This window comes from Dipodomys merriami, unplaced genomic scaffold, assembly GCF_024711535.1.
Source record: "Dipodomys merriami isolate MVZ:Mamm:240054 unplaced genomic scaffold, mDipMer1.0.p SCAF_7, whole genome shotgun sequence".
NCBI lineage: Eukaryota > Metazoa > Chordata > Mammalia > Rodentia > Heteromyidae > Dipodomys > Dipodomys merriami.
Genome location: NW_027206290.1, coordinates 70,845,142 through 70,896,075, shown reverse-complemented (window position 1 = coordinate 70,896,075; position 50,934 = coordinate 70,845,142). Strand labels below are relative to the sequence as shown.

General features: G+C 46.5%; 1 protein-coding gene across 1 annotated transcript; it reads left to right on the top strand.

Moving 5' to 3' along the window:
• The first annotated feature begins 14,598 nt into the window (after window positions 1-14,598).
• Window positions 14,599-44,074, top strand: Pxmp4 (peroxisomal membrane protein 4). The gene is made up of 5 exons (XM_070007076.1): window positions 14,599-14,756; window positions 25,722-25,784; window positions 32,163-32,361; window positions 40,237-41,881; window positions 42,110-44,074. Exons 1-4 carry the CDS (start codon window positions 14,644-14,646, stop codon window positions 40,498-40,500), a joined length of 639 nt encoding a protein of 212 aa, XP_069863177.1. The 5' UTR covers window positions 14,599-14,643; the 3' UTR covers window positions 40,501-41,881; window positions 42,110-44,074.
• The last annotated feature ends 6,860 nt before the right edge of the window (window positions 44,075-50,934 follow it).

Below are 50,934 nucleotides of genomic sequence, written 5' to 3'. Positions count from 1 at the left end.
TTCAAAGCTCTTTCTCCTTAGGAAACAACTGCAAACCACTGTTCTCAGTGCTACTGCTTGAGCCATGCCCACTTTAGCCATGCCTTCAATGCCTCCACTTCCCAACCACTGTTCTGACAGTTAGTTACCTCACAAACCCTCTATGGATCCTCACCCTCAAGGCCCATCCTGCCTTGAGCACCACCACGTTGTCTCCCACTGCTACTCAGGCTCTTTCCCATCTCACCTTGCACATGAGCCTTGAGCAAATATCCCCTCAGAACATCCACTCTTCACTCAGATCCACACACCTCTCACCCTCATGGGAATCTTGGAGATCCAGGGCCCACCACAAGCTCTACATCCTCTTTCCCATTGCCTCTTGGGAAGAAGGAAGGACAGGGTTCCCTCTTTCCTGTCTTTAGCATTCCCACTGATCCATGGGTCCCAGATTCTTTTTTTTTTTCTTTCTTTCTTTCTTTTATGTTGGTCTTGGGGCTTGAACTCTGGGCCTGAGCTCTTCAGCTCAAGGCTAGTGCTCTACCACTTGAGCCACAGCTCTATCTCCAGTGGTTTTCTGGTGGTTAATTGGAGATAAGAGTCTTAAGGAGGGCTGGGAAGGTGGCTCAGTGGTAGAGTGCTTGCCTTGCATGCATGAGGCCCTGGGTTCGATTCCTCAGCACCACATAAGCAAAAAGAAAAAAGCCAGAAGTGGTGCTGTGGCTCCAGTGGTAGAGCGCTAGCCTTGAGCTGAAGAGCTGAGGGACAGCGCCCAGGCCCAGAGTTCAGGCCCCACAACCGGAAACAAAAAAAAAAGAGTCTTAAGGACTTTCCTACCCAAGCTGGCTTTGAACTGCGATCCCCAGATCTGAGCTTCTTGAATAGTTAGGATTATAGGCATGAGCCATCAGCGTGTGGCTGGTCCCAGATTCTTAACCTCTCTCCTCTTTTTTTTTTAGGTCCGGTCGTGGGGCCTGAACTCGGCCTGGGTGCTGTCCCTCAGCTCTTCAGCTCAAGGCTAGCACTACCACTTGAGCCACAGTGCCACTTCCGGCTTTTTTCTTTTTGCTTATTTGGTGCTGAGGAATCGAACCCAGGGCTCAGGCATGCAAGGCAAGTGCTCTACCACTGAGCCAATTTCCCAGCCCCTTTAACCTCTCTCCTCTACAAGAGTTTCATAGTATAACTTTATTACCATTCAAGTAACATGAATACATTGCAATCACTTCATTAAGGACAGTTGTTCAGTACCAGCTGTGTGCCAGGCACTGTTCTAGATGCTTTGGACACAGCCATGAACAAAAAGACAAGAATCCTTGTTTTTTTCTGGAGTCATAGTCCAGCAGTGAGATGGGCTATAAATGACAGAAAGAGACAAGAGAAAAGAAGAGCATCTCTGAGAAGACAGACCTAAGGAATGAGATAGAGCCAGCTATGTGAAAAGGGACTAGGCAAATGTAAAGTGCAAAGGCCCTGAGGCCCAAACAGAAGGACACCGAGGGCTGGGGGTGTAGCTCAGAGATAGAATGCCTGCTTGGCATTCACAATTCAAACCCAAACACACACACACACACACACACACACACACACACACACACACACACACACACACACACACACTCACACACACACACAGGACCAGGCACTGGAGGTTCATGCTTGTAATCCTAGCTCCTCAGAAGGCTGAGATCTGAGGATTGCAGTTCAAAGCTATCCCGGGCAGGCAATTCCCCATGAGACTTTTTTTCTCCCCAGTTGTGGGGTCTGAATTCTGGGTCTGGGTACTGTCCCTTAACTCTTCAGCTCAAAGCTAGTGCTCTACCACTTGAGCCACTGTACCACTTCCAGCTTTTTCTGCTTATTTGGTGCTGAAGAATCATGCATGCAAAATAAACACTCTACCACTGAACCACCTTCCAAGCCCCTCCCCCCCCCCCCCCCCCCCCCCCCCCCCCCGTGAGGCTCTTATCTCCAACTAATCACCAGAAAACTGGAAGTGGCACTGTGGCTCAAGTGGTAGAGTGCTTAACTTGAACTGAAGAGCTCAGGGACAGAGCCGAGGCCAAGTTCACAACTGACCCCCCCCCCAAAAAAAAGGAACTATAAAAGGGCAGCTGAGGATAGTAAGGGAAGGTTTGAGTTTTAGTCTGAGGAGGGTGAATCACTAGACAGTAAAAGACTAATGCAAAGCAGCCACAGCCAACAGCCTTGGCAGGTTGCTGCATACATCCTTACTTTCAGGTGAACAGGTGCATTATGTATGTTTACTTGCTCTGCAGGCCTTCTGTATATGCTGTTTAGTCTTGTCCAAATACTTCATCAGCACAAATAGGACCCTGACTTCTTGCCCTCTCTACCAGGATGGAGTTGAACTCTTTCTTGCCAATTCAGATTCTCAAAGTTCCTAGCATTGTCATCAGAACCAGTGAACCCAGGTTTTTAGACCCCAGGCCCCAAATTCAGGAGTCCTAAGTTAGGTCATCTGGCCATTCATCCTTGTATGTCAAATAAGGAGACATGGTAAACTGGGCTGTTAGCTCATGTCTGTAATCCTAGTGTTAGAGGCTGAGATCTGAGGATCAAAATTAAAAAACAGCCCAGGCAGGAACAACTGTGAGACTCTAATCCCCAATTAACCACCAAAAAAAAAAAAAACCCAAAACAAAACAACAACAAAAACTCAGAAGTGAAGGTATGGCTCAAGTGGTAGAGCACCAGCCTTAAGAGAAAGCTAAGGGACAGTGTCCAGGCCCTGAGTTCAAGCCTCAATACTAACACAAAAGACAGACAGACAGACAGACAGAGACAGAGACAGAGACAGATATACAGACAGACAGAGACAGAGAGAAATAGAGGTTTATTACATGGCAGCCAGCAATGGGAAGGAAGAACCATTACATATATCTTCAGCCATCTTCAGAGGTACATTGGCTTTAGGTTAAATAGGTAGAATTGGGGTCAGTAGGTGAGAAAGATTTGCTTTAAAAGAATCCCAAGTCACAAGTATGGCCTGGTTGTGCATTATCTCAGTCTTTGTTCTTGGAAGAGTTCCAAGAGAATTGTTATCTATTACTGAAACAGAAAAGGAACAATGTAGTCTCCTAAGTTTGGCGGGGTTTTTTGTTTTGTTTTATTTTGTTTTTTATCAGTTGTACCAGCAGTGACCAGCATTGGGTCATTTTCTTTAAGATAGTAAGAGGAGTATCTGGGCACTGCTGTTTCATACCTGTAATCTTTTTTTTTTTTGGTCAGTCGTAGGGCTTGAACTCTGGGCCTGGGTGCTGTCCCTCAGCTCTTTAGCTCAAGGCAAGCACTCTACCACTTGAGCCCCCGTGCCATTTCTGGTTTTCTGAGTGGCTTATTGGAGATAAGAGTCTCACGGACTTTCCTGCCTGGGCTGGCTTTGGACTGAGATCCTCATATCTCAACCTCCTGAGTAGCTAGGATTACAGGCATGAGCCACCAGTGCCAGGCTTACCTGTAATCTTAACTACTCAAAAAGCTGAGATCTGAGAATTGAGTATCAAAGCCAGCCTGTGCAGGAAAGTCCTTGAGACTCTTATCTCCAATTAATCACCAAAAAGCTTGAAGTGAAACTGTGGCTCAAATGGCAGAGCACAAGCCTTAAGTAAAAAGGCCAAGAGAGAGCATGAGAAGATCTTAATTCAGGGTAGAAAAACCCATTATCAGGAGATAGTTGTTTTCCTGACAACAACATCCTTTCCACTCTTTACCAATGTATCTTCCTCCACTTAAATCTGATCAGTCCCGTGTCCTATTTCCTGAGGGTCACCTGGCTGAACCTGGACAGAATCCAACCACAACTTAGAGAATTCTGGGTTAATGAAGCAATCCTAGGAGTGGAGCCAAGTAGGGAAGAGGTAAAGTCTGAGAAAGCTTGAGAACCTTCGGGTATTATACTCCATGATAAGTGTTCCAGCTATCCCAGAAATCAGAAATGTTGATTTCTCTATGTAAAGGAGAGGATTTTTTTTTTTGTCAGTTGTGGGGCTTGAACTCATGGCCTGGGTGTTATCCCTGAGTCTCTTTGTGCCCAAGGCTCTACCACTTGAGCCACAGTGCCACTTCTGATTTTTGAGTGGCTAATTGGAGATAAGAGTCTCACCGTAACTTTTCTGCCTGGGCTGGCTTTGAACCGCAATCCTCAGATCTCAGCCTCCTGAGTAGCTAGGATTACAGGCGTGAGCCACCAGCGCCCTGCGTCCGTGAGACTCATCTCCAATAAACCACTAGAAAACCATGGAAGTGGCACTGTGGCTCAAGCGGTAGAGCGCTCCCCTTGAGCTGAAGAGTGCACGGACAGCACTCAAGCCCAGAGTTCAAACCCTACCACTGACAAAAAAAAAAAAAATTATAAAAAAGAAGTAATTTAAGTGAGATCACAGAGTTGGGCCCTAATCTAAAATGGCAGTCATCTTAATAAAACAAAGGAGATTAAGCTGGGCCTAAAGGACTGTGTCAGTAATCTCAGCTCTGGGGAGGCTCAGATCTAAGAATCTCCAATTCAGGACATCCTGGTTAGAGAAACTCTACTTCAAAGAAACAGAGACAGCAAAAGAGGAGAGAAATGAGATTAAGATAACATATAGGCATCAGGGCCAAGCTAAAGAGGTAAGAGCATTTGCCACCCAAGGCTCTGAGCTTAATCCCCAGTACACACACACACACACACACTTACACACAAATATACACATAGGCACTTGGGAAACTGATCCACAATAAATACTCTATAGTTGCTCACTATTTTTTTTTTTTTTTGTCAGTCGTGGGGTTTGAACTCTGGGCCTGGGCGCTGTCCCTCAGCTCTTCAGCTCAAGGCGAGTGCTCTACCACTTGAGCCACAGTGGCACTTCTGGTTTTCTAGTGATTTATTGGAGATAAGAGTCTCACAGACTTTTCTGCCCAGGCTGGCTTTGAACTGTGATCCTCAGATCTCAGTCTCTTGAGTAGCTAGGATTATAGGCGTGAGACATCGGTGCCTGGCTCACCAAATAATTTTTATTACTCTGAAAAGAAGTGAATAAATCAGCCCATGGCATGGATCCGGTGGCAGAGCACATACTGAGCAAGTTCTAAGCCCTGAGTTTAAACCCCAGTACCACCAACACCACCACCAAGAATAACAAGACCTCTGAGTATCAATTTCTTTGGCCTAAGGTTAAGCTCAGTTGGTAGAGGGTTTGCTTACCAAGTATAAGGCCGTGAGTTCAAACTCGAGTATGCTAAAAAAAAAAAAAAAAAAATGGAGCCAGAGGGATGATGAACAGGCTATGCTCCAAGGAACCTAAGACTTACATAAAATTTTAAAGGGTCACCAGGTGATTAGGGTACCTATTGTGGCAATGCTTTACCCTTAGCTCCATGAGAGATTGGGAGTTTTGGGAAGGTAGAAACTTATTTTTTTCTGTAAGCAAGGGCTTTAAAAAAAGATAGCTCCCAGGAAGCACTGGCAAAACAAGTTCCCAAACACCCTCTCCTAATGCTAGACTATATATATGGCAAAAGCAGGTGATATTTCTTTTTTCTTTTTTGTCCACTGTAGGGCTTATACTCAGGGCCTGGGCACTGTACCTGACCTCTTTTGCTCAAGGCTGGTGCTCTACCACTTTGAGCCACAACTCCACTTCTGGGTTTTGAGTGGTTAATTGGAGACTAACCTCATGGACCTTCATGCCTGGGCTGACTTTGAACAGTGATCCAGGATGATAGGTAAGCCACCAGTGCCTGGCTAGCAGATACATTTCTATAACATTTCTTTCTTTCTTTTTTTTTGGTCCGGTTGTAGGGCCTGAACTCTGGGCCTGGGCGCTGTCCCTCAGCTCTTCAGCTCAAGGCTAGCGTTCTACCACTTGAGCCACAGCCCCACTTCCAGCTTTTTTCTTTTTGCTTATGTGGTGCTGAGGAATCGAACCCAGGGCCTCAGGCATGAAGGCAAGCACTCTACCACTGAGCATCTTCCCAGCCCACATTTCTTTCTTTCTTTTGCTGGTCATGGGGCTTGCCCTCTGGGCACTGTCCCTCAGCAATTCAGCTCAAGGTGAGCGCTCTACCACTTGAACCACAGCACCACTTTAGACTTTTTTTGATTATGTGGTACTGAAGAATTGAACCCAGGGCCTCATGTATGCAAGGAAAGCACTCTACCACTGATCCACCTTCTCAGTCTTTCTATTACATTTCTACAACATTCTATAACATTTCTATTTTTTGTTGTTTCTTTTCAAATTAGCTATATTTTAATGATTGTTTCTTTTTTTTTTTTTTTTTTTTTGGGTCCAGTCGTGGGGCCTGAAATCTGGGCCTGGGCGCTGTTCCTCAGCTCTTCAGCTCAAGGCTAGCGCTCTACCACTTGAGCCACAGCACCACTTCTGGCTTTTTTCTTTTTGCTTATGTGGTGCTGAGGAATTGAACCCAGGGCCTCAGGCATGCAAGGCAAGCGCTCTACCACTGAGCCACCTTCCCAGCCCCTAATGATTGTTTCTTATTCCTTATGGGTATCATCTTCCCTCCCTTCCTTTTCTTGTTTCTATTTATTTGTTTATTTATTTATTTATTTATTTTTTTTTTTTTTTTTTTTTTTTTTTTGTCGGTCGTGGGGCTTGAACTCTGGGCCTGGGAGCTGTCCCTCAGCTCTTCAGCTCAAGGCGAGCGCTCTACCACTTGAGCTACAGCACCACTTCCGGTTTTCTGGTGGTTTATTGGAGATAGGAGTCTCACAGTCTCTCCTGCCCGGGCTGGCTTTGAACCGCGATCCTCAGATCTCAGCCTCCTGAGTAGCTAGGATTACAGGCGTGAGTATTTGTTTATTTATTTATTTATTTATTTTTGTTGGTTGAACTTAGGGCCTGGGTGCTGACCCTGAGCTCTTTTCCTCAAGGCTAGCACTCTACCACTTTGAGCCACTCTACCACACCACTTCCAACATAACCTCATTTTAATACATAAAAACTGTCACCATGAGCCAGGCACTGGTGGCTCATGCCACCTAATCCTGGCTATTCAGGAGGCTGAGATCTGAGGATGGCAGTTCAAAGACAGCCTGGGCAGGAAGGTCCATTACACTCCTATCTCCAATTAATCAATTAATCATGAAAAAACTGGAAGTGGTGCTGTGGCTCAAAGTGGTAGAGCACTACTAGCCTTGAGCAAAAGAGCTCAGAGATGGTGCCTAGAGCACAAGTTCAAGCCCCATGACTGAAAGAAAACCAAAATAAAAGAAAAAAAAATAACATGTCATCATGGCATGAAAAAAAGTAGCCTTTTCTATCAAACTAAATTGCTTTTGTCTTGTATACTGATATTTCCTGAAAATTATTTTTTTTTTGACTTTAATTGTATTATTTGTGCAGCTTCTAACCAGCAGCCATGTTAGGGGGATAAATCTTTAATGGCCTCCTTTCTAATCTTTAGTAGCCCCTTTCTTTCTTTCTTTCTTTTTTTTTTTTTTTGGGTCCAGTCGTGGGGCCTGAACTCTGGGCCTGGGCGCTGTCCCTCAGCTCTTCAGCTCAAGGCTAGTGCTCTACCACTTGAGCCACAGTGCCACTTCTGGCTTTTTTCTTTTTGCTTATGTGGTGCTGAGGAATCGAACCCAGGGCCTCGGGCATGCAAGGCAAGCACTCTACCACTGAGCCACCTTCCCAGCCCTGTCTTAAATTCTTATAAGATAGAGTTTATCAGTAAAGTTAGTGACATTAATATGTAATATTTGGCTATTATTTAAAAATTGAACTAAAATTTTTCCAAAGGTTAAGATTAATGCACTGACATAAAACTAGTATCCCCCACCCTTTTTTTTTTTTTTTTTTTTGCCAGTCCTGGGGCTCTAACTCAGGGCTTGGGCACTGCTCCTGAGCTTCTTTTGCTCAAGGCAAACGCTCTACTACTTGAGCCACAGCACCACTTCTGGCTTTTTCTGTTTATATGGTACTGAGGAATGGAACCCAGGGCTTCATGCATACTAGGCAAGCACTCTACCACTAAGCCATCTTCCCAGCCCCAATATCCCATTCTTCATGTCTATCCATCGAAGTAACTGCTTATATACTATTAAGCTTGTCAAGTTTTTAACAAAATTCATTTAATTGTTTGTTCATGTGAAGACCATTTAAATGATCACATTTTAAGTAAGTGTGCAAAACTAAAAAGCTGTCTTTTGCTATCTAATATGTCTGTTTTCCAAGCATATAAGCCAACTTTGGTACAGAGCTAAAAGGACACCAAGCAGGCCTATGTTCCTGCATTTTTTTTTTTTTAATTTTTTGGGTCCGGTTGTGGGGCCTGAACTCTGGGCCTGGGCACTGTCCCTCAGCTCTTCAGCTCAAGACTAGCACTCTACCACTTGAGCCACAGTGCCACTTCTGGCTTTTTTCTTTTTGCTTACGTGGTGTGAGGAATCGAACCCAGGGCCTCAGGCATGCAAGGCAAGCGCTCTACCACTGAGCCACCTTCCTAGCCCGTTCCTGCATTCTTATAATTTAAAAAAAAGACTTAGTGACATCTATAATGGTTCAATTTTAATTAGTGTCCCAAAGTACTATATACAATTAAAAATAAATTGCTTAATCGGTTACTGTTTTAAAACTTTAATAATGACTACTGTTAAGCCTTGTTATTACAGATTTGATCCTCTGCAGCATTTATAGTCAGACCCATAGAAGGATAAGTAACTCTTACAAGTATTTATTGGTCAAACTTTTTAATTTTAATAAGTTTCAGGTAAGCACTGCTTAACTACTTTTTTTGGGGGGGGGTTGGTCATGAGGCTTAGAACTCTAGGCCTGGACCCTGTCCCTCAACTCTTCAGCTTAAGGCGAGTGCTCTACCACTTGAGCCACAGTACCACTTCTGGCTTTCTGGTGGTTAATTGGAGATAAAAGTCTCACAGACTTTCCTGCCCAGGCTGGCTTTGAACTGTAATTCTCAGATTTCAGCCTCCTGAATAGCTAGGATTACAGGCATGAGCCACTTGCACCCGGCTTAAAAACTATTTCTATTGATCTGATTGCTTAAACAAAAAATAAGAGGATCTATTGGTACCGACTCTCACTCAATCTGTCAGTCATCTCTTTCCAACACAGGATTAGCCAACTGGGACACATCATCCCAGCAACAAGCAAACACATCAATGGGACATTATGCCAGCAAGGTAAAGAGACTTATCAGACCCACCTGGACAAAGCTTGTCCTGGTGATAAGGGATCACCCAGAGGCAATGGGAAGAACTGTTCAAGGGGATGGTGTCAGATCCTAAGTAGTATTACTCATGCTTGTTCCTTCAAAAGTAATTAAAGCTGGGAGGTCAAAGGAAAATAGTTTAGCGGAGCATGGTGGCTCATGCCTGTAATCCTAGCTACTCGGGAGGCTGAGATCTGAGGATCACAGTTCAAAGCCAGCCCAGGCAGGAAAGTCTGTGAGACTCTTATCTCCAATAAACCACTCAGAAAACCGGAAGTGGCACTGTAGTTCAAGTGGTAGATCATTAGCCTTGAGCTGAATAGCTGAGGGACAGTGCCTAGGCCCAGAGTTCAAGCCCCACGACCAACCAGAAAGAAAGAAAGAAAGAAAGAAAGAAAGAAAGAAAGAAAGAAAGAAAGAAAGAAAGAAAGAAAGAAAGAAAGAAAGAAAGAAAGAAGGAAGGAAGGAAGGAAGGAAGGAAGGAAGGAAGGAAGGAAGGAAGGAAGGGAATAGTTCATAAGCATGCTTATCTAATGACCATACCTGTCTACCTCTTGGAGTCAGGATAGTTTGCCTTGGCATTTTCCTGGGTCTCATCCATACTTGGCTGACATCTGTAGCCCAGTTGGAGTAAATGATTAAGGCCTCTCACCAGGCCCTTATCCATTCTAATCCACCCCTAGTTTCTAACTGCTGGATTTGTTTGAAGCCACGCTCCATACAATATCTGGGTGTTATTCTTAACCAGTCCACCACACTTTCCCTTTCATAGTCACCAGAAACCTTAGACACTCCCTTTCTGTCTGCAGTCCAGTTACATGGAAATTCCTCCTTCCTTGTTTTTTTTTTTTTTTTTTTTTTTTTTTTTGGGTCTGGTCGTGGGGCCTGAACTCTGGGCCTGGGTGCTGTCCCTCAGCTCTTCAGCTCAAGGCTAGCACTCTACCACTTGAGCCACAGCGCCACTTCCAGCTTTTTTCGTTTTGCTTATGTGGTGCTGAGGAATCGAACCCAGGGCCTCAGGCATGCAAGGCAAGTGCTCTACCACTGAGCCACCTTCCCAGCCCTCCTTCTTTGTAATGGGCTACAACCAGGTTTGTGCCATACATTGAGAAAAGGTCCTTTACTGAAGCCTGTGGTTGAGAGTGGCTATTGCCCAACAAAGATCTCTCATCCCAGAGGGGAAGTTAAGTGGGGCTTTTAAAGGCAGAAACTGCAAATTTTACATATTTTAAGGGAGATTAAGTACTGACCAGATGAGTCTCAGGCTACTAGGAGGTGGTAACAAATATCTCTTAATTAAACAAAAGTGACAACCAGAGGTTTCACAACCTAGGTAGGCTGTAAAAGAGGAGTTATAGCTCAACCATTTGCTCCAGGTATGTATTTTTTCTTTAGCTCCAGACTTCTCCTTTATTTTGAAACTCTTCATGGCCCTTCACTGTATAACTGGGTCAGGGGGAAGTTGGGTATTTCACTCTAGTGACAGAGCCAACAGAGTGCGAATACACAGTTTATTTTATTTTATTTTGCCAGTCCTGGTTCTTGAACTCAGGGCCTAGGAACTGTCGCTGAGATTCTTTTGCTCAAGGCTAGCACTCCACCTCTTGAGTCACAGTGCACTTCTGGCTGTTTCCATTTATGTAGTACTGAGAAATCAAACATGGGGCTTCAGGCATGCTGGGCAAGCATTCTAACACTAAGGCACATTCCCAGCCCTGTATACGTAGTTTATAAGAAACAGGTTCTTAGCCGGGCGCTGGTGGCTCACGCCTGTAATCCTAGCTACTCAGGAGGCTGAGATCTGAGGATCGCGGTTCAAAGCCAGCCCGGGCAGGAAAGACTGTGAGACTCCTATCTCCAATAAACCACCAGAAAACCGGAAGTGGCGCTGTAGCTCAAGTGGTAGAGCGCTCGCCTTGAGCTGAAGAGCTGAGGGACAGCGCCCAGGCCCAGAGTTCAAGCCCCATGACCGACAAAAAAAAAAAAAAAAAAAAAAAAAAAAAAGAAACAGGTTCTTGTATGTATAGGTACTGACAAGTTCCAAGATTGGCTGAGTGAACCAGTGAGGTTAGATACTATACTCCAAATGGAACTTTTCTGGCTTATGACCAAGGTGTGTTCTCTTGTGTCATTCCTACCAACCGGTCCTTCCACCTGTCAGCCTTTCGCCTGACCTCACAATCCTCCCTAGAGAAGAAGCTTCACTCATCTGGAGTCCTCCTCATGTTCTTAGAAATCCCCTGCTATTGCCATCCCTCTCATTGTGATCAACTAGCCACATCAGGCAGAGTTCTTAGTGTCACTGGTATTGGAACGTCACAATATCACAGGTCCAGTACCAGAGGCTGACCCAGCAGGTCATGGGATGTTATAGCCCTTACCCAACCAGCCCTAAACTTACAACACCTCCACCCGCTGGCAGGGTCACAGCTGTCTTCCAAAATAGATGTGGGCTTGACTTACTCCTTGCTGCACAAGGGGGACTTTGTGCCTTTTTACAGGACTAATCAGGTGTAGTCCAAGTGAACTTTGGATACTGAGCCTAAGCAATGCCATCTTGTCCCCTCTGCCATTTTAATGCCTTAATAGGTATCAAGGACATTTCACTCAATTCTGAGAACTATCTATGGGTCATAGGTCTTTCTGAGAACTGCAAATATGTCATGGATTGTTAGACTCCAAGAAATCCCTATCCTTTATCCCTGATTGTTAAGAATGTTGGATTCTGGTAAATCTCTACTCCTGATTGTCCCCATTAGTTAACTTCTAATGAACCAACCCTAACTGCCCCCCCTTTAGTTAATTCATAACTGGATTGTTTTGAAATAAGGATATTGGGCCTAATTGGTGCCATCTTGGCTTCTTGGTAGACAAAGGTAAAAGTATGCCTGAATTCCAAGAGTCAGGGGACAGGGTACTTGGACAATAGGTTCCTGAACATGCCAGTCTGGTGCCTTGACCTTGGGAGACTTTCTTTCTTTCTTTTCTTTCTTTTTTTTGTCGGTCATGGGGCCTGAACTCTGGACCTTGGCACTGTCCCTCAGCTCTTCAGCTCAAGGCTAGAGCTCTACCATTGAGCACAGTGCCACTTCTGTCCTTTTCTGCTTATGTGGTGCTGAGGAATCGAACCCAGGGCCTCATACATGCAAGGCAAGCACTCTACCACTGAGCCACCTTCCCAGCCCACTCTCTGAACTTTCGAGCTCCCTGTGACCCTGTCCCTGACCATGGCCCAAGTTAAGAACCAGCCAGCTTGGGTACCATTTTGCACCATGTCTTTTTTTTTTTTTTTTTTGGGTCCGGTCGTGGGGCCTGAACTCTGGGCCTGGGCGCTGTCCCTCAGCTCTTCAGCTCAAGGCTAGCGTTCTACCACTTGAGCCACAGCGCCACTTCTGGCTTTTTTCTTATGTGGTGCTGAGGAATCGAACCCAGGGCCTCGAGCATGCAAGGCAAGTGCTCTACCACTGAGCCACCTTCCCAGCCTTTGCACCATGTCTTGTATCTCCCAACTCTCCCCAGGGCACCATCCTGTCCCTCTTCAGCTCTCCATTAGATTTGATCAGGTTTGTTGAGATTGTTTTTCTGCTCTTTCTTTGTTATCCACATCGCTCAGTTTTCTAACAGTATTAACTATGTTCAAGGCTTCATGTTTTTAGGGGACATGTGTCTGCATGTAGTCCCTGGCTTTCTAATAAAAACTCCTAACCTCTCAAAATGTAGTTTCTCTGTATCTCATGATCGAATTCCTATATAACAATTTTGTTTCTGCTTTGCCTATCCCTGTACCATGTGGCATCTGCCTTGATATTGTTTTTGCCTGTACAGTATAAGGTTTAAGCTAACAACATTCAGCACTGCAGGTTCCTTTGGACACTAGTCAGTTTGCCGTAGTTGGCTTTCTAATAAAGACTCCTGCTTCGTGACCTCTTAGTGTGGATTTTCTTCTGCTCTCATTCTCTCTCTCATGACTCAATTTCTTAACATTGAGCATGATAGCAAACAATGTCAAAGTGTGAAAAGATCTATGAGGAAATCAAAACAGGTTAATGAGTCAAAGTGCTGCTTTCAATAAGAAGACCTCTCAAGAGTAGGTGGTATGTGAAATAAAACTGGAAGGTTAATTGGCAAATGTTAAATACCTGGGGCAGAATTATTGGCCTGCTCAAGGCAAAGAAAGGAGGCCAGTCTTTTGAGTGGAGTGAGGTAGTGGATTAGTGAGGGAGGGAGGCAGGGGCCAAAGTCCTTCAGTGGGCCTGGGGTAAGAATAGCTGGAAGACAACTGGAAGAAAACAAAGGAAGGGGTGACATTGTCCAAAAAGAATTGTACTCAGTAATGACAATAAAATTATATTTTTTCTTTCTTATCATTATTATAAAGGTGATATACAGAGGGGTTACAGTTATATATGTCAGGTAATGAGTACATTTCTTTTTGGCCAATGTCACCCCTTCCCTCACTCTCTCTCACTTTTTATTTTTTGTTTTTGCCAGTCCCAGGGTTTGAACTCAGGGCCTGGGCACTGTCCCTGAGCTCTTTATGCTTAAGACCAACACTCTACCACTTGAGCCACAGAGCCACTTCTAGCTTTTTCTTTTTATGTGGTACTGAAGAATTGAACCCAGGGCTTCCTAAGCCACATTCCCAGCCCCCCACTCACAAGTTTTCAATATAGTGTCTATTAAGTATTGCATTTGTTCATCCTTTGTCCCTCCATTTCTGTGCTCCTCCCTTACCCTGTCAAAAACAAATAAATGACCAGATAAGACAAAAAGAAAACAAAACAAAGTAACAGCAGCAGCAACAACAAAGCTCTCTTGTTTCCATTTCCTGGAGTTCATTGCAATAAATATTACTTTATATGATCAGATGCACATAGGCATTGCACCTTTGTGTTCCTCCCCTAAGAATATCCTCCTCTTGTCTCACTGTAAAATTATATTTAAAACGAAATAGCTGGAAGCGGTGGAGGGTATTATGCCATTTATGCCCTGAGATTGACTGTGGTCCCAGCTACCTAGTCCCAAATGTCAGGTTTAAAGATAAATACTGGTTCCTCCCAGTGTCACCACCCCCAAACTTCCCATCTCAGTTCTAGGAGGCCAGCTCACCTCCCCCGCTGCCCCACTGGTGACACGCCTCTTTCCAAGCCAGAAGGTGAACCCGAACCTTTACCAAAGGAAAACAAAAAGCCTTCTGATTGGATGGATCCTGGCGTGAGCCCTTACCGAAAGGCCGAGTCACTGTGATTGGTTACTACCTCTCCTCTGTCTCCCAATCATGTGTTCTCAAGAGTGAGCGCCGCCCAAGTCTTCTCTACGATTGGCTCTTTGTGTGTGAGTGACGGCAGATTCAACCTACAGATACAACGACGCAGAGACGCTACCGGGTGCTCGGTGCTGCGCCGCCAGAAGCTCGGGCTGTCAGTGCTGGTCCAGTCGGGTCGCCGAGTCCTACATTCCTCTGGTGTTATGGCCACTCCATCGCAGCTGCAGGCTCTGCTCCGGGCCGTCAACGCCTTGCTGCGCCAACGCCGCTACCATGCCGCCTTGGCCGTGGTTAAAGGCTTCCGAAACGGGGTTGTGTGAGTTAGGCTTCGGGGCCGGGCCGGGGATGATGGACGGGCCCGGCTGAGGCCGGCTTGGCGCCGGGTGCCCTTGAGCAGCCCTTGTCTGTCTGTGGGGCTCCGTGCCCACCGTCTGTGCGCCTGGAGGGCTGGATTTTGCGGTCCGAGCGCTTGCCCAGGGACCCCCACTGCATGGGTTCTTGGTTTGACTGCCTCCTATGCCAGCCAGCACCTGACTCTCTCCTTCGGGTCCAGTGCTCCATCTCCCTCGGTGTGCCCTTTGGCTTATTTGGTTTCAAAAGCTCGGTCCACACAATGAGGAACTGGCCTCTGGTCTTTAGCAGGCAGGTAGATAACCTTCCGTGGCTTCTAGGCACCGATTGGTTTTGTGGGTGGGCACCCCCCTTCCCCCTGCTTCTAGGTTCCTTCTTTTGTACTGGGGACTCCCAAAGATTGCTGGGCGAATTGATCCCACCTCATCACACCTTCTGCAGGAGAGGTGATCTCCTGCAGGTCATTTTACCTGGCCTAGTGCCTGGAGGGGAGCTCTCCTTCCTTAAACGCTGGCCTACTATGCCAGAGCTGGCATGGAAACAGAGAACAGGCCAAAGATTCGTGTACTTCTGGAGTTGGTGTCCTGGTGGTAGCATGTTCACCTGGGGTGAATATGTAGACTTCCAAGGCCCACCTATGTGGGCACATGTGAGCACACATACATGTATGTGTACGTGTACATGTATGTATTGGGGCTTAAATTCAGGGCCTGGGTACAGTCCCTTAGCTTTTTGCTCAAAACTGGTACACTATCGCTTGATCCACAGCCCCACTTACAGCTTTTTGCTAATTGTCAGCCTTCTGAATAGCTAGGATTACAGGCATGAGTATGATCCCATATGATCTTCAGCAAGTCATTCAGACTCTCTATGACCCACATTCTAGAAAATAGGCACTGCACCTCGTGTGAGAGTGTGTGTGTGTGTGTGTGTGTGTGTGTGTGTGTGTGTGTGTGTGTGTGTGTGTGTGTGTTGCTATTTCTCGTTATATTCAAATATCTACCTGGCTAGTTCACTCACCCTTTTCAGCCCCCTGCTTATGTGTCATTTCCTCATTGAGGCCATTTCTGAACTGCCCACCTCTTTTCTTACTTCATTTGTCACTGTAATGGCTCTCATCATCAAATACCAAATATGCACCTATGGATCTTCTTTTTTGTTTGTTTTGTACTGATACTAGAGCTTGAACTCAGGACCTCCTGCTCATGTTCAGCTTTTTTGTTAAGAGCTAGTGCTCTACCACTTGATCCATACTTCTAGTCAGCTATTCTGCTGGTTAATTGAAACTTGATCCACCAGGTCTTAGGCTCCTAATTTCAGGTATATACCTATATCTTGTGGTTATTATTTTTATTATTTATTTGTTTATTTATTTAGGTCTGGGGCTTGAACTCAGGGCCTGGACACAGTTGAGCTCTTTGTGCTCAAGGCTAGTGTTCTACCACTTGAGCCACAGCACCACTTCTGGTTTTTTCTTTTTATGTGGTACTGAGGAATTGAACCCAGGGTTTCATGCATGCTAGGCAAGCACTCTGCCACTAAGCCCCATTCCCAGCTCCCCCGGCTTATTTTTATTTTTTATTTGTGTGTGTGGGGAAGGGTATTAAGGCTCTCACTCAGCGTTTTCACTCGTGGGACTCTCCTACTTAAACCAACCACACTTCCAGTTCTGGCTGCTGCTGCTTCTGCCGCTCCTCCTCCTCTTTCTCTTCCTCCCCTTCCTCTTCTCCTTCGTTGCCTTCCTCCTCTTCTTCGCTGGTTAATTGGAAATAACCATCTCTTAGATTTTTCTGGGATGACTTCCTGAGTAGCTAAGATTACAGGCATGAGACACTGGTATCCAGCTTCTTTCTTTCTTCATTTCTTTCTTTCTTACTGGTACCAGCTTCTTTTCCTTTCTTTTCTTTCTTGTGCCGGTCCTGGGACTTGAACCACTTGCTCTACCACTTGAGCCACAGCTCCACTTCTGGCTCTTTTATGGTCAATTGGAGATGAGATTCTCAGGGACTTTCCTCTCCAGGCTGGCTTTGAATCCTAGTCCTCAGATCTCTTTAGTAGCTAGGGTTATAGGCGTGAACCTCTAGGCGCCCAACTCCTGTCTTGTTTTTATGGCTCATTCTTTCATTGGAGAATGAGTGAGCTTCACAAGGACAGAAATTTTTTTTACCAACTTTATCCCTTCCTGTATTCCTAGCACCTGCTACATAATAATAGGTTCTCAAATACTTTTTTTTTTTTTTGTCGGTCTTGGGGCTTGAACTCTGGGCTTGGGCGCTGTCCCTTAGCTCTTCAGCTCAAAGCGAGCGCTCTACCACTTGAGTTACAGCACCACTTCTGGTGTTCTAGTGGTTTATTGGAGATAGAAGTCTCACAGACTTTCCTGCCTGGGCTGGCTTTGAACTGCAATCCTCAGATATCAGCCTCCTGAGTAGCTAGGATTACAGGTGTGAGCCACTGGTGCCCAGCTCAAATACTTGTTGAACAAATGAATTTGTGCAAATAGGAATTGTCACCACCCTAATTTTTCAGATGACAAGATTGTGGTTTAGAGAGTTACACTCATTGCTCTTGGTTCCATCCTTCGGTCAAGATTGGGACCAGGATTCAAACCTCAGTGTCTGACCTTGCTTCCATGGCACTCAGACCAGGTAGAAGGTGGTTCTGGCCAAATCATATGAGCCACTCTTTTTTTTTTTTTTGGTCAGTCATAAGGCTTAAACTCTGGGCCTGGGCGCTGTCCCTCAGCTCTTCAGCTCAAGGCAAGCACTCTAACACTTGAGCCACATCGCCACTTCCAGTTTTCTGGTGGTTTATTGGAGATAACAGTCTCACAGACTTTGCTGTCTGGGCTGGCTTTGAACCACGATCCTCAGATCTCAGCCTCCTGAGTAGCTAGGATTACAGATATGAGCCAACAGTGCCCAGCTCTCTCTCTCTCTCTCTCTCTCTCTCTCTCTCTCTCTCTTCTCTCTCTCTGGGGGGGGGGGTCCAGTCATGGGGCCTGAACTCTGGGCCTGGGCGCTGTCCCTCAGCTCTTCAGCTCAAGGCTAGCGCTCTACCACTTGAGTCACAGCACCACTTCCGGCTTTTTTCTTTTTTGCTTATGTGGTGCTGAGGAATCAAACCAGGGCCTCATGCATGCAAGGCAAACACTGTACCACTGAGCCACCTTCCCAGCCCTCTCTCTCTTTTTCTTTGTACTGGTATTGAGACTTGAACTCAAAAATCTCAAGCTCTTGCTTACCTTTTTCCACTCACTGCTGGCATTCTACTCCTTAAGCTATGCCTCCAGTTCTGGCTTTTTACTGGTTAAAATTAGAGATAAGAGTCTCAAGGAGGGGCTGGGAAGGTGGCTCAGTGGTAGAGCGCTTGCCTTGTGTGCATGAGGCCCTGGGTTCCAATCCTCAGCACCACATAAGTAGAAAAAGCCGGAAGTAGGGCTGACACTCAAGTGGTAGAACGCTAGCCTTGAGCTGAAGAGCTGAGGGACAGTGTCCAGGCCCCATGACTGACCAAAAAAAAGAAAGAAAGAAAGAAAAAGAGTCTCAAGGATTTACCTGTCCCAGCTGGCTTCAAACCATTATGGCGCCCAGCTATGAACCCCTTCTTTGACATGACCACAGAGACAGACGTGGACCCGGATATAACCCTGTTAGCCCGTTTGTCAGGACAGCCATAGAGCAGAGCAGTGGTGAGCAGGACTCATAGCCCCAGTGCCTGCAGGCATTGCCCAATGTTAGCTTTGCATACCCGCCCCCACTCCAGCTCTCCTGTGTCCTCAGCGCACCTGCCCAACCAGGACAAGCACTTTTTGGAGTCAGGCCTTTGGGCTCTCATCACAGTGCTTTCATTTAAAAGCTGAATGATCTTTATCTTTTCTGGCCTCAGTTCTGTGAAATAGGAATAGTAAATACCCATTCAGGGCAGGAAAACTCATAAGGCAGTGATATCACTACTGATAAGTGCCAAGATGTGCCAAGATACTGTGTTGAGTCCCCTGGGGGGGGAGGGGAGGGTGTGTGTGTGTGTTATGATGAACTGTTATGACAGAGCCACACATGTCTATAATTCTAGCTAGGGAGGCTGAGGCAGGAGGAACTCATGTTCCAGGCCAGCCTCTGTTACACAATGACTCCCTGTTTTAGAAAGAAAAGGAAAGGAAAGGAAAGGCTGGACATATAGCTTAGTGGCAGAGTACTTGCCTAGCACTTGTAAGGCCCTGGGTTCCATCTCCAACACAATCTATCAGTTACTCCATCAGTTACAATGGTACTGTGCATTGGTGGACCATGCCTATAATCGTTGCTACTAGAGAGTCAGGTACTGGTTTCTCATGCCTGTAATCCTAGTTGGTTAGGTGGCTGGAATCTGAGGATCATGATCTGAAGCCAGTTTAACTTTAAGCAGAAAAAAAAAATGCCATGAGGTTCTTATTTCCTATTAACTAGCAAAAGGCTGAAGTAGAAGTATAGCTCAAGTAGTAGAGCACCAGCCTTGAGTGAAAAAAGCCAAGTAAGAGCACAAAGCCCTGAAGTTCAACCCCAGTACCAGCACAAAAAGAAAAAGATTGAGATTTGAGGATCATGTTTGAAGCCAACCCTGGCTGAAAGATCCAAAAGATTCTTTTTTTTTTTTTTAATTTAATTTAATTTTATTTGTGAACATACTATACAGAGGGGTTACAATTACATGGGCAGGATAATGCATACATTTCTTACCAAGCATTGCAGCCTCCTCCTTTGTTTACCCTTTACCTCCCTTCCCAGCCTCCCCCCTCCCCCCCACCCAATCCTTCCCCCCTCCCCCCCCCCACCGACATTGTAAAGCTTGTTTTATTGACATGACAATTTGTACTTCTCATTGTTGCAACAGGTCCACCTGAATCCTTAAACGACTTGTTTTTCCCCATCTCCTCTGTGGGGGAGGGACATACAAAGCAACAAAGAATCCAAAAGATTCTTATCTCCAATTAACCAGGAAAAAAGCCACAAACAACTGGAGGCATGGCTCAAGTGGTAGAACAGTTGCAGTGAGCAAAAAAGCTGAGCAAGCCGGGCGCTGGTGGCTCATGCCTATAATCCTAGCTACTCAGGAGGCTGAGATCTGAGGATCACAGTTCAAAGCCAGCCCGGGCAGGAAAAGACCGCGAGACTCCTATCTCGAATAAACCACCAGAAAACCGGAAGTGGCGCTGTAGCTCAAGTGGTAGAGCGCTCGCCTTGAGCTGAAGAGCTGAGGGACAGCGCCCAGGCCCAGAGTTCAAGCCCCACGACCGACAAAAAAAAAAAAAAAAAAAAAAAAGCTGAGCAAACTTGAGAGCCTGAGTATCAGCACCAAAGAAAACTACAGTGGCCAGCCTGGTGAACAGAATGCTTTCAGAAGAGGCCATAGTGATATTGTGAAAGCTGAGCTGGAAAGAGCTAAGGAGAGAAGGGCATCCCAGGCAGTGGCTTGAATAGATGCCTGGCAGGAGAAGAGAATAAATTGTGAGGCCCACTGGCACAACCGAGATGTTTGAACGTTGTAATAGTTTACCTCCCTTCACTATCCCAGGCATAAATATTTCAGGGTGCATGTCTAAACATAATAGCATTTCCTATGTGGCTAAATTATGAATACTTTCAGTAAGCTAATAGTGATTCTCTAGTATGACTGTTGTTGCTTTGTGAAAGGGTAGGCACTATTGCCTGGGTTGGGTGTAAAAGGAAGCGCGTTTAGCTCTGGACAGCTTGAGGCAGAAGGTTCTCTGCCCGAAGAGATGTAGCTAGGAGGGTGCTGGGGGAGGACAGGTGGGTGGTCCTGATCTAGGGAGTTGGAGTTGGGGACCTCCTGCTCACTGCTAGGAGAGGGTGATAAGGGGTACAGCATGCTCTTCACAACCCTAACACTAAGGTTTTGTTTTTATTTTTGTGTTGGTAACACTGTCGTTTGAATTCAGGGCCTGGCACAAGTCAAGCTGTACTACAGCTCTGAACAAAACATGCCTAGCATGCACAGGGCCTTGGGTCCAATCCTCAGCTCCCACAAAGTAACAGAATGTTTGGTGCTAAAATGTTCTCTGCCATCTAGTCCTCTTCCATGGAGGTAGTCCTATTATGTCCAGTCTCTGGTGTCTTCCTCCAGAATAGTTGTGTAAATATTCCAGTATATCCATTCTCCCCCTCCCCCCACAATCTTTAGTCTTTTTGATTCATGGGAGAATTTCCTTACTTTGCACATTTTTGTGGTAATGCACAGATGCTCAAGCGAATCAGACTTTCCATAACAGTGTACATAAAGCTGCTTCATTGTTCTCTCTCCTCCTTTTCTCTCTTCTCTGTTCTTCCTTCTCTTCTCTCCTTTCTTCTCTTTTCTTCTTTCTCTTTCCTCTTTGCTTCTCTCCTTTGCTCCTCTCTTTCTCTCTCTCCCCCCTCCCTGCCTCCCCCCCACTTTGTCAGTCCTAGGGTTTGAACTCAGTGCCTGGGTACTTTCTCTGAGCTTTCAAACTCAAGGCTACCACTCTACCACTTTGAGCCACAGCTCCGCTTCTGGTTTTCTGGTGACTAATTGGAGATAAGAATCCTATTATTATCTTTAAGTAGTTGTACAAAGAAGTTCCCATTCTACAAAACAGTATGAATACAAGTGTCTGACAACATTGTCACCCATCACTCCTAACCCACCCCTTTTCTCATTTTTTTTCTTTGAGATTAGGTGATTACATAAATTTCACATATTTCACAGTATTGTGGATTAGTGATACTTAGTTAAAGTCACAAACACATTTTAACCTTCACAAGGCAAATTGTTATTATCATGGTTTATAAAGTTTGTGAACTCTGTGAGCTCTGACAGTACAATTATTTCTTCTACATAAAGTGATGTTTACATTTCTTTCCTTTTGCTTAGTGTAGGCTGTTCCCTCTTTCCCTCTCATTCCTCCTTTCCCATTGCTGTCTTTGGGGTTACTTAGTTCTTTTTCTTCTATGTCCCGTGCAGCTGATGGGCCCCTTTGTTGTATGTTGTTTCATTTCCCACTTATTCTGCATCCTCCTCCTGTCTTTCCTCCGTTGTGTGCATATATATACCATCTCTCTGGTCAAGAACATGGACTCATTTAGCAATGATATGACAACATGAGTGGCTGTCCTTTGTTTCTCGAGTCCTGTTTATTTTGTCATATCTTCTTGCATTTTGACTTTAGCATCCACATTTCAGGGAGACCATGTGCTGTTTGTCTCTTTGTTCTTGGCTTACCTCACTCAAAATAATTTGCTCTACTTCCATCCATTTCCCTGCAAATGCCATTATTTTGTCCTTTCTAATGGCTGCATAATATTCCATTGTATACAGGTACCACAATTTTTTTTTTTGGGGTCCGGTTGTGGGGCCTGAACTCTGGGCCTGGGCGCTGTCCCTCAGCTCTTCAGCTCAAGGCTAGCGTTCTACCACTTGAGCCACAGCGCCACTTCTGGCTTTTTTCTTTTTGCTTATGTGGTGCTGAGGAATTGAACCCAGGGCCTTGAGCATGCAAGGCAAGCTCTCTACCACTGAGCCACCTTCCCAGCCCAGGTACCACAATTTTTGGATCCACTCATCAGTAGTTGGACATCTGGGTTGTTTCCAAATCTTGGCTATTGTGAATGGTGCTGCAATGAATATGGAAGTGCATGTGTCTTTGTATATTGGTTCCTGTTGTTCAGGGTAGATGCCTAGGAGTGGTATGGCTGGGTCATAGGGGAGGTCTATATTTAGCTTTTCAAGGTACCTCCAGACTGCTTTCCAAAGTGGTTGTATTAGTATACATTCCCACAGAGATAAGAATCTTATAAACTTCCTTCTTGGGCTGGCTTCTAACCACGATCCTCAGATCTCAGCATCCTGAGTAGCTAGTATTACAGGCATGAGCCACCAGTACCTGAAATCTCATCTCTTTTTTTTTCCTCTTCCTTCTCTTTCCCCTCCCACTTTCCTCCCCTCTTTCCTCCTTCCCCCTTCCCCCACCTCTTTTTTTTTTTTTTTTGGTTCATTATAGGATTTGAACTCAGGGCCTGGGCATTGTCCCTGAGCTTTTATGCTCAAGGCCAGTGCTTTACTACTTTAAGCCATAGCACCACTTCTGGTTTTCTGGTGGTTCAGCAGAGATAAGAGTCTCATGGACTTTCCTGCCCAGGCTGGCTTTGAACCATGATCCTTAGATTTTATCCTCCCGAGTAGCTAGCATTTCAGGCATGAGCCACCAGCACCTGGCTTCCATCTCTCATTTTCTCTTCCATTCCCTATTCTTTTTCCTGTGCTGGGGATGGAACCCAGAATCTCAGCTATGTCAGGCAATCTCCCCTAGCTCCAGCCCCAGTAGCTGCCCTATTTTTTATAGCTCTATAGTCTACCATTGAATGGTGGGATCACTCACTGATTTTTACCCAGTAGCCCCTACATATGGACTTGAGTTTGATTGTAGTCATTTGTTGTTTCAAAACATGCTTGTAGTGAACATTCCCAGATATTTAGGAGACAACAGTATATGGCTCATGACCACTGTCTTGAAAGAGGCTGTTGAGGATCTTTAGGTAAAATAAGAGCAGGGTCAGGTAGCTGCAGGACTTGGTTAGGAATAAGAGTCAGGGTGTTCAATCAAGAAGAATGAGAAATGATCCTTTTTCTTGATTGTCAGCAACTCTGAAATAGAAAATACCTTTTATTGCTGGGTGAAGGGAGGTTCCAAGATGTTACATGATTTATCCAAGTGTACACAGCAAAACACAGTAGTGGATTGGCATCAATACCATTTTCTTTTTATTACCCATTTGAGTATAGAAAAAACAATGAAAGTGAACATGGTCTTTTTCTCATAGTCCCATAAATAAGCAGTCAGAGGAGAATCTGGGTAAAGAGTTTGAATCTTAAAAATAAGAATTATGCCAGGCGCTGGTGGCCTATACCTGTAAAATCCTAGGTGGCACTGTGGCAAAAGTGGTAGAACACAAACTAGCTTTGAACAAAAGAGCTCAGGACAGCCAGCACCCAGGCCCTGAGTTGAAGCCCCATGACCAACCGGAAAAAAAAAAAAAAAAAAAAAGAAGAGGAGCAGCAGCAATGATTAGAAATGAGATTGAGGAGAAATAATGGGGGTGAACCACAGAAGTGGTGACATTGATCAAGATATGTTGTACTCATAACTTGATACAGGATTGAAACCTATCTGTATGGGGCTGGGAAGTTGGCTCAGTGGTAGAGTGCTTGCTTCAAATGCATGAGGCTCTGGGTTTGATTCCTCAGTACCACATAAGCAGAAAAAAGCTGGAAGTGGTACTGTGGCTCAAGTGGTAGGGCGCTAGCCTTGAGCTGAAGAGCTGAGGGACAGTGCCCAGGCCCAGAGTTCAGGCCCCACGACCGGACCGCCCCTCCCCCCCCCAAAAAAAAAAAAAAAAAAAGAAATGGGAAAGGTAGGCTGGTAGAATGGCTTAGTGGTAGAGTGCTTGCCTAGCATGCATGAAACCCTAGGTTTGATTCCTCAGTACCACATACACAGAATAAGCCAGAAATAGGACTGTGACTCAAGTGGTAGAGTGCTAGCCTGAGCAGAAGAAGTTCAGGGACAGTGCCTAGGTCCTGAATTAAAGCCCCAGGACTGGCAAAAAAAAAAAAGGGGGGGGAGGCTGGGAAGGTGGCTCAGTGGTAGAGCGCTTGCTTTGCATGCCTGAGGCCCTAGGTTCGATTCCACAGCACCACATAAGAAAAAAGAAAAAAAAGCCAGAAGTGGTGCTGTGGCTCAAGTGGTAGAGCGCTAGCCTTGAGCTGAAGAGCTGAGGAACATCACCCAGGCCCAGAGTTCAGGCCCCACGACCGGACCAAAAAAAAAGAAGCAGCAGCAGCAGCAAAGTTTAAATGAGTCTGGGGGTAGGGATGGGGAGAATGAGAGAAGGAGTGACTCAACAGTAAGCATTGTGCACTTTGATGGATCTGTTCCATTGAAACCCCTTGTATAACCTATTGAAATTCAGAAAAAATTAAATTAAAATTTTAGGGGCTCAGGAAGCCTTTGCAGAGGCCCTAGTCACCACCGGAAGGTAATTGGTAAAGCGTATGAAGAGCATTCCAGGCCTAAAGAAGGAACAGACTGTATAAAGACCTGGAGACAGGCTGGGAAGGTGGCTCAGTGGTAGAGTGCTTGCCTTGCATGCATGAGGCCCTGGGTTCCAATCCTCAGCACCACATAAACAAAAAGAAAAAAAGCCAGAAGTGGCACTGTGGCTCAAGTGGTAGAGTGCTAGCCTTGAGCTGGAGAGCTGAGGGACAGCGCCCAGGCCCAGAGTTCAGGCCTCACGACCGGACCTTCCCCCCCCCCCCCCAAAAAAAAAAAAAAGACCTGGAGACAGAGAACCTGATGGGACAGGAACTGTAGGGAGACCATCATGGCTGGAGCAGGATTGAAGGGGCATAGTGCCGAGTTAGAGTCCATCCGAATTGTAACTAGGGACTGAGCACTGGTGGCTCCCTAGCTACTCAAGAGACTAAGATTTGAGGATCGTGGTTTGAAGCTGGTCAGGGCAGAAAAGTCCATGAGACTCTTATCTCCAATTGACCAGCAAAAAGCCAGAGTAGAGCTGTGGCTCCAGTGGTAGAGTGCCAGCCTTGAGCAATAACACCAAGCAAGAGCTCGAGGCCCTGAGTTCAAGAAAAGAATTGTAACCACTCCTCTGAAGTCTAGCATCCCTTTTTGTGGTTGGGAAAGAAACTGAGACTTAATGAAGTGAAATGACAAGCCCGAGGCCACACTTCAGGAAGAGCTGAGGTTTGAATCCAGATCTAACTGGGAGCCATCATTATTTCCCCTCCCAATGTGGTATTTGGATGAGAAGTGGGGAGTGAGGACAAGAGATCAGAAGGAGAGTCTAGAAAGAAAGCAACACAGTAATGCCATCTTAACCATGCCCTTCTCTTTCTACAGCTATGGAGTCAAAATCCGGGCTCCTCACGCACTGGTCATGACACTTCTCTTCAAGAGTGGCAGGTGAGCACCGGTCTGCATACAGCTTAAGCGGGGAGACGATGTGCCTGCCCGTAGTGCCAGGATGGTAGTAAGCCGCTTCCTAGCTAGGTCTCTCCTGTCCCCAGTCACACCTTCTAAAGTCCACCTTGGGTCCTCAAGTTCCCCACTGTCTTCCTCAAAAGCCCAACCTCTAGATGTGGCTTTAAGGGTTTGTGCAGCTGCCCCAGCTCTGCCATGCCTGCCCTCCGTCCACTGTGGGAGGTCCTTGACACGCAGAGTTCATCTCCATTCTGTGTACATGCTGCATGCAAGTTACACGCACACAGCACCCCTCCTGGAAACCGCATTCCTCCTCTAGCCACCTTTGCTTCCTTCCTGGCCCCCTCCCTGGCCCCTGTGTGCTATGGGGGTCCCCTCCTTGGGAAAGCTGTCTTGGTTCTCTCCTCTGATCTCCCATCACCTTTCCTCAAGCGCCTTCTCAGGTGTCTATGATCCAGTGTTGATGTATACAAGATCCTCTAGCTCACCTGAACTAATAGGGTCACAGACGCACAGCCTGTGGGCCAAGTTCAACTTGTAGAACTTCCTCCTTTGTTTGGTTTTTGTTTTTTATTTTTTGTCATGGGGCTTTGAACTCAAGGCCTGGGCGCTGACTCTGAGCTTTTTCACTCAAGGCTAGCTAGCACTCTACCACTTTGAGCCACAGCTCTACTTTCAGTTTTCTGATGGTTAATTTGGAGTTAAGAGTCTCACAGAGGGGCTGGGAAGGTGGCTCAGTGGTAGAGTGCTTGCCTTGCATGCCTGAGGCCCTGGGTTCAATTCCACAGCACCACATAAGCAAAAAGAAAAAAGCTGGAAGTGGTGCTGTGGCTCAAGTGTTAGAGCGCTAGCCTTGAGCTGTAGAGCTGAGGGACAGCGCCCAGGCCCAGAATTCAGGCCCCACGACCGGACCCAAAAAAAAAAGTCTCACAGACTTTCCTGCCCAAGCTGTTTTTGAACCAAGACGGATAGATAGATCAGTCTCCTGAGTAGCTAAGATTACAGGCATAAGCCACTAGTACGCCTGGCTTTCCTTTGTATTTTTAATTGATTAATTTAGCTTTGTTTGTTGCTTTTGGCCACAAATGTTTTTTTTTTTTGGGTCCGGTCATGGGGCCTGAACTCTGGGCCTGGGCGCTGTCCCTCAGCTCTTCAGCTCAAGGCTAGAACTCCACCACTTAAGCCACAGTGCCACTTCCAGCTTTTTTCTTTTTTTTGCTTATGTGGTACTGAGGAATCGAACCCAGGGCCTCAGGCATGTAAGGCAAGCACTCTACCACTGAGCCACCTTCCCGGCCCCCACAAATCTTTTTTTTTTTTTTTTTTTTGTCGGTCGTGGGGCTTGAACTCTGGGCCTGGGCGCTGTCCCTCAGCTCTTCAGCTCAAGGCGAGCGCTCTACCACTTGAGCTACAGCGCCACTTCCGGTTTTCTGGTGGTTTATTGGAGATAGGAGTCTCATGGTCTTTCTTGCCCGGGCTGGCTTTGAACCGCGATCCTCAGATCTCAGCCTCCTGAGTAGCTAGGATTACAGGCGTGAGCCACCAGCGCCCGGCTCACAAATCTTTTTTTTTAAGATTAGAATCTGAATCTTTTTTTTTTTTTTTTTTGGGTCCGGTTGTGGGGCCTGAACTCTGGGCCTGGGCGCTGTCCCTCAGCTCTTCAGCTCAAGGCTAGCACTCTACCACTTGAGCCACAGCACCACTTCCGACTTTTTCTTTTTGCTTATATGGTGCTGAAGAATCGAACCCAGGGCCTCATGCATGCAAGGCAAGCGCTCTACCACTGAGCCACCTTCCCAGCCCCTGAATCTTTTTTTTTTTTTAAACCAAATCTGAATCTCTTCTGAGACTTTCTTAAAAACCAAATCTAGCTGGGTACCAGAGGCTCACCAGTGGAGGCCGAAATCTGAGGATCTTGGTTTGAAACCAGTTCAGACAGGAACCCATAAGACTCTTCTCTAATTAACTAGTAAAAAAAAAAAAAAAAAAAGCTGAAAGTGGAGCTCTGGCTCAAGTGATAGAGTGCTAGCCTTGAGCAAAAAAGCTCAGAGGCTGTACCTAGACTATGAGTTTAAGCCCCAGTACTGACCCCCCCCAAAAAAAAAAAAACCCAAAAACTAAAAAAAAAAAAAAGGAAAAAACCCTAAATCCATCCATTTATTCATCAAATATTTATTGGGGACTTATCATGTGCCAAACCTGGTTCTAGGTGAAAGGAAAATGTAACTCAGGCAGAAAGTAGCCCAAAAGACCATGCCAACAAGGTCATGTAGAGGTGATCAGGCCAAGTTCTCATGAGGAAAGGAAGAAAATGGTGCCGTTTGGCTCCTTGGAGGCCCCTTTTATTCAGCGGGGGGCTGGTGGTGTTTTACCCAGGCAGGAGGTGGGAGATGCCTCACCTGCCCCATAGGCTCTGCCATGGAGTGCAGGGCTCACGCCTGTGAAGGGGTCTTTGATGACTTACATTTCCCCCCTTTTTGGTTAAATATGCACAGTAGCAGGTAAGGAGTATGGGCAAAGTTCTTCTCTTCTGGAGCTACTTCCTGCTGAGAGGGGCGATGTAGCCAATGGGGGGAGAGTCAGGTACTATATAGAAAGCTGAGCAAGGTCTTGATGGTCATGGGGATTTTACTTGTCCTTGGCAGGGCCCTCTGGTTCCTTGGTGACTGGAGGAAGACCAGGTCTGGTCTTTTATATCTGTAGAGATAGGGGTCCAGTTGGCTCAGAGATATATGAGGGTCCATCAGTCACATGATGTTTAACGTAGCGGATGTGAATCCAGTGTGGACAGCCCTGAACCTGCACGGCTGTGGGAGTAGAGAGAGTTACTGAATAGAGTCCCTCCCACTTAGCAGAGAGCTTGGTGGACCCAGGTACTGGTGGCAGGTAATTTACACTAGATCCCCAGCATTGATGGAGGCCCTGGAGGGCAATGTGGAGGGCTTAAGGTCATATTGGCCCACATATTTCCAGAGGAAAGTACACAGGTGTTGAAGGAGAGAGGACAGCATTGCAGGGGGGGGGGGTGGCAAAGGGGAGTCCGAAGTCTGAAATAGGGGAGGCAAAGGTGGGCGGCCATAACTTTGAAAGGACTTAATGTTAGAGACTTTTTTGGCAAGACCCTTAAGCAGAAAAGAGCTAAAGATAAAAGCTTTACGGGAACATTTGGTCAGTTTGTTTAAGGGAGTGTTTGGCACGTTCCACCCTTCCCAAGGACTGGGGGCGATAGGGAATGTGAAAAGACCAGGAGATATTTAGAGACTTAGCCAGTAGCTGGGCCCGTGAAGGGGCGTTTGCTGACTTACACTAGGTGCTACTAATACAGAGTGAAGAAACTAGACAAAGATCCCCTCCCTCCTACAGCTTACCTTCTAGCAGGGTGTGGCAGAAAATAAACATAATGAATAAGGCCAGTAGATGCTATGTTAAAAGATAATCATAGGCTGTGGACAAGAAAAATTGGAACAGGGCTGGCAAGGTGGCTCAGTGGTAGAGCGCTTGCCTTGCATTCATGAGGCCCTAGGTTCGATTCCTTAGCACCACATAAGCAAAAAGAAAAAAGCCGGAAGTGGCGCTGTGGCTCAAGTGGTAGAGCGCTAGCCTTGAGTTAAAGAGCTGAGGGACAGCACCCAGGCCCAGAGTTCAGGCCCTATGACCGGATCAAAAAAAAAGAAAAAAGAAAAATTGGAACAGAGGAAAAATGAGAGAAGATTGGAGGTGCTAGAGGAAGTGGCCCACTCTACAGAACTGAATAAGGAAGGCCTCTGTGAGGAAGTGACATTAGAGAAAACCTTTGAAGGCGATAAGAGTTGGTTAGTACTTACCAGGGGAAAGAGTGTTCCTGGATGCTAAATCAGCCAGTTCAAAGGCCCTGAGGCAGATCATGTCTGAGATACCAGGAGCCTTGGAGCAGAGTGGTTCAAAGAAGGGAGACCATAAAAAGTGGCGGGGAGGGGGGCAGGGGTGGTTCACAACAGTAATCTGGGACAGGCTTTTCCAGCTTTAAAGAGAGAAGTTTGGCTTTTCTGTAAGTAAACTAGGATTGATACAAGATTTTGAGTGGGACTATGCCATTATTTGACTTAAAACCCTTAAGTGTTTAGGTTTGGCTTAGATTTAAGTCTTGTGTTAGGGTCTTGCTATATTGCTGAGCTGGTCTGACACTCATGGGCTCCAATGATCCTCTTGACTCAGCCTCCTGAGCAGCTGGAACAACAGGCTTGCAGCACTGGGCCTGGCTTCTTTGACCTGTTTCAACAGATGAGGATTAGTCATTTACTTGGGGGCTGGGAACACCGCAAGGGCAGAAGTAGGTAGACATTAGGCCATTAGGCTACCGCGGCAATGACCCCAGTGAGCCACATGGAGGCCCAAGTGCAATGCTGGCCAGGCAGGTGAGGAGGGCAGTATCAAAGGTGGGATCAGTGGGCTGGGAAGGTGGCTCAGCAGTAGAGTGCATGCCTTGCAATCATGAGGCCCTGGGTTCGATTCCTCAGCACCACATAAACAGAAAAAGCCGGAAGTGGCACTGTGGCTCCAGTGGTAGAGTGCTAACCTTGAGCTGAAGAGCTGAGGGACAGCGCCCAGGCCCAGAGTTCAGGCCCCATGACTGGCCAAAAAAAAAAAAAAAGGTGGGATCAGTAATACTTAGATACTGGAAGATTCCTTGGGAAAAACTAGCTTTTTGTTTGGGACAGGCTCTTACTGTGTAGCCTGGTCCCAAACTCTTTATTCTCCTGTTTTAGCCTCCTAAGTACTAGGATTACAGGAGTATACCACCATGCTCTGCTGCAATACTGCTTTCTGACCTTAAACTGACAATTGGGCCAGGTGCTGGTTGCTTACACCTTTAATCCTAGCTACTCAGTAGTCTCTGAAAGGAGATTGGCATATGGTTCAGGTAGAAAAGAGATTATTGGGAAAGCCAAACCATTGAGCCTCAGGACTGATACACATACACACAACAACAACTGGCAGTCTTGTGGGCCGTGTGCCTATGGGGTGGGAGCCTGCTGGTCCTGGATAATAACATTCCCTTTGCAGGGTTTGTTTTATGTGTGCATGCCAGCCCTGGGGCCTGAACTCAGGACCTGAGTACTGTCCCTGAGCTTTGTGGTTCGGGCTAGTGCTCTACCACTTGACCCACAACTCTAGTTCTGGCTTTTTTGGTGATTAATTGGTAATAAGGGTCTCATGGACTTCCCTACCTGGGCTGGCTTTGAACCTTCATTCTCAGTAGCTAGGATTACAGGTATGGGCCACTGGCACCTAGCCAACCTCACAGTTTTTTTTTTTGTTGTTGTTGTATTATTTTTGGTTCTGGTCATGGGGCCTGAACTCTGGGCCTGGGTGCTGTCCCTCAGCTCTTCAGCTCAAGGCTAGCGCTCTACCATTTGAGCCACAGCGCCACTTCTGGCTTTTTTCTTTTTGCTTATGTGGTGCTGAGGAATGGAACCCAGGGCCTCATGCATGCAAGGCAAGCGCTCTACCACTGAGCCTCCTTCCCAGCCCAACCTCACAGGTTTTTATAGCTTCCTTCCTAAGCCCTTGGAGCATTTACTTGTGCCACTCCTGTTCCTCCCTGCTTTTTCTTCACTGCCCTCTAGTGATTCTAAAAAATACATTGAATCACCTCCCTTCAATCCTGACAGGAAGACAAAATTACCCCACTACCTCTTACTGCCCCATATCCTCTCTCCACAACTTCTCTGCTCTTAGCCCAATGGCCTCTCCCTGTTCCTTTGTTCTCTACTTTCTGCCCCTTCTTAGGGCTTTTGCTCATGCCTGGGATGTAATCACCATGCCTGTTCACTTCATTGATCCCATCTTGGGCCCCAGAACTTCTTGTCAAAAGTCAGTGTATGGCTTGTCTTTGTGGTGGTGTTTCCCTCTCAAAAGTCCCATGAGGTCAGCAAGCAGGTCTGTTTCTCAGCATCAGATTTCCAGATCCAGCACATAATAGGAACTCATTCGTTTCTTCACATGATCACTCCAAAAATGAAGTAATAAATGCTAGCACTGTCTGGTCCTTAGGATCAAACAGCCATATGTAGACTCTACTTTTCAACTAGGCTGGGCAGGGGCAGGGGAGAGTCATAAACAAGCCCTTTAGTGTCAAGTGGTGGTAAGAACAAAAAGGGCCAAGTAGGAGAAGGGGGTGGGGTATGGTATGGAGCTGTCAGGGAATGGCTTTCTGAGGATTGTCTTGAGTCAGTTCCTGAAGGACATGAATGGTAGAAGCCTAGGGTTGAATGAGCTCGGGCCCCCGGAGCTCCTTGCTTTATTCAGTTCATATCTAGTGGGCAAAGGCCTTGGGACCACTGGCCCTGAACTCACAGGGGGATTTCTGTGTTTGTGCAGCCTCCAGGAGAAGCTGAGGACCATCCTGCAGTCCACCTACACCCACTCCCGGAACCTGGCCTGCTTTGTGTGCGTCTATAAGAGTCTGTGTGCCCTGCAGTCCCATGTGCAAGGCAAGACCTACCCCGTGCACTCTTTCCTAGCTGCCTTTGTTGGGGGCCTCCTAGTGTTTGGAGACAACAATAGCATCAACAGCCAGGTAAAGATCCTCCCCCGAGATAGGGCTGGGAGAGGCTGGTATGACTTAGGTATAGAATTAGAGATGGGCTTTGAGATATACTCTTGGCTGTCTTCCATGTCTAAGGTCCCTATATGACCTTGAGAAAAATCACTCCCTCCTCAGTTTCTCCATCTATAAACCAAGTCATTGTTGGACTTGTGTTACTTTGTGGGGCATAGTGCCCAGGCCCTGAGTTCAAGTTCTAGTACACACACACACACACACACACACACACACACACACACACACACACACACACACACAATAAAAAGTTAAAAAAAATATAAAATACTTCAACATTTTCATATTGATCACATACTGATTTTGGATATATGAGGTTAAGCAAGCTATATTAAAATTTAAAAATTCACCTATGCAAAAAACAGGGCTAGAAACATGGTTCAGCAGTAGAGTACCCACCTCACAACACCCAAAGGGAGGTGCTTATGACTGGTTGGTTGCGTATAGGTGATGCAATGGTGAATGATCTCTGGTCTGGAGGTAGAGAGAGGGAAAGGGAGAGGGAGAAGGAGGGTAGAAAAGGGAGGAGAGAGAGGAGTGGCGAGAGGGGAGAGGGAGAGAGGAGGGGAAGGAGAGAGGAGGGAAGAGAGAGAGATTAGGTGACAGTGGACTAACAGCAGAGTTTATCAATCCAGACCTAGGTCAGGATCTTGCCTCACCTACTTAGGCTTAAGTAACCAAAGCCATGACCAGGTGAGGGTGTAGTCTTCTGGAGTGGAAGGGATGGGCTTCCACACCCCTTTTCTTAAGTAGGCTTGAGGGACTGACTGGCTCTCTGAACGCCACTGTTTCAGAAAGGGAAAAGAGAAGAGAAAGAAAGGGAGAGGAAATAGATGGAGTCCCCTTCTAGGCAGAAGTCCTCTGGGGAACTCCCAGGGTTTTGTTGTTGTTGTTGTTGTTGTTGTTGCTTGTTTGTTTCTTCTCTCGTTGCTGGGCTAGCACTCTACCACTTGAGCCACAGCGCCACTTCAGGTTTTCTGGTGGTTAATTGGAGATAAGAGTCTTGTGGACGGTCCTGCCTGAGCTGGCTCTGAATTGCAGTCCTCAGATCTCAGCCTCCAGAGTAGCTAGGATTACAGATATGAGCCATCCGTGTCTGGCAACTGCTGGGATTTGACACCATATGTTAGGAAACAAAGCCAGCCAGGGCAGGAAGGTCTGTGAGACTCTTATCACTAATATTATCTCCAATAAACCATTCAGAAAATCAGAAGTGGTAGAGCACTTGCCTTGAGCAGAAGAGCTAGGGGATAGTGCCCAGGCCGAGGTCAAGCCCCACAACCGACCAAAAAAAAAAAAAAAGAATAAAGAGCAGAAAAGGACCTCAACAGACCAGATCAACTTTAATAGGAAGTTGAAGAGGGTTGCCATGGTAACTTGAAGGAAGTCAAGAGACAGAGACGGGCTGGGGGCAGGGTTGACAGGTAGGGTCCTGGTGGCTGGAAAGTACGAAAAGTATTTTTGGATGGGCTTTGCTTTGTGATCTTGGCCTGAAGTGTTGTTAACAGGGAAGGGGCATGGACTTTCATATTTTGGGGATTGCAGATTCCCATTACCCTAAGTTCAAATCTAGTACTGCCAAAAAAGGAAAAAAAAAGAGAGAGAAGGATATGAATACTACAGAATACTATGAGTATTGTAAGTAACAACATGAAATGGATAACCAATATGAAAGAGATCATTTCCTGAAAGATACAATCCACCAAGGTCACACAAGAAGAAACAGTCTGAAAAAATGTTTAAAATGGAGACTGTGCCTGGTACGCATCTAAGCGCCTGAGATATATAATAAAAAACAGACTATAGAGCCATGTATAGGTGGCTCACAATGTAATTCTAGCTATTTAGGAGAGGCTGAGATCTAAGGATCGCAGTACCAACCCAACCCAGGCAGAAAAGACTGTGAGACTCTGATCTTCAATTAGCCACTCAAAACCCAGAAGTGGGCCTATAGCTCAAAGTGGTAGAGCATTGGCCTTGAGCAAAAGAGCTCAGGGATGGCGCCTAGGCCCTGAGTTCAAGCCCTATAACTGACAAAAAAACAAAAACAGGTTGGGGATGTGGCTTAGTAGTAGAGTGCTTGCCTAGCATGCATGAAGCCCTGGGTTCGATCCCTCATTACCACATAAACAGAAAAGCTGGAAGTGGCACTGTGGCTCAAGTAGTAGAGTACTAGCCTTGAGCAAAAGCAGCTCAGGGACAGTTCCCAGGCCCTGAATCCGAGCCCCAGGACTCCACCCCGAGCACTCAACCACTTGAGCCACAGTTGCCACTTCCGATTTTCTGGTGGTTAATTGGATAAGAGTCTCACAGACTTTCCTGCCCAGGCTGGCTTTGAACTTTGATCCTCAGATCTCAGCCTCCTGAGTAGCTAGGATTACAGGCCTGAGCCACCGGTGCCCAGCTTTTGTTGTTTTTTAATCAGAAATTTCACTGACATGCAAAGTCCTAAAGTCTAAGTCCCTAAGTCTATCCCCTTTCTTGTCCCCTGATAACTACCAATTCCAAAATTACATCATTTGAACAAGACTCTAGTGTCATCATATGGTATATAACCTTTGGGAACTGTTTTGGAGTTGTTTTTTTTTTTTTTTGTCGGCTGTGGGGCTTGAACTCTGGGCCTGGGCGCTGTCCCTCAGCTCTTCAGCTCAAGGCGAGCACTCTACCACTTGAGCTACAGCGCCACTTCCGGTTTTCTGGTGGTTTATTGGAGATAGGAGTCTCACGGTCTCTCCTGCCCGGGCTGGCTTTGAACCGCGATCCTCAGATCTCAGCCTCCTGAGTAGCTAGGATTACAGGCGTGAGCCACCAGCGCCCGGCTGTTTTTTTTTTTTTTTTAATTCAGCGTAACTCCCTGGATTTTTATTTTTATTTTTTGTCAGTTGTGGGGCTTGACTCGGCCTGGGCATTGTCCCACAGCTCTTCAGCTCAAGGCTAGAGCTCTACCACTTGAGCCACAGTGCCACTTCTGGTTTATTGAGTGGTTTATTGAAGATAAGAGTCTCACAGACTTTCTTGCCTGGGCTGGCTTTGAACTGGGATTCTCAGATCTCAGTCTCCTGAGTAGCCAGGATTACAGGTGTGAGCCGCTGGTGCCCAGCTAAACTATTTTTTAACTAATAAATTTTTTGAGGGGGTATTGGTCCTGGAACTTGAATCAGGTCCTGAGCACTCTCCTTGAGTCTTTTTGTTAAAAAGTAGTACTCTACCACTTGAGCCACAGCTCTACTTCCAGCATTTTTGATATTTAATTGGAAATCAGAGTCTCATGGACTTTTCTTCCTGCCTTGTCTGGCTTTGAACCTTAATCCACAAATCTTAGCCTCTTGAGTAGCTTGGATTATAGATAGGAGCCACCAATGCCTGGCTTTGTTTTTTGTCTATTTGCTTAGTAGTAGTAGTAGTAATAGTAGTAGTAGTAGTATTGTATTGTCCAGGAATCAATAGACAATAGGACCCAAAAACCACTGATGAGTTGTGAGTTACACAAAGTTTTATTTGAGCGAAAGAACAAAGCGCTGTCGCATCAGGACTGTGGGGATCTTAGGGGTCGGCCCTGAGTGCCAGCCTACATCAGCTTTTAAGCATTCTTGACTAGAAGGGGTGGAGGGGAGGACTTAAGCCTGCGCAGTTAGGCTCTTTGTCCATTTTGGCCAATGGTCACTTCAGAAGTGTTTACAATTTCCACCAGGGTCTTCTGCCTAGGGACTGTTGATAGGAAGCTTGGGGTATAGAACAAAAGATGGGAGTGACACATTTAGTTCGCAGCAGAAGCAGAGTTACAGTTCGATTTTACAACCACAAAAACCAAGGTGAAAAATCATTATTGATAAGCAGAGACTTCTAATATCCACATGGCCTAAGTACCTAAATCAAAGATTATATCTTTAATTTTCATACCACTATTATTATTATTATTATTATTATTTGTACCAGTCCTGAAACTTGAACTCAGAGCTTTCTTTGTTCTAAACTAGTGCTCTACCACTTGAGCCACAATACCGCTTCTGGCTTTTTCTGAGTTGTTTATTGGAGATAAGAGTTTCATGGACTTTTTTGCCCCAGCTGACTTGGAACAGTGATTCTTAGATCTCAACTTCCTGAGTGACTAGAATTACAGGTGTGAGCTACCAGTGCCCAGATTAATTAATTAATTAATTAATTAATTAATTAATATCTGGGGGGGGCTTCGGTCATGGGGCCTGAACTCTGTGCCTGGGCACTGTCCCTTAGCTCTTCAGCTCAAGGCTAGTGCTCTACCACTTGGGCCACAGCACCACCTCCGGCTTTTTTCATTTTGCTTATGTGGTGCTGAGGAATGGAACCCAGGGCCTCATGCATGCAAGGCAAGCGCTCTACCACTGAGCCACCTTCCCAGCCCCCGCCAGATTTATTTTTGATACTAGTACTGGAATCTTGAACTCAGGGCCTTATGTATGTTCTTGCATGGCTTTACTTCTTGAGCCACAGATCCACTTCTGGCTTTTTGCTGGTTAATTGGAGATAAGAGTCTCTCAGATTTATCTCAAGCTTGCTTTGACCTTAATCCTTAGATCTTAGCCTTCTTAGTAGCTAAGATTACAGGCATGAGCCACCAGTGCCAACTATTTATTTGTAACTATTTTTTTTTTTGGTGGGGGTAGGGCTTTTCTTTTTGGTACTAGGCAATTTCAGCACTTGTTAGGCAAGTGCATTGCCACTGAGCTACATCTCAGTTCCCAGCTATTTAATTTTATTGATGATTTTATAGATGTACCACAGTTTGCTTGTTTTTTTAGTGGTACCAGGGCTGGAACTCAGGGGCTCATGCTCATTCAACTTGCTTGCTTGGCTGAGATTCTACCATGCCTATTCAGCCCTGCTTTTTGCTGATTATCTTGGAGACAGAGTCTCACAGATTTTTCTGCCTGGGCTGGCTTCTTCTAACTACAGTCCCCTAGAACTCAGCCTCCTGAGCTAGGAGTATTTGCACCTAGCCATAATTTGTTTTAGAATTTACTCTTTGAAGGTCATGTCTGCATTATTTCCAGCTTTGGGGTATTACAAATATAACTTACTAGAACATTTCTGTACAGGTGTTTATGTGAACATACATTTTCATTGTTCTGGGAAAAATGCCCAAGATGCACTTGCTAGGTTGTATGGTCCATGAATGTTTAGTTCTAAGAGAAACTGCCGAAGGGAGAAGGAAGGTAGAACCTGCCAAATTTCCAGTATAATTGTACCATCTTACATTCCCACCAGGAATATAAGAATGATGTGGTTTCTCTGCCTCCTAGCCAGCATGTAGTTTATTACATTTTTAATGTTAGCCATTTTGATAGGCATATCTCATTGTGCTTTTCCTTTGCATTGCCCTCGTGGCAAATAAGGACTTTGGTGAAATGTTTGCTTCTGGTTTCTGGGTCTGTTCCTTACTCTCCTGAGTGGACTTTATTTCTCTTTGTTTGATAAACTCAATTTTAAAAAAGGGGTGGCTGGGAGAAGGTGGCTCAGTGGTAGAGTGCTTGCCTCGCATGCATGAGGCCCTGGGTTCGATTCTTCAGCACCACATAAACAGAAAAAGCCAGAAGTGGTGCTGTGGCTCAAGCGGTAGAGTGCTAGCCTTGAGTTGAGGAACTGAGGGACAGTACCCAGTCCCAGAATTCAGGGTCACAACTGGCAAAAGAAAGAAAGAAAGAAAGAAAGAAAGAAAGAAAGAAAGAAAGAAAGAAAGAAAGAAAGAAAGAAAGAAAGAAAGAAAGAAGGAAAGAAAGAAAGAAAGAAAGAAAGCAAGCACGGGCTGGGAAGGTGGCTCAGTGGTACAGCGCTTGTCTTGCATGCATGAGGCCCTGGGTTCGATTCCTCAGCACCACACAAGCAAAAAGAAAAGAGCCGGAAATGGCGCTGTGGCTCAAGTGGTAGAGCACTAGCTTTGAGCTGAAGAACTGAGGGACAGCGCCCAGGCCCAGAGTTCAGGCCCCACAACCGGACCCCCCCCCCAAAAAAAAAAAAAAAGAAAGAAAAAGAAAAAAGAAAGAAATGATGCCAGATGCTGGCGGCTCACACCTGTAATTCTAGCTACTCAGGAGGCTGAGATCTGAGTATCATGGTTTGAAGCCAGCCCAGGCAGGCAAGTCTGTGAGACTTGTATTTCCAATTAACCACCAGAAAACTGGAAGTGACGCTGTGACTCAAAGTAGTAGAGCGTTAGCCTTGAGCTAAAGAACTCAAGGACAGCATCCAGGCCCTGAGTTCAAGCCCCACAACCAATGGAAAAAAAAATTTATTCCTTTGTCCTCTTTTTTTTTTTTTTGGTTGGTTTTGGGGCTTGAACTCTGAGCCTGGGCACTGTCCCTCAGCTCTTCAGCTCAAGGCAAGTACTCTATCACTTGAGCCACAGTGCTACTTCCGGTTTTCTGGTGGTTAATTGGGTGCTGTCCCTCAGCTCTTCAGCTCAAGGCTAGCACTCTATCACTTAGGCCACAGTACCACTTCCAGCTTTTTCTGTTTATGTGGTGCTGAGAAATCGAACCCAGGGCCTCATGCATTGGAGGAAAGTACTCTACCACCGAGCCACCTTCCCAGTCCTCCTTTTGTCCACTTTTTTTTTTTGGGGGGGGGGTTTGGATTCGGTCATGGGGCCTGAACTCTGCGCCTGGGCACTGTCCCTCAGCTCTTCAGCTTAAGGCTAGCACTCTACCACTTGAGCCACAGCGCCACTTCTGGCTTTTTTATTTTTTCTGGTATGTGGTGCTGAGGAATCGAACCCAGGGCCTCACGCATGCAAGGCAAGCGCTCTACCACTGAGCCACCTTCCCAGCCCCTTTTGTCCACTTTTTAATTAGAATGTCTTCTTTTACTTATTGTTTAAAGAAGATTTTTAAATATTCCAAATGCTAATATATTGACAGATATACATTTGGAAATGTCTCTTTTATAGCTTTTCTTTTTTCTTTCATTTCAATCTATCTACCTATCTATCTATCATCTATCTATCTATCTATCTATCTATCTATCTATCTATCTATCTATCCATCCATCCTTCCATCCTTCCTGGTGTTGGGCCTTGAATCTGGGCCTGAGTGCTGTCCCTTAGCTTTTTTTTTTTTTGCCAGTTGTGGGGCTTGAACTCTGGGCCTGGGCGCTGTCCCTCAGCTCTTCAGCTCAAGGCTAGTGCTCTACCACTTGAGCCACAGTGCCACTTCCGACTTTTTCTGCTTATGTGGTGCTGAGGAATCGAACCCAGGGCCTCGTACGTGTGAGGCAAGCACTTTAACGCTGAGCCACCTTCCCAGCCCCACTTAGCTTTTTTTTTTTTTTTGGTCTGGTCGTGGGGCCTGAACTCTGGGCCTGGGTGCTGTCCCTCAGCTCTTCAGCTCAAAGCTAGTGCTCTACCACTTGAGCCACAGAGCCACTTCCGGCTTTTTTCTTTTTGCTTATGTGGTGCTGAGGAATCGAACCCAGGGCCTCAGGCATGCAAGGCAAGCGCTCTACCACTGAGCCACCTTCCCAGCCCCTCCCCCCTTAGCTTTTTTTGCTCAAGTCTGGTGCTCTACCGCTTGAGCCATAACACACCACTTCCAGCTTTTTCTGAGTAGTTTATTGGAGATAAGAGTTGCATGAACTTTCCTGCCTGGGTTGGATTTGAATCAGGATTCTCAGATCTCAGCCTCCTGAGAAACTAGGATTACAGGTATGAGCCCAGGTCCCTGACCCCTCAAATTGTCTTGTACATTAACAGATACAAGGCAGTCCTGCACAGCAGTTGCTTCCATGCGTTGGACAGGGAGGAGGGAGGGAGGTTCCCAGAGACTGTCCTCACCAATAATCCTTGCTCTTCCCTCGCTGCAGATCAACATGTACTTGACCTCGAGACTCCTGTTCGCCCTGTGCCGCCTGGCTGTGGAGAAGGGCTACATTCCTGAGGTCAAATGGAATGTGTTCTCTTTGCACACGGCAGTGGTCTGGGGGCTGGTGCTGTGGCTCTTTGAATACCACCGGCCCACACTGCAGCCTTCTCTGCAGTCCTCCATGACCTACCTGTACGAGGACAGCAACGTGTGGCACGACATCTCAGACTTCCTCATCTACAACAAGAGCAGCCCCTCCAAGTAACAGCATCCCCAAGGTGCTTATGGGAACGCCTCCACCTGAACAACTTCCAGGCAGCGTCCAGTGCTGCTCCAAGTCTGGCTCCATCAGCAAACCCTCCTAGAGGATCTTGCCACCTCACAGTCACGGGCCTCACACTCCAACGCGTGTTAGCCCAGGGGTCCATGGGCTAGAATCAAAACACTGATTTTCACATCCCATAGGTGCTTTTGAATGGTGCAGCAAGCGGCTGGCTCAGCTTGAGGACTCTTAGCCTTGGTTTCCAGCCTCGCTGCTGAGCTTGTGAGGCCCCAGCAAGTCTTACCTTCTCTGGGCCACAGGGCACATTAGCTTAAAGGAAGACTCTCCTAGAGGAGGGTCTCTTTCTGATGGGTACAAATCATTCTTCCACTATGCTTAGTATCAGGGCTCCTTGCTGGTGGGCAGTGGGTTGCAAATACTTTTTTTTTAAATACTGTTTCTTGTCTCAGGTGCTGTAATTGGAGTTCTAGAGCTCACTGTCCCTTAGAAAAAGCCTGATATGTGTGAGGCTCTAGGTTCTGTCTCCAGCACTGCAGAAAAAAAATTTTTTTATGTTTATTTTCTAGCATCTACTTTTTTAAAAATACAAAAGAGGCTGACTCAGGAGGATCTCAAGTTCCAGGCCAGCCTGGGCTACATAGCAATATGACATTCATCTTAGTTCTATATTTTAGCTTAATATACTCAAATAGTATTTTTAACATACAATTACATAAAAATTGATGAATTATTTTATATATTTTTTTTCTTGTCCTAAGCCATAGCACATAAAGCTGGTAGCTTTCTGCCAGGTAACACAGATTCTAACACTTGCGAGGGTAGTGCACATTGTAGACCTACGGCTACAGTGGAAGAGGCTCTTCACCGTTCAGAGCCTCAGTTTCTCATAAAATGAGAGTAACCATAGTCATCGCAGGTGTGCATATTGAACCTTTATGACTATAGCTGCTGCCTTCTGCCAGTGGCTTCCTGACTCCTGACTCCTTTGCACATGTCATCTTTTTTTTTTTTTTTGGTTAGTTGTGGGGCTTGAACTCAGCGAGAGCACTGTCCCTGTGTTTTTTCCACTCAAGGCTAGTGTTCTGCCACTTTGAGCCACAGCACCACTTCTGGTTTTCTGGTGGTTCATTGGAGATAAGGAGTCTCACCAACTTTCCAGCCTTCAAACTGCAATCTTCAGTCCAACCCCCTGAGTAGCTAGGATTTCAGGTGTGAACCACCAGCTCCTGATCTATACCTTATCTTTATAATGACCTTGAAAGTATCTATCTTGATTCCCATTTTATAGATTTAAAAACTGAGGGTCAGAAAGAAGAAAATCACTTGGCCAAAGAAATATAACTAAGCATATTAGCCAAGACAGGTTTTTTTTTTTTTTTTTTTTTTTTTGGGTCCGGTCGTGGGGCCTGAACTCTGGGCCTGGGCACTGTCCCTCAGCTCTTCAGCTCAAGGCTAGCACTCTACCACTTGAGCCACAGCGCCACTTCCGGCTTTTTTTTTTTTTATGTGGTGCTGAGGAATCGAACCCAGGGCCTCGAGCATGCAAGGCAAGTGCTCTACCACTGAGCCACCTTCCCAGCCGCCAAGACAGGTTTTGAACCCAAATCAGTCTGACTTCAAAGCCCTTGTTTCTTTTTCAGTGCCTTACTTTAAATTTAGAAACCTAAGCCATATATTGCAAATGTTATCAGGTTATAGGAGCTGGCGTTTGAGACAAACTCAACGTGCCTGTACAAGCTTTCAGTGGCATAAATGGAAATCTTCAGGGGTGCTCTGTAGCAGAGAGGCACAATGAATTGGAGACTTGTGTGGGAGATTTTTTTTCTTTTTTCTTTTTTTGGTCGGTTCTGGGGCTTGAACACTGGGCCTGGGTGCTGTCCCTCAGCTCTTCCGCTCAAGGCTAGCACTCTACCACTTGAGCCACAGCGCCACTTCTGGTTTTCTGGGGGTTAATTGTAGATAAGAATCTCATGGACTTTCCTGCCAGGGCTGACTTTGAACTATGATCCTCAAATCTCAGCCGCCTCCTGAGTAGCTAGGACTGCAGGCGTGAGCCACTGGCAGGCAATTTGAAATTTTTGGGGTCCGGTCGTGGGGCCTGAACTCTGGGCCGGGGCGCTGTCCCTCAGCTCTTCAGCTCAAGGCTAGCGCTCTACCACTTGAGCCACAGCACCACTTCCAGCTTTTTTTTTTTTCTTTTTGCTTATGTGGTGCTGAGGAATTGAACCCAGGGCCTCATGCTTGCAAGGCAAGTGCTCTAACCACTGAGCTATCTTCCCAGCCCGGCAATTTGAAATTTTTGAAACCACCACCCTAGACAAGTCTTCAGGAAAATAAGGCCCCTGGGTACTAACTTGAGACCTTTGGTCTACTAGAAATACTTCTGTGGAACTTCCTCATAAGTCTCTATCTCTTAGAATGTCTCTTGGGTTAATGGAGAGCTTATTTAAAACACAGGTTCTGACTCAGTGGGATTGGGCTGGGCGACACTTTTTTCTGACTCAAAGGTGGCCCTGGTACTGCTGCTCTGAGCCACTCCCCCTCCCCAACCTGAGTTATGAAGTAGTTGGGGATGCTATAGGGGCAACCATTACTAATTATCTCACGTGACCAGCCAGTCAGAGCTGTTGGGTAATGAATGTGGGCTTATGTCTGGTTCTACAGTGTTCACAGCCACGATGGATTACTACAAGCTCACAGTAGATTTTTTTAAGTGTGTGCCAGTACTGAGGCTTGAACTCACGACCTTGCACTTTTCACTGGGCGCTTCTGTTTGCCTAAGGCTGTCACTCTAACCACTTACGCTACACCTCCAGTTCCAACATTTTGCTGATTCATTGGAGATAAGAGTCTCACTAATTTTTTCTGCCTGGGCCGGCTTCAAATTGCAATCCTGAGGTCTCAGCCTCCTGAGTAGCGAAGTTTCCAGGTGTGAGCCACCAGTGCCTGGCTCACAGCAGATTTTGAAGATCTTTTTTTATTTTTTTCCTTTTCCCACCTTGGAGGTTGTAGGTAGGGTAGAGAAGAGGTCAGTTATGGCCAGGCTAGTTTTCTAGCAGAGGGTGAGGGCACCCTGCCTCTGTCCCCTTCAGTTTACCAAGTCTGTGCACACCAGCAACCTCTGTTGCTACCCCACATCTCTCCGCCGAGGACTCTGTTTGTCACCAGGGCCTGCAGCAGGCCTTAAGTGCTGGGGACAAATTTGCCCCTGAAGCAACCTCAAATAAGGGCTGAGATGTGACTGCCGGTAGCCCTGGCCTGTGGGTAGGATAGCCTTGGGGCACAGGCTTTGCTTTGGCTCCCTAAGCTGGGAGCTGATATTATGTCCTCTCACTTTCCTACCTCCCTGCCTCTCTCCTTCCCTCTGGGCCAGTGCTTTCTGGGACTGCATAATGCACTTCTCTTGGGGGGTTGCTATTGTGGGGTCTCCAACAAAACTGGCCTATTTCCTCATCTGCAAGGTAGGCCTTCTAACAGCCTGCAGCTCATGGGGCCTGGAGATTCAATGGTATGACTTGTGCAGTGAGCACTCAATAAATGTGGCTGTCATTTCTGACATTGTGTGCAGACGTGGATGGAAGTGGGGTCCTGAGAGTGGAGTACACCCCAGTTTTAGTCTGTTCTGCTCACCCCCAGCTGAGGGTAAAGTCTGGCCACCTGCCCTCCTGAACACTCTCCCCCCACCCCCCAGTGCTGTAGAAGGATGGGGGGAGGTGCCACCGCCCACTGTCTCTGCTCTCTAAGAATAGGCTTCCCTCACAGATGGCATCTCTCTGGCTCCTGCCAGAGCATCTGGTGCTTCCAACTGCACACTCCAGGGAGGAAGGCGGGGTGGTCCCCACTGAAGAGCAGGGCTCTGCTTCCAGCAGCCCTGGGAAGAACCCTGCCCAGCTCCCTCCTTGCTGAGCCTCCATTTTCTATAGTCTGTAAAATGGGGATTGCCAAAAGGCCCTTGCTGCTCCTAAACTGGCAACGTGTTTTCACCTGCACTTCTTAAACACCTGATACATTTATATCAAGTCTTTTGACTTGGGAGACTGTAAAAAAGAAAGACAAAAAAGTATGCCTGTGCATGCGGGCATGCGTGTGCGCGCGCACACACACACACACACACACACACACACACACACACACACACACACACACACACACACACACACACACACACACACACACACACACACACACACAGTACAAAACTCAAGCAGCAGGGCCGGGAAGGTGGCTCAGTGGTAGAGTGCTTGCCTTGCATGCCTGAGGCCCTGGGTTCGATTCCTCAGCACCACATAAGCAAAAAGAAGCCGGAAGTGGCGCTGTGGCTCAAGTGGTAGAGTGCTAGCCTTGAGCTGAAGAGCTGAGGGACAGAGCCCAGGCCCAGAGTTCAGGCCCCACGACTGGACCCAAAAAAAAAACTCAAGCAGCAAAAAAAGTGGGTAATGGGGAAAATTTGAGATCCCTTCTACTTCTGAGTGTGTTTCTTCTGGAATATACCCCCAACAGTGGGATCCCTGTTGTTAGCACTTTGTGGACCAACCTACACAGTTTCTCAGGTTCTGTTTCTTATCTCATACTAAGAAACCACACCGCAGTGTCATCTCTGTCATCTCCTCCTGCCCTCCGTGTGTCCCATTAGTCTTTGATTAATATACTCTTTTATTTTTCCTTTTTTTTTTGTCTGTCATGGGGCTTGACTCGGCCTGGGCACTGTCCCTCAGCTCTTCAGCTCAAGGCTAGCGCTCTACCACTTGAGCCACAGCGCCACTTCTGGTTTTCTGGTAGTTTATTGGAGGTAAGAGTCTCACGGACTTTCCTGCCTGGGCTGGCTTTGAACCGTGATTCTCAGATCTCAGCCTCCTGAGTAGCTAGGATGACAGGCGTGAGCCACCGGCGCCTGGCTCACTTCCAGGTTTTTCTGAGTAGTTTATTGGAGATCGGAGTCTCACAGACTTTCCTACCCCACTGGCTTTGAACCACAATCCTTGTCCTCCTGAGTAGCTAGGAGCCACTGGTGCCCGGCTAATATACAAAGGTTAGCCTGTTTATCCCCTCCCCCAGCACTACCTGCTGAATAGTGTGGGCAAGTCCTTACCAGGGTCAGCATAAAGTCCTGAGGGACCCCAGGTGTCCTGAGCCTTCTTCCAGTGTCCACCCCCTTGGAACTCCCAAGCAAAGGGCAAGGACACAAAGGAAGTTAATTTGAGGTCTACTGCTGTTCCACTCCCAAATTAGAGGTGGTTAAGCCAGCATGTGTGAGCGTGATGATTCATTGGCTGACAAGCCAAGAAGCTGCCTTGTTTGATGCTCGCCGGCCTTCCACATCTAGGCTCCAGAAGGCATCCTGGAGAAGACAGCTCTTTTCCTAGTGTTCCTTTTAGCTGCTGAGTGGATGAGTGCAGTCCAGGCTTGGGAGATGCAGGCTTTGAACCTGATATCCTCCTAAACCAGAACACAGTGTGCTGCGCCTCCTCCAGCCTGCCAAGTGCACCCCTCCACAAGCTATGACCTCAGACAGTTGCTTTCTTTGACAAATTAGAAGGTACTTAGGGAAAAAACAATTTGTTTTTTCTTCCCCTTGTTCCAGATTCCCAAGGGGAGAATGTCTGACTGCAGATGTGAGGGCATTTTGGAGGGAGGGATTTTTGTTGTTGTTTTGTTGAACTCCAGACCTCTTATTCTCATTAGTTGTGTTTTTTTGGTTGTTTGTTTGAGACTGGCACTCTACAATTTGAACCATAGCTCTACTTCCAGCTTTTTGCTTGTTAATTGGAAATAGTCTGACAGACTTCTCTGCCTGGGGCTAGCTTTAAACTATGATCCATAGATCTCAGTCTCCTGAATAGCTAGGATTATAGACATGAACCACTGGTGCCCAGCTGGAGTGATGCTTTCTGTTTTTGTTTTTGTTTTTTTTGTGCCAGTCCTGGGGCTTGAACTCAGAGTCTGGGTGTTGTCTCTGAGCTTTTGTGCTCAAAGCTAACACTCTACCAATTGAGCCATAGCTCTGTTTTCAGCTTTTTGTTGGTTAATTGGAGATAAGAGTCTCATGGACATTCCTGCCTGGGCTGGCTTTGAATTGTGGTCCTCAGATCCCAGCCTCCTGAGTAGTTAGGGTTACAGGCGTGAGCCCTGGTGCCCCACTTTGGAGTGAGAGTTTTTTTTTGTTTGTTTTTTATTTTTTTTTTGGAATGAGGTTTTTAACAGTACACAGAAGGTACCCCTGCAAGCTTGCTCTTGGGAACAGGAAGTGGAACTGGCCCAGGAAGTGGAGAAAGAACTGAGCTCTTCTGAGTAGTGGTTTGAGAAGGAGCTGCCAAGTGGAGAGTCCCTGTATTCTGCACAGGTCTCTGCTCAAGCAGCTTTGAGTGTCATAATTTAATCAAATGAAATCCAGGCAGAATAGAATGCATGTCCCAAAAAGCCAGCTGGGGCAGGAAAGGATGCAAGATTCTTATTATCTCCAGTTAACCCCCTAGAAAACTGGAAGTGGCGCTGTGACTCAAAGTGGTAGAGTGCTAGCCTTGAACAATAAATCTCAGGATGGAGCTGGGAAGGTGGCTCAGTGGTAGAGTGCTTGCTTCACATGCATGAGGCCCTGGGTTCGAATCCTCAGTACCACATTAGCAGAAAAATCCGGAAGTAGCTCTGTGGCTTAAGGGGTAGAGCACTAGCCTTGAGCTGAAGAGCTGAGGGACAGCGCCCAGGCCCATAGTTCAAGAACCACGACCGGCAATAAATAAATAAATAAAAAATCTCAGGAACAGTGCCAAGGCCCTGAGTTCAAGCCCCACAACCAACAACAACAACAAAGAATCTCACAGACTTTCCTACCGAGGCTGGCTTCGAACCATGATCTTTAGATCTCAGTTTCCTGAGTAGTTAGGATTATAGGCATGAACCACCCAGCTATTTTTCTTTTTTAAAAAAACAGAAGAAATACAACCCCGCTTATGTAAGATACAAGGTAAATCCATAGAGAGCTAAAGTAGATTTGTGTGAGAAACAGTGAGCTTCAAAGGGATCTTAGAAAACATGTGTGTGTATGTGTATTTGTACTGAGATTTGAACTCTGGGCCTGGAGCTCTCACTTGGCTTTTTTTTTTTTTAAACATATGAGCCACAGCTCTACTTCTAGATTTTCGCTGGTTAATTGAAAATAAGTTTTATCTCACAGTTGTGTCTGCCTGGGATGGTCTCAAACCTTGATTCTTTTTTTTTTTTTTTTTTTTTTGGGGGGGGGGGGTCCGGTCATGGGGCCTGAACTCTGGGCCTGGGTGCTGTCCCTCAGCTCTTCAGCTCAAGGCTAGCGTTCTACCACTTGATCTACAGCACCACTTCCGGCTTTTTTCTTTTTGCTTATGTGGTGCTGAGGAATCGAACCCAGGGCCTTGAGCATGCAAGGCAAACGCTCTACCACTGAGCCACCTTCCCAGCCCTCAAACCTTGATTCTTATGTCTCAGCCTCCTAAGTAAGGATTTTTAGATATGTCTTAGGCTTTTAGTTGTGTATCAGTGGCATACAACTAAAACTTTTAGAAGGGCTGGGAAGGTGGCTCAGTGGTAGAGCGCTTGCCTTGCATGCCTGAGGCCCTGGGTTCGATTCCTCAGCATCACATAAGCAAAAAGAAAAAAGCTGGAAGTGGCGCTGTGGCTCAAGTGGTAGAGTGCTAGCCTTAAGCTGAAGAGCTGAGGGATAGCACCCAGGCCCAGAGTTCAGGCCCCATGACTGGACCCCCCCAAAAAATAAACAAAACTTTTAGAAATAAATAATGGTGGGGCTGGGCAGGTGGCTCAGTGGTAGAGCGCTTGCCTTGCATGCCTGAGGCCCTGGGTTCGATTTTCCTCAGCACCACATGAGCAAAAAGAAAAAAAAAAAGCCGGAAGTGGCGCTGTGGCTCAAGTAGTAGAGTGCTAGCCTTGAGCTGAAGAGCTGAGGGACAGCGCCCAGGCCCCACGACCGGACCCAAAAAAAAAAAAAAAGCAAGAAATAATGGTGACAGTTGAATAATACTGTGATTATAATGTCAATTAATTTTTTACTTAAAATAATGAAAGCTCTTTTGCTCTGGCTTTTGGTGGTAAATTGGAGATAATAGTCTCGTGGACTTTTCTGCCTGAGCTGGCTTTAACTGTGATCCTCAGATCTATCCTTGAACAAAAGAGCTCAGGAACAGTGCACAGGCCCTGAGTTCAAGCCCCATGACCGACTAAAAAAAGAAAAAGAAAAGAAAGACAACAAGATCTAGTGTCATGTCCAAATCTGCCATGATTTCAGAGAAGTGATAAACACAACACCACCATGACACATTGGGAGAGTTGGGATTTCTTTTGCTACATAGAGAGCTATGCAGAGCTGTAGAGAAAGGAGTTTTCAGGCCAGGGATCCTAACAGTATATGAGCCCTGAAGACAGCCAGTTTGGCTGAGGGCAGGCCCAGGGGTGCACTTGAGGCTTATTGGAGATGAAACCCAAAGGCAGACTAGACCCATCAGGCCGGCTTCCTTCATAGGCAGAAAGGAATTTAAGTTGTTGTTGTTGTTTGACAGTTATGGGGCTTGAACTCAGGACCTGGGCACTGTCCTTGAGCTCTTTTGCTCAAGACTAGTGCTCTATCACTTTGAGCTACAGTGCCACAGTGCCACTCTGCTTTTCTGATAATTAGAAGTAAGAGTTTCATGGACTTTCCTGCCTGGGCTGGCTTTGAACTGGGATCTTTAGATCTCAGCCTCCTGAGTAGCTAGGATTATAGGCGTGAGCCACCAGCACCCGGCCAGATTTAAGTTTTTTAAGCAAGATGCACAGCACAGCCTTTGATACATTTAAACAATGGAGTGACGATGTGATGTGAGATAGGCCCAGGGCAGATCTGTTTAACTGTGTGTGGTGACCAGCCCAGGGCAGATCTGTTTAACTGTGTGTGGTGACCAGCGTGGGGTTCAGAGTGGGCAGCACGAAGCTTTGTGTCCCAGGTGGGAGAGCATGGTAGACTGGCAGCAGTGGATGTGGTAACAGTGGGCAGATGTGCTTTGAAAAAAGCTACAAGCCGGCTGCTGGTGGCTCATGCTTATAATCCTACCTACTCAGGGACGGAGAACTGAGGATGGTGGTTCAGCCAGTCTAGGCAGGAAGAGCTGAAGAGCTAAGGGACAGCACCCATGACAGACTTTAAAAAAAAAAAAGAAAGAAAGAAAGAAAGAAAGAAAGAAAGAAAGAAAGAAAGAAAGAAAGAAAGAAAGAAAGGGAAGGAAGGAAGGAAGGAAGAAAGGAAGGAAGGAAGGGAGAAAGAAAGACAGGAAAGAAAGAAAGAAAGAAAGAAAGAAAGAAAGAAAGAAAGAAAGAAAGAAAGAAAGAAAGAAAGAAAGAGGTGCAATGACCCAGGATTTTGGAGGTTGGGCCTTCCTCCCTGCCACCCCCTCCCTAGCTCCCCAGCTAAGAAACAGGCCCTGACTTTGCCCCTCCCCTGCGCCTCCTCTCTGGCCCTTCTGGGGCCAGCCGCCTACCCACTGGGCCCCTGGCGTGCCAGGCTTCCCAGCTGGCCTTGATTGTCGTTACTCCCCAGGGAGTCATGGGAACACACTCCCTTTGCCCCCTCCACCCCCCTCTTTCCAGACAGGGCCAGCCCCTAACAATGCCCCCTCAGCCAGCCAGTGGCCTGGACACAATGCCCCTGTTTCGGTTCATTGCCAGCTCCAGGAGGCCTGCTGGGTTTCCTGGCCTGCTTGGCACATATATAACTCCAGCTTCCAGCAGGGATTTTATTGTTATTTAAAAATAGGGGGGAGTGCTCTGGCTCCTCCTTTCTGAATATCTGAATATATTTTAAAAGGCTTTCGCTCCCAGCCCTGAGCCCTCCCCACTGCCCTTCTTGACTGCATGTGCCATGTGCCTGTCAACCTGAGGACCAAATAAATGCAGGTCAGCAGGTGTCAGCAAGAAAGCAAGAACATGAAAAGCTCATGGTCCACTATGGCCAGCCTGGAATGCGCTGGCTTTGCTGAAGGTCCTGTGGATACCTGGGGACTGGACACTGCGGGCACTGTGTCCCTGGGTGCTTGGTGGTTTCTCTTGGTTTTGTTGATGCTGAGGACCGAATCCAGGAACTCCAATATGCTAATTACTGAGCCAAACCCTAGCTCCCTACACCTAATGTTTACTGTCATCTCCAAGATGCCATCCAAGATAAGACTCACCATCATGAGACCCAAAGAAAGAAAAGATGGGCTGGGGGGATGGGGTGAAGGGGGAGGAAGAGCTCAGTAATAGAGCCCTTGCCTACTATACATAAGGCCTTGGGTTCTATCCCCTCTCTGGGAGGAAGGCAGGCAGGGAGAGAGGGAGGGAGGGAAGGATGGAGGGAAAGAAGGGGGATTAAGGGAAGAAGGAAGGAAGGAAGGAAGGAAGGAAGGAAGGAGAAAAAAA

Bases quoted from the DNA above. Each gene is read 5' to 3' on its own strand.
- Pxmp4 (XM_070007076.1), top strand. From the start codon at position 14,644: ATGGCCACTCCATCGCAGCTGCAGGCTCTGCTCCGGGCCGTCAACGCC. The intron at 14,757-25,721 runs GTGAGTTAGGCT...CTCTTTCTACAG, and splicing joins GGCTTCCGAAACGGGGTTGT to CTATGGAGTCAAAATCCGGG. The intron at 32,362-40,236 runs GTAAAGATCCTC...CCCTCGCTGCAG, and splicing joins ACAATAGCATCAACAGCCAG to ATCAACATGTACTTGACCTC.